Source organism: Brachypodium distachyon, chromosome 3 (assembly GCF_000005505.3).
Source record: "Brachypodium distachyon strain Bd21 chromosome 3, Brachypodium_distachyon_v3.0, whole genome shotgun sequence".
In the NCBI taxonomy this organism is placed as follows: domain Eukaryota; kingdom Viridiplantae; phylum Streptophyta; class Magnoliopsida; order Poales; family Poaceae; genus Brachypodium; species Brachypodium distachyon.
This window is the reverse complement of record NC_016133.3, coordinates 57922739-57978485: the sequence shown is the minus strand read 5'-3', so window position 1 is coordinate 57978485 and position 55747 is coordinate 57922739. Positions and strand designations below refer to the sequence as shown.

The following is a 55747-nucleotide window of genomic DNA, read 5'->3' as shown; positions in this document are numbered from 1 at the left end:
TTTTCGTTGCCAGAGATATTACTATTTTTCATGCATCCTTTCAAGATGCCGGAGTGCATGTTCCCAACATGAATTGTGAACGCAACAACATCCTTTTCTGCTTATTCTGTTGGGAGATAGTCTTCGTGGGCCAAGGATTGGTTTTGTTCATCCATGCTGGAACTGCATGATTGGGTCCAAACTCGAACAATCTTGGCTCGATTCTACTCTTATGTATGTGCTATATTGCGCCTTTGATGCTCTTCCGTACATTATTTTCCGCAAACTGAAGCACACGCGCAATAGCAAAGCTGCTTTTCCAAAGGAAGTGTGCATGCATCAGCAGTAGACAATAATAGTGCGAGAATATATAAAATGCTTGCGTGCGTATGTACAGGTTAGGCATGAACTCCAAAGTGGTGCAGGCGACCATTGGTTTGACCGCCTTAATTATTCATAGGTGCATGCCTGCGACTACGTACGGGGCATGGAGGAAATAATAATACGGCCTTTCTTGGCCAGGTCTTGGTAATACAGTTCCTCTTGAACGAACGAACGAACGAATGAATGAGTGTAGCAAAGAGGCCAAAAATGCTTTCGCGATGCTGTTTGTCTCCTCTCTGTCTGGCGACTGAAATATTTTTCGGCGCAATTCCTCTAAAAGTGTCCGGTTTTGAAAATCGAGAGACGAAAAAAGTACGAAATATTTTTGATGGATGAAAAACGAATTTTCCGACAAGTCGAGAGACGAAAAAAGTACTTTCTCTTTCCTCGAAATAACTTGTGCTTTCATTTTTAGCAAACGGAATTTGCTGTTCTCCGGTCGCCCTGGACAACTGTGTTCCACGCGTAAACAAGCCCCAATTAACTTGGGTTGCTGCAGCTGGCCGCCGCGGCTTGGGAGAACAGCCTGCCCAAGTAACGTTGACTTGGGGACGTGTTGGGTGCGATGGATAATCAGGCCCGGTTTGGTCGCAGCAGCCGGTAGGAGATCTTACAAGTTGCTACTCGATCCGTAGTATAATTGGAAACCAAATTGTCCGGGCACACGAAGAGATCGAACGGAGCGAGCACCGACGAGCGTGTTGGACGTGCGATAAACAGGGACGTCTCGCAAATAGTATGGCTGATCTCCTACAGGCTACAGTTTAGTTAAGTTAAGGCTTAAGCGCACGTGTAGATGAGATGCCCCTGCTGATCTCGTTTGGTTCCGATCGATGGGTTGGCCTGCCGTCGTTTTGTTGGGCCACAATATTCACATGGACCGACGGGCGACGGCGAGCCTTCGATTCTCAAGCCGTGTGGTCAACGTTGTAGACACGACAGTACGACACGGCTTTCCGAGATCAGGGATCAATCAATGATGGGCGTGTTTGCTGATTATGATAATCATTCCTGTGATCACGTCGGGAAAAAATATTATGATGGTCATATTATTCTGTGGGGTGACGCTGGGTCGGACGTACATGACGGCCGTGCATGTGGAGCTTCACCTGGAGTACATTATTTGAGAGGTTCTCATCTTAATTTATACTGCTAAAATGTTATTACTCCATGATCACTAACTAAACACGCTTAAATCCGTCTGAATGTTGCGTTTGTAAAGGCAGAGACATCATGACAAACAGCTCAATTACTACAAGGATCCAAGGGATCGATCTCCCACGTACCAGACAGATTGACAGAATATACTGATCTAATTAAGATGCTCATGTGTTCCATTCCATCGAATCCCTATAGCTTTGGATATAAATGATGGCCCAATGCGTTCAAATCATCGATGGGCCCGATTCGGTATCTGTCTCCGATCTTTCCGTGTCATTCTCCGTGAAACCAAACTCGCGATACTACAACTCGAACACAAATGTTCCTTGTTTTTTTATTTTGGGAACGAAATTTCGGTCGGTGTGCCCATTTGTGTGAGCCATGCCAGCATCAGAGCTTAAAGGGCCCGTCAGTGTCATATCTAAAGCACCTCCAAATCAAAGCCGATGCCCAGTCGCTCTTGATGGCGTCGCGTCGCGAGGTGGTTTGCTAATCAAAGTCGCTATTTTTTCAAACCGCGGGGGCAACAACTAACATAACGTTTTAAATGTGGTGAGCACAGCCGCGCAACGGTTGCCAACGTACTTACTCTGAACTCGCCTATCAAAGGCCCCTCGAGAAATTCTCATTCCATTACTATTCCATTATTGCAAACCAAAGTTATTAACCACCAGTGTTTGATTGATCCCATCTGTTTTTTTTTAGAGGGGTTGATCCGATCTGGTGAGCCAAAATCAGAATCAAACCATTTTGGAAGGCCCGGCGAGGTGGAACCTCCAGGCCTGACTAAAAGATCGAAGCTCGAACAATCTTATTGAACGCTCACTAATTCGGTTCGTTAAGGGCTCGGTTCGTTAACTAAAGAACCAAATAGGATTTTCTTTTCAGATCGTTAAGTTTAACGATCTCGTCGCGCGCTCGTTAAGCTCGTTAGCGAGCTCGTCTCGTACATCACTTGTGAGTGGCTACTCGAACTTATTTTGCTGTTGAAATTGTGTTGTTATTTCTCTTTTGATGTGTTATTTCCGATCTTTATAGCGTTGTTCAGCGATTGATATATTTTGTTTGTTGCCAAAAATTTACCTCAAACAAATAATTAATGCTAAAAAATTTAGATCAACATGCTATTTATTTATCTTAACGAGCTCTTAACGAGCTTAATGAGCGCTCGCGAGCTCTTAACGAACCGAGCCAAACAATGATATCAGATTGTTAACGATAACGATCTTAACGAACCGAACTCTTAACGGACCGAAGGTGCTCGTTAGCCAGCCCTACCGCCCCAGCATTCTCCTTCCCAATCTGGGCCGCCCTCCTGCCAGGGGAAAGAAACTCGTCCTTTTCTTTCCGGGCCGCCCTTTTGCCAGGCCACATCGAACGCGCTACTTTCAACCACTTGCCAGTTGCCACTGCTCTACGAGCGCATGTCGAGCTATTCCAGTCTGGGCCATACGGCAGCTCATTTGTTTCCGGCGTCGAGCAGGCTCAAGCCCAGGAGAAGCCAGGCCCGGCACCCTCTCAGCCTCTCTCCCTCTCTAAAAAATGTTAAAAAAATCAACAACAAAAAGGACGCTTGATTTTTTTAAGGCGATTTAACCCGATCTTTCCCCCCATTTACCATGATTTTAGTGAGCACTTAGCTTAGTGACAACGCGAAGCAGGCACGTATACGCTTCCTTTTCCCAGAGGGCGACTGCCGAACGAGCTAGCACGACTTTCTCTGCCACCACAGCCGCCAAAATTGCACATACTGCCGGTTAATTATCCAGGACTCGAGGTCAAATTTGTTCGAGTAAAATAACACGTGCAAGTCCATGTCTATCCCATGCTCGCGGGTCGATAAAAGAGTTCCACACCACTTATCGAGTGGAGTATATCCTTAATTCCTTCCTTCCTGGTTGCTTGCTCTTGCCCAGTACATGCACCTGCTTACTCTTCTTTTTTTACAGGATTACATGCATCTGCTTTTAGTATGGCGTCAGCGCGTGTGGGCGATATATAAGTAGATCCCGGAACGATTCATGCACGTTTGACGTGTCGATCTAAACGGAGCTCTGGGCTTGATTTGATTAATTGTTAGTTTCTGCATGGAGTTGCCCTCAAGTTTTGGTGACCGTAACCGGACTGTGACTTCTTCGCCTCAGCTTGACTGACCTTCCTCCGTTGTACTCCTACTGAGTAGAGACTAGAGACTGACTAATCGAAGAGTGTTAATTGGAGCGTGCCGCTTCTCCTGATCGCGTGGGGCTGATGATTCGGAAGCACTGAAAATCGTACGATCAAGTACGCACGTTCAAGTCTGGTTGGATCGCACAATTTTCACACAGAACAGTTTAATTTCCTTCTCGTAGAGACAGTAACGATTTCCCATGAATCTTTGAGCAAACCCTCTTGCTCTTCTACCACACAGGTTTTTCTTTTTTGACAGACGTGCTTAGGAAAAGGGAGTCTATTTCTCAGTCGCCTGATAAATACTAGTTATTTCTCAGTCGACAATCATAACCATCAAATGAAGATTTTATTAATTGAATCAAAATTGGATTGTTATCATCGACTAAAAAATAATTATTTCCCTTGGTCTTCTAAGAAATAGAGAAAACGTTAGCAAAAAGTAACTCTGACCAGATAGTACTCTTAATCTACCGCACAAGAAGTGACAACATGTCGTAGGGGCGAGGCGACAGAGTCCGTCCTACTCATCCAAAAGCTAATGTCAGAGGGACGTGTCAAAAATCAAAAGCTATCAGAGGAACCACCACTATAATCAAAATGTCCAACCAATATACACCTATCACACGCAAAAGCGACACACCATTTCGCAACGCCCTTCCGACTATCTGATCTGCCCTGCTGGCTAGCTTGTTCAGCTAGATCGATCGGTCCCTTAAATTTGGTGCAGAATCATCGATAGTGAAAGAGGAATACACGATTACATACATGTGTCAACACACTCTGTCCGTATATAACCTGACAGATAAGGATGGCCATAGAACGCAGCACATCCAGGTTCCAGATAAGCTTAACTAGTGACTGCTAGCCGTGCCATTCCGGTTGATTGCACGAGTCAAAACAACCCCCACCACCACTGCGTGGTAAATTAATTCTCCAGGGTTTTCCAGCTTCACCAGTACTACTGCTCCGCTAGCTAATTAAGCTCGCTAGAGACTAGAGAGTGGGGCAAAGAATTAAGCATCGTTGATTCCTCGGCAAATTTCCGGCCGAGTCCCGTTATATACACACGTCAAACTGATCCCAGAGTCCATTACAGCTCGTGCTTGCCCCCCGAAGCCAACATGTATTCCTTCGACAGAGACCACACGGCGGCATCAGCAGCGGCACGGGCCGGCGCCACCAAGTACTCCTACCAAGCATGCGAAACGGAGAAGACGACGACCCGGACGGCGTCGGCGTCGCAGGCCCAGGTCATGTCCTCCTCCCCGCCGCGGCGACCCAGGAGGCGGCGCTCGGCGTCTTCTTCGTCCACGGCGCGGCGGTCGTCGACGACGGTGGTGGCGACGGACGTGGGCAACTTCCGCGCCATGGTGCAGGAGCTCACGGGCTTCCCGCCGGCCGCCATCTTCCGCCCGATGCCCCGCCGGGCCCACGCCGCCGGCCAGTACCTGCAGCAGCCCGGGCAGTATAATACTAGCTCCGGCGCGGCCCGCGGCGGCGGCGGCAGCAGCAGTACTAGCCCCGACGTCCCGGCAGCGGCAGTGGTGCAGCCGCCGCAGTACTGCGCGACGCCGGGCGTGTTCGACGGGCTCGCGGACCTCGGGTCGCCGGAGTTCGACGCGTGGCCCGACTTGTCCTTTGAGCAGTGAATTGTCGGTCAAGTTCAGTTAATTTGCTGGGCTAGATTACTGGTTGATCCAGGGTAGTAGTAGTGAGTAGTGATCGTTGTTGCTTTTGTAATTTACTCCACTCTGGTTCACGCTTGTGTTTAACTGTTTACCGAGCATCATTGAGAAACGGAAGGATGGTAGTACTACTCTGTACAGCAGCACAAGTTGTATAAGATGGTGAAGTCTTTCAAGTGGTTTAGCCGATTTTTTTAAAGCAGTATTCAGATGTGTTATTTCTAGTGGTATTAGCGCATCGAGCCGACGTGTCAGTAGTGCAGAGCCTTTGTTAGTACGTTGAGGCTAGGGCAACCGGCGTTTTCAGTGTCACCAGTGACGATACGTGCTGGAACAACTGTACGAGAAAGCAACAAATGACACTGACACGAGGAGATTCCTATGACGGTTGACAACCGACAAGTCACCAAATCCGATTTCGATCATGGTAGAAAATGGACGGGCGTACACAGGCCTGTAAAGATTGTGGGCGCAAGAGCTTACACCTATGCTTCTTGTAATCTCTCTAATCTCTTGACGTGAGCTCGCGAGTGACATGCCAGACCTGAAGACCCGTGGGCAGCAAGCTACAGGACCTAGCAAGTCTTGCTCGAACGCTGGGGTTTTTCGTCACCAGATTACGTCGTTAACGCTGATGGGATAAAAAAATGGATACGTACAAAAACTTAATGATTCCATGGCGGCAGACTTGATAGTTTTTTTTTTTTTTTTGAGAACAGGTAGACTTGACAGTCAAGTTGGGTCCTTCAGTTTCAGTTCCACATATTCTATGGTCAGGGTAAAAGTAAATTGATAGGCCAGACCGCCAGAACCTTGCCAGGCCAGGCCAGGCCGCTTCGAGCTCCTTGCAAACCACCTGCCACCGAGGCCGTACGAGTTATTCCCTCCTGGGCCATAGGACGTTAGCAGGCTCAAGCCCAGGACTAGCCGGGCCCGGTGCTGATTGGTTTCCCCCGTTGGCCACTATTTTGGTGAGCACTTTTTCACTCGGCAGTGAGCACTTAGCTTATAGGCAGTGCGGCAGGAACGTGTACGTATACGCTTCCTTTTTGCCAGAGAGCGACAGTCGCATGAGCACGACTTTAACCTCCCTGCCTCCAGAGTCCAGCGCACGCCGTAAATGCGCAGCAGTAAACTAGCTACCTACCACGGTAAAAAACTCAAAATTGCACGTGTACATGTTCAAGTCCAAGTGTACGTAGTATATACCGGTCCATTTCGCAAGTGTTACAACAACGTGCAATTTCTTCTTTAAAAAAATACTCCAATATACAACATGTGCAAGTCCATGTCTAGCAATCCCATGCTTGCGGATCAAGGAGAGTGGGACAGTACCGGCCGTTTAGCGAGCAGTGACATCACGGGTTACATACTTCGCATGACGTGGCGTACATGCTTACTTAGCATGCATATATATCCTGGGTCAGTGCATGCATCTGATATATAGATCCCGACGAGATTAATTCCTGCATGTGTCGACTTGAAATTAACCGAGACTCTGGACTTGGTTTGGCATTGCATATGGAGTTCGATCTCCGCAAGTTTTGGTGACCGTGACGTGCTACGACTCTGAGATTTCACTCTCGAGTCTTGACCACCCGCCAGTGTTTGTACTGCGTGAAAAGACTGGAGAGGGTAATTTAAGGGGCCGCGTTTTGAACGTGGGATTTCTCTCCTGAGTCTTGGGACTCTTGAGTGAACTGAATTGTTAGACACAAAACAGTTATTTCTTGGGTGAAATTTTCAGTCTGAATCAAAGTAGCCGGGACCAAACGTCTCCAAGACAGATACGGATTCGTCCGAAGCTTTCGAGCTAGCCCTGTCACTGTTGGCTTAAAAGTTACCTGTGGCGAACGACATATGCTGTGCATAACAGCAAGCAGAGTCCGTCCTACTCGACCGGAAAGCTACCTGAACATGCCCAACTAACACTCCTACAAACCTATCTCGGACACATGTAATGTACACACCATTTCGCAACGCCCCTCCAACTGTCTGATCTGCCGTGTCTGTTGGCTACTAGCCCCTGTTCACTTGTTCAGCTAGTTCGATCGTTCGATCCCTTTTGCCGCAAAGGAATTGATATTGGTGAAACTGAAGAACGGTCGGATCAAATGCTTCTTCAACACACTCTCTAACTGTGTCTCCAATTCCTTGCATATAAACCCTCGACAGATAAGAATTAATCCCTCTGAAACGCACATCTAGTAGAGATAAGGTTAAGGACAACGCCGTCGTACGTCGGCTGCAAAAGTCAAAACAACCAAGGGCGACTCTGGGGTAACTGTACTCAGGTTAACTTCTCCAGGTAGTCCCAGCTTCACCAGCACTGCTCTGGTACTACGCTAGAGAGAGTGGAGCAAAGAAGCACCGTTGATCCCAGCGAATTCCGGCCCGAATCCACTATAAATACACGTCAAACTGATCACCCGATCCCTTCACAGCCAACATGTACTCCTCCTGCGTCCGAGAGTCCCACACGGCAGGCGCCGCAGCTGCAGCACGCGGCAAGCAGTACTACGAGCCATGCAACAGGGAGACTGCTAGCGGCGGCGGCCAGGGGATCGTCTTCTCCGCGGCCGACGCGCCGCCTCGGCCGGGGCGGCGGCCCAGGAGGCGGCACTCGGCTTCGTCTTCGGCTTCGGCGCGGCGGTCGTCGACGACGGTGGTGGCGACGGACGTGGGCAACTTCCGCGCCATGGTGCAGGAGCTCACGGGCTTCCCGCCGGCAGCCATCTTCCGCCCGCTGCCGCGCCGGGCCCACGCCGCCGGCCAGTTCCTGCAGGCCGCCGTGCTGCAGCAGGGGCAGTATAATAGCTCGGACGCTGCCGGCGGCGGCAGCGGCAGTAGTACTACTACTAGCCCAGACGTCCAGGGAGCGGCAGTAGCGCAGCCGTCGCAGTACTACTGCGCGACGCCGGGCGTGTTCGACGGGCTGGCGGACATCGGGTCGCCGGGATTCGACGCCTGGCCCGAATTGTCTTTCGAATAAATGAATGAATAAAATGAATTAAGCAAGCTCAGTTTCTTGGCTGGCTAGATTAACTGTCTGTTGATCAAGTGTAGTAGCGATCGTCCGTCGTTCTCGTTGCTTTGGTGATTCCCCAACTTCTTTGCCTCGCGTTCTTCTCTTCTCTTCTCTTCTTTTGTTCGTGTTTGTGTTTTAGCACGTCCTTGAAAAACGAACGAAAGGATGGCGGTACGTGCTACTCTGTATATTCTGCACTGTCTAGTGTATAGCAGCACAGGTTGTAAGATGGTGAAGTCGATCTTTCGTGTGGCTTAGCTATTTTTTTTCCTTTTTTAGGGAAAAAAGCAGGTGCTCTGCGCATTAAGGAGTGAGAAATTATTCTTACAAGTCTGACAACTCAAGTCAGGAAAAAAACAAACACAAACAAACTTACCTAATTTTTCTACTACTGGCTTATCGAGCCGACGTGTCAGTAATGCAGAGATCTTGTTAGTCTCAGTGTCGCCAGCGACGACACGTGCAGTGCTGGAACAACCGCACAAGAATTAAACAGCCAGTGACACTGATACGAGAGAAAATTCATACGACTGGGAGTCTGGGACCATCCGATTTTATGGGAGAAAATGGACCGGAGAGCCTGGCCGAGCGAACCATTTGGACACCGAAGAAGAGTACACAAGCCTGAAAAGATTGTGCACGAAACAGCTTACACCTGTGCTTCCTGTAAGGTGTCTTGACGTGAGCCCGCAAGTGACATGCAAGGCCCGTAGGCACAACAAGCTGAGACCTAGTCTTGTCTCTTGTGTCGTGGTCTGTCTTGACGGTCGACAAGCTAGGGCCTAGGCTGTGAATGATCGCCCGAAAGCTCGGACCGAACCTTTCATACTGCTATTTTCTTCCGTAAATGTTAGATGTCCTAATAAGCATACTATGAATGCAGTCATGCAGATGATGTAGAATTTTTTATAACATGATTGCCCATTTTTTAAGGTTCAAAAAGATTGTCCATTTTTCATCCAACCTAATATTTGTCTAAAAAATAAAATTGTGCAAGATAACACTAATTAAAATTTTCAGCAAACTAATTTGGTCTGTGCTTCCAAAACTTTTAGGTCAGATCCAACGGTATCTAGACTAGATCCTGCTAGACCTAGGTAAAAAAAAACTTCTCAATGTACGCTAGGTTTTTTCTCACCAGATTACGTCCTGAACGCTGAGTGTAACAGTGAGATCTTTTTCAAGAACTTGCATGATTCCATGGCAGTAGACTTTCACAATCAAGTTGGGTCATTCAGTTCCACAGATTCTATGATCACGGTCGTAGTAAATTGACAGGTCAGGAAGCTTCAGTGTCTGACTGCTACCCAGGGCATCCTCTACCACATCTCCTGTTCCCCGACGTTGAACATGGTTTGCTTTTACTTGGCAAGAAGAAACTTGCTTACAGTTTGACTTTGCAGAATAGTTGGAAGCACAAGAACCATCTCTTTTGATCGCTTGGGTTGATGATGGGTAGCAGATACAATTATGCAAATCAAGACAACATCAGGGGCCATACACAAACTTCATCAGGAAACAGGCCAATGGATGTTACTTCTTCCTAAGCACAAACCAGGGCTAAGATGGCCGGGTTAGTACAGAGTACCGTTTTACACCGTGATAATTGGCTGCCCGAACAGCCAAACTATTGTCTACTGTACAAATCTGGGTGATCTCATGGCAAAACTTCCAACACGTTCAAGACAACCCTACTACGAGTGGCTTTCACGTGGCCGACGTTTGGTGCTAAGAATAACGCCACACAGGCCTGGGAATATCATAAATACAGCCAAAAGTTAGATAGGAAAAAGAGGCGTTTCAATCAGAATATATCGGCTCCAAAGATGAACAATATCAAAATAGACACAATACCAACAGCATAGTTTCACCTGTTTTCTGGATGAACTGGCCCTGACCGTCCTGGTTATACCCCGCCAATGAATTTCATCACCAAGAAAAGAGGGGCATCCATTATAATTCACAGGCGAGTGATAATCATAGTTAATCAGTCAAACAAAGAATAGTCTGCAACAGGCCATTAAAACATGTCAGATGTGGTTCTCAACAAATAGGGTAAAGTCAAATAGTGCTGCCACTAAAGCCGTACTTCAGAGATACTGTCGGAGGAGCTTAGTTGATGAATTTTTCAGCCTACAGCTCATTCCCAGATGCACGTCACCAAATGTGTACCTAAGTATAAAGTAACCGGAAAATGTACTTATTACAGAAAATGAGAATAGCTTAACTGGAGAACAAGGAAAAACTTAGTCAAAAACCTGTATTCACAGAATTCTGGAAAGGCACACCGAGCTTTTGAATAGTCCCAGTGACAATCTTCGTGTCTTAATGGACCTCGGAAAGCTGTATAACTGTTGTTAGAGATATTAAAATCTGAAAGTCAAGTTCATTATTGCAAGAGCTGAAACTGATGCAAACCTTTCGTCACAAATTTTGATTTTGAATAAGGGTGCATATCATGCCACATTTCAAGCCATAACTCCCGCATTACTACTGGCATCCTAACTATATTCCTGTGATTTGCTGTTCACATAAGAAAAACTTATGTTATCTCACAAAAAAAAAACTCTGTATTAAGAGTTTCATAGAAAATGCAGGATTTTTCGTGCGTGTACGGGAGAAGACTGGATGGATGTTATGGAGAATGTGATGACACCATAGTCACTTGTAGATAGTCATGTCTAAACTGTAAACACATATGGAAGGGCATAAAACTTCTAGTGGAATACTTAGTAGCAAAGTCATATAGCAGGTACAAGGGAAATTACTATAACCAAACTATAAAATAAACCAAGGAAAGAAACTTCAGATTTGCACCTTTGTCAAGCTCCCAGACTGCAGTTCTCCATCCCGGGATACTTTCAGCATCTTCAAAGTACGTTATGTACTTCACATGTGGAGCCCTTGTCATGTTTGGAAATAGATCCTGACCATGATTGTGCTCAACATTCATGCTTGTTTGTAAATCAGATCCATCATGTTCTGCCTGCAAAAGGAACATGGAGGGCTTATTAGGAAGGGCACATTGACATTGTGATATATACAACAAGAAAATAGTACTCCCTCCGATCCATAAAAAGTGTCGCCCATTTTGTACTAAGTACAAATTTTGTACTAAGTGGGCGACACTTTTTATGGATCGGAGTTTTGTACTAAGTTAGTACAAATTTTGTACTAAGTGGGCGACACTTTTTATGGATCGGAGGGAGTAGACAACAGTTTGATAACACAAAATAAGGATATTTACAAACAGCCAGACTGTTAGTTAGTGTGCCAAGAATAATACCAGTAGGAAGAAATTATAATACCTGTGGAGCCCTTGTTATGTTCACTTTTGGCCCAAGCCAATGCTTGCACATCGAGAGAGAGTTGTAGGATACCTGACATGAAACAGCTATTCAATCGCTTACATAGAGCAAATTTATTTGTTCAACCAACAGAGATTTGAGTTTAGGTAGAAATATGTACCGTTCCATCTCCACTGGAATTGTTAGGCTTTCCGGAAACAGAATGACCTGATCTGGTAAGGATAAATAACATTACAAAGAGCCTCCAGATAAATATTTCTGATGGAAAAAACTGAAGCCTGACAGACAAGTCATGAAAAGATATTAACAGTGAACAACTGACACCAAATACTTTTTTTTTGAAAAAGTGTTGACACCAAGTACTAAACCAGGAACTTGGTAGGACTTAGAAACCTGCCTGAAAGCTACCAGTCTCTTTATAAATGAACCATTACATGTCATTTTGTTCACCAGTCTGAAACATGAGAAGTATAATACTGAAGTTTCAGTGTCCAGAATTAAGCGAACTATAATATACTCAATGCCTCACAAATATCTCAAAGTGGCATGATCTCATCAAATGTGCAAGTTCATGACTAAAAATAGTAAATCTATAGAAGAAACCATTAAGGCACTCTACAAAAAACAAATCAAGTTCAGTCAAACAAACACTTCTAGGGAAACCCATCCCCAGAAGTAGCCATGCACAAAGAAAGACAACATGTACTTTGGAAAACTGGAACTTTTGGAATTAAGATCTTTGGTACCTGCCTTGACAGAAGGGACCGTTCAAACTCATAAATCACATCAGTTATTATCCAATTATCTGGATATGGCTTGCCACTTGGTGCAAAATAGTACCCTACCTGGTTGATAAAAAGCCATGAATGACAATGAGGTTTGGAGTAAGGGTAAGTGACATTTTTTATTTACAATTAAAGGATTCACAACTATACCTCAGTCTTAGAATCAATGCCGTATATGCAGAATACATTCTTTATTGGGGGTCTCTCCCAGGGTGTGAGAGGATTGAGAACTGGGTCACCCTGGTAGTACCTGAGATCAACAAGGATCAACATACAAAATCTTGTATATTACTTCTGGTTAAAAGCTAGATTCTATTTAGTTGACTAATTAGTGGGTGCTATAAATCACAATTATATCAAAGCCTGCATATTGTATTTTTATTTTGGAGAAAACAGGCGTGTGAATTACAATGAAGCAGCACTGCAGAAGATAAAATTAGAACTTACTTCTCCAGCTGATGGATAAGGGCCTTGCTCTGTGGGTCATAATCCTGTATAGTTTTGAACAAAGTACCATCTGAAACTTCTCTGGCAGAAAATGACAAGAGTGTTGGCTTTCCACACTCCATGCTGGATGTTATATTATCAGTTAAGTCCATAATTGATGGATATGCATCCATACCTGCAAGGAAGAAACATGAAAGACAAAAAGGAGTGCATCTGCTTAGTCAAAGAAGAACTTAAATATCTGCAAGAACAGAAGTAATTCTACAAGAACCTCGAACTGTAGGAACTTCGATGCTGACGAGGGTTGTGGGCCATCCAGAGTACTCTGAAGTATACTCCCTTTCATCACATTGTTGTCTGTGAGGGTAACCTCCTTTTCCCTCAAAAAAGTGCTTCCAGTATATGTTATCAGCTTTGCAGTATTCTGAGAATGGCAACAGCCATAAAGAAGCAGCAAATGAATTAAACATCAACCGAGCTGTCCCCTGAAAATAATATGAAAATATTAGATGTGCAAAGTAGGAATCATATAAAGATCTATAATATAAGAGAACTTTTTTTGGCAAGCTATGCACTATAGTTACAAGTCTGGAGCCTGAATAAAATCAGACTTCTTAATGGTACTATTTAAAACACAAAATTGCACAATGCTTTGCAAATCAGAACACATCAACAGGTAAGGTAGGCTACCAGCAAACATCTAGGACCAGAACTTGAAGCCTATGAATCAATAGACGGAGCAGAAGAACAAGGAAATAAATACATTCAGTATTTGAAAACAAACTTTCCAACTGGAAAGCCTTAAACTCAACACTAATGATGTTGTGAGGAAAAAAAATACTGCCTCCATTGATTTTTCTAAAAGCATGGTTTGATTTTGTTGCAGTCTCTAAATTTTAATTTTGGCCATTACTTCTCTTACATATTGTAAATGCCTTCAATATCATGGTCACGTGAAAGTGCTTTTAAATAAAATTCTAAGTAGTACCATTGTTTCCCTAAATCTGTATTTTTGGAGTAATTATTAGTAAAAACTTACAAAATTTACTTCTTGAAATGCATGGGGCCTTACAGAATACCAATGGATGGGGTAGAAACCAGGAACATAAAATAAGTTAATAACAGCCACCAGTGATTGAATGAGGGCACACTATGGTAACAGGATAAACTACATAGAGAAAGACTCGCCTCACTAACTGGAAGACCGGATGTAGTCCCAGAGAGAGTAGCTCTAATTGATTCAGTAGATCCAAGAAGAGGAGCACCTGAAAGAATGGAAAAAGAAAATGCCAAAGGCATGAAGAAGAGACTAGAGACAGTGATGGTAATGAATTAAGATCCATTTTGGTTGACATACCAACTGCAAAGTATGCATGTATATGTTTGTCGAGCCATTGGATGTAGTGCTTTGGGGCAATTTCTAGTTTCAACCATTCCAAAAAGTAGCGGAAGACATTGTTTCCCATGGAATGAGCAAAAACCAAAGATGGGCCTCCTCGAAGTTTCAATGCAATTTCAAAAGTTAATCTGCATAAAAAAAGACTTACGAGCATCAAACACCAAGCTTCTAAAGATAACCAACATTGCATCAGGTACTGCCAACAGCTATTCCATCTATTAATTAATTAATGACATTTTGGACATCGGTACGATCTCCAACATGCAACATTGATGTTACTTTTCATATGAACATGTTAGTATGGAAAATGATGTTCTATATTATGGAATAGCTTTCACGACAAATGACAAATCTAGTGCTAGCATTATCATCTGACTAATCTAAATACTCTCTCTGATCCTAAATTCTTGACTCAAATTTGCCCAAATATGGATGTATCTATTCTTAAAAAGCGTCTAGATACATGTAATATTTCGACAACAATTTAGGATCGAAGGGAGTAGCATTTTTCTATATTAGGAGTCAAAGTTAGTGATTGTCAGCAGGCCTTCGAAAATGTCATATTTTTAAACAGAGATAGTTTGTCAGAACTCAGAAGTAGGCTCAACACTTATGAGCATGATAAGGCCGATAAAGTAAGCATCCTATGACACATAATTTAGAACAATGTCATCTGCTGAGCTGGGAAATGCTCATATAGAAGATATGCAAGGACATCAACAATATACATGACTGTCACTTAGCCATGTAATTTTAAGACACCAAGAAAAAACTACAAACTGAATTGAGAGTGAAAAAATTGGTTGCTATGACAAGATGAGTCAGGTATTACAAACTTTAATTTATGAAAGTACAGATCCCTCTCCTCAAGCATCGATGGGGGTAGCCTCCAATCGTACGGAACAGCTATGATAGCATTAGCTTCAATACCAAACTCTACACACCATTTGACCCATTCTTTCCATATCGAAGAAAGAGGACCTGAAACCTTCCAATAAGACCGCGTTAATGCATTTAAAAAATCAACTGTTTTTTTCTCTTTCCATGAAGAAATGAGATGGGTGGTTTGACAATATATACTAACAAAGACGAAAAATCTAAATGTAGGGAGCTTTTTCATCATTTTAAATAACATGGGTAATTGCTGACTTGGGAAAATGTGCAATGCCCCAGCCTAATTAGGCTGAGCCCTGCCCCACTCTGGGCAGACCATTTAGTTGCACCATCCCACTTACACTTTCACCCTTGTTTTATGTAAAAGGATTAACCCAGGGATGGAACATTTGACACTTGGATTTATATCTTGTTCTAGTTCCCTCTAAACTAGCAAGGTGGGACTAAACCCAAACATGCACTCCCTACATAAGCTTTACTAGTTGGCTATCCTGTTCCTAGGGCTTGGGTCTCACGCCACAGAATGTCAATGAAAGTAAATATATGTAGAAAAGAAAGAAAATATTCAAAGTACTGAGAACATAGCATATCCTTGTTCCAGAAACTACCGTTTATCATCAGGAACTTTACTGTAACAGTCGACTGTATTATTTCATCTGCATTAGATTCAACAGGAACAGTTGCACTAATAGATGCTCATATTTTTCGTCTTTGCACTAAGATAGATATTCTCAGCAAGGAGGCAACAAAAAAAACTATTATACAATGTAAAGCTTACTGTAGAACTAGGAACATGATTCGTTCCTGACTACTGACAACTGGTCATCCCAGTGACTACGGCATCATCGAATGACATACTTGTCGTTCATGATTTGGTTGCTTTGGCTCAAAGTTTGTGCGAGAAACAGAAACAAAAAAGATAATAAGCAGCTTACAGATGATGTATAAAACGTACAGTGGACAGAATAAGAAAATTAATACTGGACACTAGTACAGAATAGCTAAGGTATATAGTCTACCTGTTATATAACCAGGGTCCAACTCGGTAATTGCAGAAAGACCACTATCAGGCCTTGACTTGCACTCTGGATGGTCAGTCTGGTTATAAGGGTCAAGTAGCATGCATTTAAGCCAGCAATTTACAGCAGAGAAAAGCTGCACATATTGAACATATCAAATTATAGAGATTAAATTGATTATAAAATATCAATCTGGAGCATCATGTCAAGTACTGTACCAAATCATCTATGCGGAACAAAATAGCCTCTAGTCCTCTACACAGCACACCACTTGTTCTTTTGAACATGGTTAGACATTGTTGTAATAACCTAGCCTAGTCTTGTGATGATGAGATTAGTCAAATATGTATGTTTATGTTGGAATTAGAGCAGTACATATTTATTTGTAAACCGAGCACAACAACTAAGGTTTAGAATTTTCAGTTTCAGGAAGTGAGGTTGAAAACCCAATCAGTAGGTGAATTGGCAGAACCGCAGAACATACTTGAGGTATTACAAAATTAAACACAGATTAATAGGTAAATGTAATTTTCTTCAAAAATTAACCGCAGATAAATCCTAAACACCATTGAGATCACACAGAAATCAATGGAGCGGTTTAATTCGGCCACCCTACTTCACGAACAAACCTGAACACCAAGTTCTGGAAAGGACGTTTAAGTCTAGCAACTTTAGGCCAACAGAAACTATTCCAATTCTAAATCACACGGAATAAGCAAGTACTAAATCATCACATATCTCGTCTACTCTAGTCTATCGATCAACTGGGAGAAAACATGAGTGAGTACAATAACATCAACAGAAATAGCTAGAACTAGCATAGTAATCTGATATTACGAGAGGGGTGATACAAGGCACGGATCTCGACCTTGGTGGAGTCGAGCCAGACGGAGTCCAGGGGGTTGAAGTCGAACGGCGAGTAGGGGCAGTCCAGCACCGACCACGCGCGCAGCTGCGTCGACGCGAATCCGGGGATTATTATCCCCGACAGCTTCCGGTAGTCGAACTCCGCCTCGCCGTCTCCTACCCCGGCTGCCGCTCCTCCCATGGCTGCTGCTGTCGCCACCGCGATAGCCATCGCGCAGGCGAGGTCGCCGGATCGGAACCGCCATCGAGGCATTTCGAGGTGATTTGGCTGTTCCAGTCGGAGATTGGTCCGACTGGAAGGAGTGACAGGAGCTCCGTGCGTCCAGGCTCTATAGCCTCTAGGGCGTTTCTGGAAGCGCAGGGGAGGTCGAGTAGGCGTGAGGCAACAGCAGTGCTATGCGTACGATTCATGTCCGACACAGCAGATCAGACCGTTCATACGTGAGGCAAAATGCAACACACCATCCGATCAGCTGGCTTACAAAGATAGGACGAGAGGACGTCGGACGTGTAGTAGTTTCGGTGAGGCAATCTGAGCCGTTCGGTTAGAAGAGTACGACTTGATCTCTTCCTCCGATCCGGTGGGCACAGAGGGTTTTTTTAAAGTAAAACCACTACCTAGGATTGGTTCATAAATTCGAAGAAAATGAACATTCATTCCATGAACACTACACACAAAAAAAATAGATTGATGAACTCGGATCAATGGCATAGATTAGTCAAAAAAAACATACGGCTAGACTAAAAATAGACACATGGCACAAGCCGGAACCACGGCTAGCTTGTATCTAGATTTTCTCAAGGTAGTTCTTACCAGATGGCCAAATTCTCCATTCCTTCAGGTATCGTGCTCGATGATTGGGCCTACGGGTGTCGACGGCGGTGATGGAGGAGCCCGCGGCGGGACCACAAGGTACCTCCCGCGCACGCACGGAGACGGTAGATGGGCACTTGTCAGTGGACGACACGGCGAAGCCCGCAACAGTGAGCTCCTAGGGGTCCATCGAGAATGCCGCGGTGTCCTCCCAAGTGGTGAAGCCGAGGGACCAGGCGTCCTCGTCCCTGCCATCAAGCGCGGACGGCCTCCACTGCCACGTCGTTGCTCCCTCGCCCACTCCTCCACGACGGTCCTTCGCCAGCCAACCAACCCCGCTTCGCACTCTTGTTGTCAACCCCTCCGCCGCCACTGACGACGACAATCTCACTGTCTGGAGGAATGGGGAATTTGGCGATCTTGCAAGAAGCCTCCTGAGAAAATCTAGGTACAAGCCACGGTCAAGGTTCGTGTCACGCGTTCATTTTTAGTTTTGCCGAATCGTTTTTGGACTAAGTTGTATCACTAACACGAGTTCATGGATTTATGTGTGTGTGTTTTAAATTCGTGGACTAAAGTGTTCATTTCCTTCAAGTTTATTGTCTAGTGGTGTATTTTACTTTTTTTTTGACACTATACAGAGTCTTGACATCTGCTAGCTCTTCATTTTCGTCAAATCACATAAGACCAGGAACAGAGCTAAGACGGAAGAGAGAACAGTACAGGAATCAGGAATTCAGAATTCAGGAAAAACAGAAGCTTTAGAACGGGCTTAACAGTGGTACTTTATTTATTTATTTTTTGACAGTTATAGCCTCTCTTTTTTTTTGCATAGAGACAGTGATAGGCGTGTACTCCATTTAGCAATGTTGTCTTTCGTACAGTGGGGTTTGTCTGTCAGGGCATTGAGTGCTGAAATTCATTTGTCAAATTCCAGACAATTGACGTCATGTTAAAACAAATTCTGCTCCACACTCCCATGTTTTCACTTCGTTCCATAATTCTAGGTGGCAGCCAAACATGAAAATTGATATTGGAATTTAGATTCTACCAAATGAATACACACAATATTCATAATGTCATTTCATTTTGACCAAATGAAATGAATACATAGGTGTCAAACGGCTTGCAAAACGCATACATATGGATCCTGTCATCCGGAGTGTTTTCCATAGGCTAGCTGGGAGCCTGGGATGTTCTATGTGAGCCTTTTCGAACAGGTTTTGCTTGGTATTTAACCTGTTCCTGCAGAAAAGCCACGCAAAGATCTTCACCTTGATCAGCAAATGGAGTTTCAAGATAATACTTGCGTTTGCAACATCCGGACTGGCGCAGAGTATGCTGCCTTCGTGCTGAAGGGTATGTTGCCAAGCAGAACACGCCCATATCTGGTACAGAGGAGAGGAGGATATCCTGCAATAAAGAGACAAAGAGGATAGCTCTGCCATGGCTTCCTCAGTTAGCCGGTTTCACAGCGATAAGTCCAGTCCTCCTGATATAACTGTTGATACAAGCTCAAACAATTTGGTTGTGTGTGAAAAAGGCACAGATATGCAACTGATGAAGGCTCACTTCTAAGCCACCTATCAAACCAAAAATTTGTGGAAGTACCATTGCCAATCTGCAAATATCATGATAAAGGAAGGATCTAAGTTTCGGTGATTCTACCATGTCCAATCCACCTTGCACGCATGCTTGACGACTATGCTAAAAAGGCTCCTCAAAATTAGCAACAATCACATTTCCATAAATCGCAAACTACAAGCCAACGCACCAATATAGGTAGATTATGTCCAAAATTGCCTTCAATTTTGGCGTTTATTTTATCATTTGCAACGTCTGTGTCCTTGCGTACTTGCGTTAGCACAGGCTAGCACACCATGAAGAAAAGCCAAAAAGGAATGATATACTCAATGACGCATAGCCACTGATTCTGTTCCATTATTTTTAGCAGTCTTGTAGTCTGCTTGCAGTTCACCACTAAAGCCCAAAAAAATCCCACTCAAGTATGATTATGAATATGCTTAATTGAAAAACTTATGTCCTTGCCACAACACTTGCCGGCTAAAACGCCAAGAGACAATGACCTACTCAATTACGTGTAGTTGCTGATTGTTTTTGTTGTTTGCAGTCTTGTAGACTGGTTGCCGGTATGTTTCTTATCCTCCAGTATTGATCTTGCATCAACGTCAAATGGCGACACCTGCGGGTTCTAAACTGAAGCCAAGCGGCCGTTAATACTCTATTCGCTCTTCCCCTTTGTCCGTAAGCTAGAGACAGGTACTATCATCAGTTTGCTACAGACGACTATTGTGCTGGTCGCTGTCCAGAACTATTAACCATCTTCTTCCTGTTCACATGCTTTATCGGTAATCTTGATGATGTCAAAACCTTGTATAAATAGACATGCAAGGTTTAACATGATTCTTCAAGCCAACCTAGCTAGCAGCTCGGAATTAGAAGTTAGACATCAGTTGAGCTTTGCATCGATCATCAATGATGAAATGCATGGGCCCCTTGCAAGCCCTGATGAGCTGCTTGGTCCTACTTACCTCACTGGCCGTGTCGGCGCCATCCGGCTACCGCTTGGCGCTCACCCACGTCGACTCCAAAATCGGATTCACCAAGACAGAGCTCATGCGCCGGGCCGCGCACAGAAGCCGCCTCCAAGCGCTATCTGGTTATGACGCAAACTCGCCCAGGCTCCACTCGGTTCAAGTCGAATACCTGATGGAGCTGGCCATCGGGACGCCGCCGGTGCCGTTCGTCGCCCTCGCCGACACCGGCAGCGACCTCACCTGGACGCAATGCCAGCCATGCAAGCTGTGCTTCCCGCAGGACACACCCGTCTACGACCCCTCGGCCTCGTCCACCTTCTCCCCGGTGCCCTGCTCCAGCGCCACGTGCCTGCCCACATGGAGGAGCCGGAACTGCAGTAACCCAAGCTCGCCCTGCCGGTACATCTACTCCTACAGCGATGGCGCCTACTCGGTTGGCATCCTGGGCACAGAGACACTCACGATCGGCTCTAGCGTGCCCGGGCAAACCGTCTCTGTCGGCAGTGTTGCATTCGGCTGCGGCACCGACAACGGCGGCGACTCGCTCAACTCCACTGGGACGGTCGGCCTCGGCCGCGGGACTCTGTCGCTCCTGGCGCAGCTAGGCGTCGGCAAGTTCTCCTACTGCCTCACCGACTTCTTCAACTCTACTATGGATAGCCCATTTTTTCTCGGCACCCTGGCGGAGCTGGCCCCCGGGCCCGGCACCGTGCAGTCGACGCCGCTACTGCAGAGCCCGCTGAATCCGTCGCGGTACTTTGTCAACCTCCAGGGTATATCGCTCGGCGACGTCCGCCTGCCCATCCCGAACGGCACATTCGACCTGCGCGCCGACGGCAACGGCGGGATGATGGTGGACTCCGGGACAACCTTCACCATCCTCGCCAAAAGCGGTTTCAGGGAGGTCGTCGACCGCGTGGCACAGCTGCTTGGCCAGCCGCCGGTGAACGCCTCCAGCCTGGACAGCCCATGCTTCCCATCTCCGGACGGTGAGCCGTTTATGCCGGACTTGGTGCTGCACTTTGCCGGCGGTGCGGACATGAGGCTGCATAGGGACAACTACATGTCCTATAACGAAGATGACTCGTCCTTCTGCTTGAACATTGTCGGGTCGCCGTCCACGTGGTCCAGGCTGGGCAACTTCCAGCAGCAGAATATACAGATGCTGTTCGACATGACCGTAGGGCAGCTGTCGTTCCTGCCCACCGACTGCAGTAAGCTCTGAAGATTGAAGCAAGCATATATGCTGAACAGTGGATATCCTTCATGCTCTGACTTCAGGCCCATGTGATCGGCGAAACAGTGAATATCGATCCTTCAGGTTTGGTCAACGTTTATGCAAAGTCCTGTTGAAGAATACTCTCTTGGCCCAAGGTTTTCAGTCATTTTATCAACGATTGCTCATAAGAGGTAGAATATGCAGTGATTCTGCCGGATTTGAGGTCCATTTGTTAATGTGTAACTTCGTCAACAATTTGGCACACGGAAATTAAAAACAAAAGGAACATATTTCTTTCATTTTCTTCCATCAGTATAAGAAAATTAAAACTGGTAAAAAATAGCTAAGGTATATAGTCTACCTGTTACATAACCAGGGTCCAACTCGGTAATTGCAGAAAGACCGCTATCAGGCCTTGACTTGCATTCTGGATGGTCAGTCTGGTTATAGGGGTCAAGTAGCATGCATTTAAGCCAGCAATTTACAGCAGAGAAGGGCTGCACGATGTTGAACATACCAAATTAGAAATATTAAACTGAGCGATAAAATGTCAATCTGGGAGCAAAGCCGATCAAGTACTGTACCTAATCATCTATGTGGAGCAAAATTGCATCTAGTCCTCTAGCAATTGACGTCAAGTTAAAACAAATTCCGCTCCCACACTCCATGTTTTCCCTTTGTTTCATAATTCTAGGTGGTAGCCAAACATGAAAATTGATAATGGAATTTAGATTCTACCAAATGAATACAAACAAGATTTATAATGTCATTTTCTTTTGATCAAATGAAATGAATACACAGGTGTCAAACGGCTTGTAAAACGCTTACTTATGGCCTTATGGCTCCCATCATCCGGAGTGTTTTCCACGGGCTAGCTGGGATGTTCTATGTGAGCCTTTTTGAACAGGTTTTGCTTTGTATTTAACCTGTTAAGCCACGCAAAGATCTTCACCTTGATCTGTACATGGAGGTTCCAGATAATACTTGCATTTGCAACATTTGGACTGGCACAGAGTGGTGTGTATACTGCCTTTGTGCTGAAGGGTATGTTGCCAAGCAGAACACGCCCATATCTGGTACAGAGGAGAGGAGGATATCCTGCAATACAAGAGACAAAGAGGATAGCTCTGCCATGGCTTCCTCAGTTAGCCGGTTTCACAGGGATAAGTCCAATCCTCCTGATATAACTGTGATACAAGCTCAAACGATTTGGTTGTGTGTGAAAAAAGGCAAGGATATGCAACTGATAAAGGCTCACTTGTAAGCCACCTATCTAAACCAAAAAATTGTGGAAATACCATTGCCAATCTGCAAATATCATGATAAAGGAAGAAAGTTTCGCTGATTCTACCATGTATAATCCACCTTGCACGCATGCTTGACCACTATGCTAAAAAGGCTCCTCAAAATTAGCAACAATCACATTTCCATAAATCGCAAACTACAAGCCAACACACCAATATAGGTAGATTGTGTCTAAAATTTCTTTCAATTTTTGCGTTTGTTTTATCATTTGCGACGTTTGTGTCGTTGCGTTAACACAGTTACACAGCACCATGAAGAAACGCCAAAAACGAATGATATACTCAATGACGCATAGTCACTGATTCTGTTCCATTATTTTTTTCCAGTCTTGTAGTCTGCTGGCAGTTCACCACTAAAGCCCCAAATAAATCTCACTCAAGTATGATTATGAATATGCTTATTTGAAAAACCTATGTCCTTGCCACAACACATAGCGCTAAAATGCCAAGAAACAATGACCTACTCAATTACGTGTAGTTGCTGACTACTTGTTTGCAGTCTTGTAGACTGGTTGCGGTATGTTTCTTATCCTCCAGTATAAATCTAGCATCAACAGCAAATGACGACACCTGCAGGTTCAGAACTGAAGCCAAGCGGCCGTTAATACTCTATTCGCTCTTCCCCTTTGTCCGTAAGCTAGAGACAGATACTATCATCAGTTTGCTACAGACGACTATTGTGCCGGTTGCTATCCAGAACTTTTAACCATCTTCTCCCTATTCAAATGCTTTATCGGTAATCTTGATGTTGTCAAAACCTTGTATAAATAGACATGCAAGGTTTAACCTAGCTAGCAGCTCTGAATTAGAAGTTAGACATCAGTAGAGCTTTGCATCGATCATCAATGGTGAAATGCATGGGCCCCTTGCAAGCCCTGATGAGCTGCTTGGTCCTACTTACCTCACTGGCCGTGTCGGCGTCATCCGGCTACCGCTTGGCGCTCACACACGTCGACTCCAAAATTGGCTTAACCAAGACAGAGCTCATGCGCCGGGCCGCGCACAGAAGCCGCCTCCGAGCACTATCCGGTTATGACGCAAACTCACCCAGGCTCCACTCGGTTCAAGTCGAATACCTGATGGAGCTGGCCATCGGGACGCCGCCGGTGCCGTTCGTCGCCCTCGCCGACACCGGCAGTGACCTCACCTGGACGCAGTGCCAGCCATGCAAGTTATGCTTCCCGCAGGACACGCCCGTCTATGACCCCTCGGCCTCCTCCACCTTCTCCCCGGTGCCCTGCTCCAGCGCCACGTGCCTGCCCGTATTGAGGAGCCGGAACTGCAGCACCCCAAGCTCGCTCTGCCGGTACGGCTACTCCTACAGCGACGGAGCCTACTCGGCTGGCATCCTGGGCACAGAGACGCTCACGCTCGGCTCTAGCGTGCCCGGGCAAGCCGTCTCTGTCAGCGACGTGGCATTCGGCTGCGGCACCGACAACGGAGGCGACTCGCTCAATTCCACTGGGACGGTCGGCCTCGGCCGCGGGACTCTGTCACTCCTGGCGCAGCTAGGCGTCGGCAAGTTCTCCTACTGCCTCACCGACTTCTTCAACTCTACTCTGGATAGCCCATTTTTGCTCGGCACCCTGGCGGAGCTGGCCCCTGGGCCCGGCGCCGTGCAGTCAACACCGCTACTTCAGAGCCCGCTGAACCCGTCGCGGTACGTGGTCTCCCTCCAGGGCATAACGCTCGGCGACGTCCGCCTTCCCATCCCAAACAAGACATTTGACCTGCACGCCAACAGCACCGGCGGGATGGTCGTGGACTCTGGGACGACCTTCAGTATCCTCCCGGAAAGTGGTTTCAGGGTGGTCGTTGACCACGTAGCGCAGGTGCTCGGCCAGCCGCCGGTGAACGCCTCCAGCCTGGACAGCCCATGCTTCCCAGCTCCGGCCGGTGAGCGGCAGCTCCCGTTTATGCCGGACTTGGTGCTGCACTTTGCCGGCGGTGCGGACATGAGGCTGCATAGGGACAACTACATGTCCTACAACCAAGAGGACTCATCCTTCTGCTTGAACATTGTCGGGACGACATCCACGTGGTCCATGCTGGGTAACTTCCAGCAGCAGAATATACAGATGCTGTTCGACATGACCGTAGGGCAGCTGTCGTTCCTGCCCACCGACTGCAGTAAGCTCTGAAGATTGAAGCAAGCATATATGCTGAACAGTGGGTATCCTTCATGCTCTGACTTCAGGCCCATGTGATCAACGAAACAGTGAATATCGATCCTTCAGGTTTGGTCAACGTTTATGCAAAGTCCTGTTGAAGAATACTCTCTTGGCCCAAGGTTTTCAGTCATTTTATCAACGATTGCTCATCAGAGGTAGAATATGCAGTGATTCTGCCGGATTTGAGGTCCATTTGTTAATGTGTAACTTCGTCAACAATTTGGCACATGGAAATTAAAAACAAAAAGAACATATTTCTTTCATTTTCTTCCATTAGTATAAGAAAATTAAAACTGGTAAAAAATAGCTAAGGTATATAGTATACGGTATACCTGTTATATAACCATGGTCCAACTCGGTAATTGCAGAAAGACCGCTATCAGGCCTTGACTTGCATTCTGGATGGTCAGTCTGGTTGTAAGGATCAAGTAGCATGCATTTAAGACAGCAATTTACAGCAGAGAAGAGCTGCACCATGTTGAACATATCAAACTAGAAATATTAAACTGATCGATAAAATGTTAATCTGGGAGCAACCAATCAAGTACTGTACCTAATCACCTATGTGGAGCAACATAGCATCTAGTCCTCTACAGTCTACACAGCACACCGCTTATTCTTTTGAACATGTTAGACATTGTTGAAATAGCCTAGCCTAGTCTTGTGATGATGAGATTAGTCAAATATGTGATGTATTTACTTGTAGACTGAGCAAACCAACTACGGCATAGCCTTTTTCTGTTTCAGGAAGTAAGGGTGAAAACCCAAGCAGTAGTTGAATTGGTACAACGAACTTAAGGTAATACAAAATTCACCGCAGATTAATAGGTGGATGAAATTTTCTGAAGAATTAACAGCAGATAAATCCTAAACACCATTGAGATCACACAGAAATCAATGGGACAGTTTAAAACCGGCCAACTACTTCACTGACAAACCTGACCACAAGTTTGGAAACAATGTTTCAGTCTAACAACTTAAGGCCAACAGAAAAACTGTCCCAAATTCTAAATCACACAAAATAAGTACTACCAAATCAGCACATATCTAGTCTAGTCTATCGACCAACTGGGAGAACACATGGGTACAATAACAGTAATCCCCACGGAAAGAGCTAAAAGCCTAAACTTAAGACGGCACCATGAAGAAACGCAAAAAATGAATGATATACTCAATGACGTATATCACTGATTCTGTACCATTATTTTTTGCAGTCTTGTAGTCTGCTGGCAGGTCACCACTAAATCCCCAAATAAATCCCACTTAAGTATGATTATGGATATGCTTAATTGAAAAACCTATGTCCTTGCGACAACACATACCGGCTAAAACGCCAAGAAACAATGACCTACTCAATGATGTGTAGTTGCTGACTGTATTTTGTTGTTTGCAGTATTGTAGAGCTGGTGAGCGGTATCTTTCTTATCCTCTTGTATTGATCTAGCATCAGCGGCAAATGGCGACACCTGCAGGTTCAGAGGCCGGAGGACTACTTGCTAGTAGGGGTCAAAACTGAAGCCAAGCGGCCGATAATATTCTATCTGCTGTTCCCCTTTGTCCATAAGCTAGAGACAGATACTATCATCAGTTTGCTACAGACGACTATTGTGCCGGTCACTGTCCAGAACTTTTAACCATCTTCTTCCTGTTCACATGCTTTATCGGTGATCTTGACATTGTCAAAACCTTGTATAAATAGACATGCAAGGTTTAACATAATTCTTCAAGCCAACCTAGCTAGCAACTCTGAATTAGAAGTTAGACATCTAGTAGAGCTTTGCATCGATCATCCATTAATGGTGAAATGCATGGGTCCCTTGCAAGCCCTGAGCTTGGTCCTACTAACCTCACTGGCCGTGTCGGCGCCATCTGGCTACCGCTTGGTGCTCACCCACGTCGACTCCAAAGGCGGCTACACCAAGACAGAGCTCATGCGCCGGGCCGTGCACAGAAGCCGCCTCCGAGCGCTATCCGGTTATGACGCAACCTCGCCCAGGCTCCACTCGGTTCAAGTCGAATACCTGATGGAGCTGGCCATCGGGAAGCCGCCGGTGCCATTCGTCGCCCTCGCCGACACCGGCAGCGACCTCACCTGGACACAGTGCCAGCCATGCAAGCTGTGCTTCCCGCAGGACACGCCCGTCTACGACCCCTCGGCCTCGTCCACCTTCTCCCCGTTGCCCTGCTCCAGCGCCACATGCCTGCCCATATGGAGCCGGAACTGCACCCCAAGCTCGCTCTGCCGGTACCGCTACGCCTACGGCGACGGCGCCTACTCAGCTGGCATCCTTGGCACGGAGACACTCACGCTCGGCCCCTCTAGTGCGCCTGTCTCCGTCGGCGGCGTGGCGTTCGGCTGTGGCACCGACAATGGTGGCGACTCCCTCAATTCCACTGGGACGGTCGGCCTCGGCCGCGGGACTCTGTCGCTCCTGGCGCAGCTAGGCGTCGGCAAGTTCTCCTACTGCCTCACCGACTTCTTCAACTCTGCTCTAGATAGCCCATTCTTGCTCGGCACCCTGGCGGAGCTAGCCCCCGGGCCCAGCACTGTGCAGTCGACGCCGCTGCTGCAGAGCCCACAGAACCCGTCACGGTACTTTGTCTCCCTCCAGGGCATATCACTGGGCGACGTCCGCCTTCCCATCCCGAACGGCACATTCGACCTGCGCGGCGATGGCACCGGCGGAATGATCGTGGACTCTGGGACGACCTTCACCATCCTCGCGGAAAGCGGCTTCAGGGAGGTTGTCGGCCGCGTGGCGCGGGTGCTCGGCCAGCCGCCTGTGAACGCCTCCAGCCTGGACGCCCCATGCTTCCCAGCTCCGGCCGGTGAGCCCCCGTATATGCCGGACTTGGTGCTGCACTTTGCTGGCGGTGCGGATATGAGGCTGTATAGGGACAACTACATGTCCTACAACGAAGAGGACTCGTCCTTCTGCTTGAACATTGCCGGGACGACGCCTGAGTCCACGTCCGTGCTGGGCAACTTCCAACAGCAGAATATACAGATGCTGTTCGACACCACCGTAGGGCAGCTCTCGTTCCTGCCCACCGACTGCAGTAAGCTCTGAAGATTGAAGCAAGCATATATGCTGAACAATGGATATCCTTCATGCCCTGACTTCTGGCCCATGTGATCAACGAAACAGTGAATATCGATCCTTCAGGTTTGGACAATGTTTATGCAAAGTCCTGTTGAAGAATACTCTCTTGGCCCAAGGTTTTCAGTCATTCTATCAACGATTGCTCGTAAGAGGTAGAATATGCAGTGATTCTGCCGGATTTGAGGTCCATTTGTTAATGTGTAACTTTGTCAGCAATTTGGCACATGGAAATTACAAAGAAAAAGAACATATTTCCTTCATTTTCTTCCATTAGTATAAGAAAATTAATACTGGAAAAAATAGCTAAGGTATATAGTCTACCTGTTATATATCCAAGGTCCAACTCGGTAATTACAGAAAGACCGCTATCAGGCCTTGACTTGCATTCTGGATGGTCAGTCTGGTTATAAGGGTCAAGTAGCATGCATTTAAGCCAGCAATTTACAGCAGAGAAGAGCTGCACCATGTTGAACATATCAAATTAGAAATATTAAACTGATCGATAAAATGCCAATCTGGGAGAAACCTATCAACTACTGTACCTAATTATCTATGTGGAGCAAAATACTCCATCCGTTCCTTAAAGATTGACATATTAGCTTTCATTAAGACAAGCCTTTGACCACAAATTACTATGTCAAGGTGTGGTTTATATGACATGAAATTAGTATCGCTAGATTCGTTATCGAAAGTACTTCATGATACCTGTGGTTTCATGTCATATAAACCACACTTTAACATCGTAATTTGTGGTCAAAGCCTCGTCTTAATGAAAGCTAATATGCCAATCTTTAAGGAATGGAGGGAGTAGCATCTAGTCCTCTACACAGCACACTTATTCTTTTGGAGTATTGGACATGTTAGACATTGTTGAAATAGCGTAGCCTAGTCTTTTGATGATGAGATTAGTCAAATATAACTGTTTATATTGGAATTAGATTAGAGTAGTACATATTTATTTGTAGACTGAGCAAACCAACTACGGTATAGACTTTTTCAGTTTCAGGAAGTGAGGGTGACAACCCAAGCAGTAGGTGAGTTGGTAGGAGTAGAGCAAACTTAAGGTAATACAAAATTAACCGCAGATTAATAGGTGGATGTAATTTTCTGAAGAATTAACCGCAGATAAATTCTAAACACCATTGAGATCACACAGAAATCAATGGGACAGTATAAAACCGGCCACCTACTTCACTGACAAACCTGAACACAAAGTTTTGGAAAGGATGTTTCAGTCTGAGAACTTTAGGCCAACAGAAACTGTTCCAAATTCTAAATCACACGAAAGAAGTGCAAAATCAACAGATATCTCGTCTCGTCCAGTCTATCGACCAACTGGGAGAACACATGGGTTCAATAACGGTAATTAATCCCCAAACAAAGGAAACAGCTAAAACTAGCATAGTAATCTGATGTTACGAGAGGAGTGATACAGGGCACGGATCTCGACCTTGGTTGAAGTCGAACGGGGAGTAGTGGCAGTCCAGCACCGACCACGCGCGCAGCTGCGTCGACGCGAATCCGGGGATTATTATCCCCGAAAGCTTCCGGTAGTCGAGCTCCGCCTCGCCGTCTCCCACCCCGACGGCCGCTGCTCCCACGGATGCTGTCGCCACCGCGATAGCCATCGCGCGCGCAGGCGAGGTCGCCGGATCGGAACCGCCATCGAGGCATTTCGAGGTGATTTGGTTGTTCCAGTCGGAGATTGGTCTGGGAACTGACTGTAGGCTCTGTAGCGGCTCTGTAGCCTCTTGGGCGTTTCTGGAAGTCAGCCTGGTCACAAAAAATCGATACCCGAAGTCTGAACCCGAATAACCGAATTTTGGGTTTTAACTCCCGGTTCCGAATAGCCGATCTGAGCCGTCCAGTTTGAAGAGTACGGCTCGGATATCTTCCTCCGATCCGTGCAGAGTCTTGGCATCTGCTAACTCTTCATTTTTCGCTGAATCACGTAAGATGTGGAACGGGGCGAGGAGGAAGACCGAACAGTAGAAACTATCCAATCAGAAATTTAGAATTAGGGAAAAGCGGAAGCATCAGAACCGACTTAGCAGTGGTATTTTTTTCTTCATAGAGAGACAGTGACGGCCTTGTAATCCATTTAGCACAGGTGGCTTTCGTACAGAGAGCTTAAAATACAACCATTGCGCTTACTGTTATGGTACAATAATCAGCAACCGAGTCTATATATTGACATACCTTCATCGTTAGGTGTGTGTATCTATCTGGCTCAGGTTCAGCTTAGGTCTACACATGGATTACAAAGTCTTGAACTCAGCTCTTAGGTAATCAATTGTTTGATCGCCTACTTATTTCTCATCATGCTTTCTTTTTTCCAAAAAAAACGTATTTCTCGTCAAAGGTATAAGGTACATTTTTGTTGATGGAGAACCCCTAAGAATCAAATTTGAGCTATCGAACATTTTCTCTCTCTTTTTCTCGAAAAGAAGAACATACCTCTGAGCCATCGAACATAGCATCAATATATATTCTATAGATCTCTTTTATTCTACAACAATAGGTAAAATAAGCACATAAAAGTAAAAAACACATAATTCGTTAACCAGAAAAATATGTTCTTTGCATATGCCTATCAATAACACACTAGCATATATTCTTTTGTTTTTGAAAAGAAAGACAAAGCCCTCGGCCCGTGGATCACGTGAGCACGACATTAAGCTTCATCAAGAATGTGGTAAGCTTGCCACCTATACTTGTTGAAACAATCCCATACAATTGTCTTCAAACGACTGCGCTCAAACTCCGGAAACCCAAACCTCCACTTTTGCATTTCAGTAAGGATCAAGTTCAAAGCCATCGCGACACTGATAAGATGGAGACTCGATAAGATGGCAGCAATGACTCGATAAGACACGTACAACAATCCGCAGCTCAAAATGACAAACCAACACACAAGACCGATTTATTAGACGAGCAGTGCCATGCAGGCTAGTTTACGTACAATCATCCAGAAAAAAGCGACAGAATTCGCAGTTTTATTTCCCCATCAAACAAGAGGGGCAAGACAAAGACCTGCGCCTCAGTACTCTGCTCCCAGGAGGGCAAGGAGCATATCCTCGTAGTCTCTGGTTGTGTCTTTGGAAACAGCCTTCTCCAGCGGGACGCTGTTCCTCTTCTGGTATGCCTCCTTTATCAGCTTCAGGTCCACCTCGGCGCGAGTGGTTATGATCCTCGTCAGCGAGTTCTCGTCTGTGCCCACGCCTCCAAGAGCCAATCGGATGATTTTCTCGAAGTACCTGTCGGGGCAGGTGAAGCACCTTATGATCGCCCTCAATGTTGCCTGGAACTCGTCCTTGGGATCAGCCTTCAGATCCTGTCAGTGGGGACCAAACAACGTTATGAGAAACAATTTCTCATCAAAATGTGAAGTACAAACAATTACTCTTTTACCAAAGTATAATCGTTTTGGTTCTAATGAATATGTACAGGGAGAGTGTTCAACAGCGATCATATAGTTTGATTGGAAAAAGGAACTATAAGTAAGAGGAGGTGAATAGTTATTCTTTACCTTAGTGATGGGATGACTGAACTGATCATTGTAACTATTGAATGTTGCAAGCAGCTGAGCTTTGCTCCTTGTAGTGAGAATCCTGATGATCTCATCATCACCGTAAGCCCCATCATTGATCTTCTCATGGAGTATCTTGGCTTCAGAGTGTGCCAGAGATGTATTCACCTCCGGGCCATCATAGCGGTATGCACTTACCAGAGGCACCAAAAGCTGAGATGAAGAAATAACATTAAGAAAAAATTGGATGAGTGTTCTCTCGCAGCACGAGTATATGCAATTAAGTATTTCAGAATTTTAATCATTTCGACGTGCAGATATACATATGTATCGTCAATCTGAAGTGAAAATCGTGATGCCATGCTTAACTGAAGAGTGACATGTTCACAACCATAGAATTGTGATCGCATTTATCGTATAAAGAGAGATCAAATTTGACGAGTCGCAGTAGCATAGACAACTCAGATCGTATCATCTAACAACCGTGTATCTAGAATTATCTTATCAATGTTCCAACAAAGTGAAAAAAAGGCAATACTGCGTTATACTGTATCAGTTACAATGAAAAGGACGATCATGTGCTTATTAACGAGCCAGCTTCTAGTGCACTATACAATCATGAGAGCAAGAGAGTAAAACTTTACAAAAACACATATTAACCGATTGAGACCTACGAACAAGGATGCACTGTCCTGACATTCAAGAGACATGCAGACTGCGATCGATTAAAAAATTTAAGAGACGACAAAATTTAGACGGATTAAGACCGTTTTTTTTTTCCTCAAGCGCAGACGAGATCTGGTGGTACGAACTAAACACGCACGCAGAATGACGTAACAGGAACCCAATGATCCATAGGTAGGTGGCACGCGGATACCTTGCGGAAGTCGCCGGTGGCATGGGCGGCGACGTCCTCCTCGAGCGAGCGCTTGAAGCGTTCGTGGTATGCCTGCCTGGCGGCGAAGAGCTGCGCGGGCGTGCGCGCGCACGCGATCTCCACCAGCGCGCGGCCGCCCGGGTGCCACTTCCTGGCCTCCTCGCTCGCCAGCACCGCGTCCCGCTCCGCCGGGTCCAGCGTCCACTGGATCACCGCCCGCTGTTTCGAACCACCACGCACAGCAAAAACCGGATCAGACAAAAGAGGTCGAGAGACGCGCCGGATCGGGATGAGCCGATGGATCAACCTCGAATTTGCCGTGGATCTCGTCGCCGAGGGCGCGGAGCAGCTCCTCGCCGTACTGCTCGGCGTAGGCGGCGCGGATGGCGCGGCGCTGCGCGGCGTCGCGGTGCGCCAGGATGGAGATGATCAGCCTCTCGTTCGTGCCCCACCCTGCGGATGACATAGAACAGGAAATCAGATCGATTCGCGTGTCAGCGCCTTGGGTGATGATCCGTCGGACGAGGCCGCCGGTCGATCGAGAAACGGGGAAGGAAGGGAGGAAGGGAGGCGGCGTTACCTTGGAAGGCCTTGCGGAGCTGCTCGCAGTCCTCGGCGACGGGCGGGACGGCGGCGGGGACGGAGAGCGTCGCCATTGCTTCGGTTCGGTTCTTCGGTGGGGGGAAGAAATGGATGATGGGTTCGTTTGTATATAGGCGATTGGGGGGTGGTGCGCGCGGGGAGCAGACGCCGTCCGACCGGACCGGGCAGCGCTTCGGCGCGAGTCACCGACCGACCGACAGCCTCGCTCGCAGCTAGCATGGAGCGACCGGCCCCAAGTTCCGAACCGGAATGGAGTGGTTGGCTGGCGCTTTGGCCTTTGGCGACTTTAGTGGCAAGATGTTATTATTAGTACGTGTCTGGCCGTGGGTCCGTGGGCCGTGTCGTGATAGCCGCTGCGTGGGGACTACGGGGTGGACACTTGGTTAAGCCTGAGCTTTGCTTGGTTGATTATGGGAAAGAATTCAGGGCGTGCTTACCACGCTGTGCCGTGGATCATTTATTTGCATTTATTTACTGGCTTTTATTTGTAGCACCCAGCTAGGTATCGCCAAGTGCCAGCACGGCCAATATTGGATGGATGGCTATCCCGGACGGCACGTTTTTTGTTTCCTTATCTTTTCTCGTTGTTCAGAGACAGAGGGGTGTCCCGACGGCCACGACTTGTCGTCTTCTTTTTGTTGCGAGGAAACCTTGTCATTTCGAAAACTACCAAATAGCATCACGCTACCAATTAAAGTCACTGTACTGTAGACTTAAAAATAAACCAATCTAGCGAGTACCGGACAATCTGAGATGAACATAAACAAGAAAGATCCATACTAGAACTGAAAATTCTTGCTCCATTGCTCACATTTTCCAGTCTCTAGTAATGAAGCCGCGGGCAAACAAATCCGCAGACGTTAGACTAATCTTTTGAATAGTAGCACAAATCGTCTGCTGCAATGGTGAGGAATTCAATATCGCTAAACACATCATTACACGGACCGTCGAGCCCTTCTTTGTTCGAACTTAGTTTTTTTTTAGGGGACTTTGTTCAAACTCGGTGCCTGAGGTCAGGACGGCCCGTCCATGCAAGGCCCAGAGCTAGAGTCCTTGATTGCCTAAAGACATGGGCCATACAACAAAGGGCCACGAACAGAAAAATCAAGCTGGGTCACCCATCAAACGGCCTACCCCACAACGAGCCACGGCGCGGCCCGGAGCTAGGGTCACAACGACGTGGACCGTTCGACCGCTCCACGAGCCCATTCGCCACAGATACCTCTTTTTGCGTACGTCACCGCTGCTAAGTCATTGCCGAATGCCGATCGATATTCTCCTGCTAGTGCTAGTACAGTACTATTTCAGTCCAGTACAAACATAGTGTTACAAAGAACAGCTGGTAACGTGTCAAACAAATTAAATAACAGTTGGTAAAATCAATTCGGAGCGCAAAACTTTGAACGGTTCGATCGCCACACGAATTCGTGCAGAGTATTTTCGTTCCAATTAAAAGGACCTTAGCACGGTTTATAGCCTCGGCGCAACCGATCAATTGTGCGGTCTCCCTCAAGTGATACACGGTAAATAAATATAACAAACCCACGCAAACGTGTCACGTCCCTTCGACGCTCGAGTCACCGCAGCACAAGAGGTCAAGCAGCTATTCGATCGATCAACCCATCGCATGTCACGTCCACGACGCTATTGTCACGCCGATTGATCACACATGCACACACGCCGACTGACGCCCAAGCGTAGCTACTTCCCGTATGCACACCGCGTGCACCGTCTTACCTTCTCGATAAAACCTTGCTACGTCGCTGCCGATCGCCCGATCACTTGTCCTTTAGAGTTGTCAATCAAAAAAGGCACAAGCCGAACACAACCCATCGATCCATCGGAGGCAAAGCTAGCGCGCATATATCACCCGTCGACACGCGTGCTGAGCTCTCACGCATCGTCGAATCGATCGATCATTGGTCTCGCTCCCAACGATGAGAGCGTCAAGCTAAGCAGATGGCCGCGCACCACCGTTGGCCGTTCTCGTGAAAGACGCGGCCGGGACAGCCTTGCTTTGCCTTGCCGGGGCTGTCGATCGGTTAGGTTCTTAGGCAGAAAGTGTAGCTCTAGGGCAAGGAAAAAAAGAAGCTACTCGTAGCTAGCAACAGATCGAGCCGGTTCCACGCACGTCCGTTAGCTGGCTGCCCGTCTGGCTAGGAAGCAAGTACTACTGTACTTAGTTGCTATATACTGTATATATATACCCGTCTCACGGCAGGGCGTCGCGGAAAAGAGGTCCCGACACCATTCAGTTTCCGGCAAGGATTGCGCTGGCTTGGCAACGTGGGAGAAGAGTCGTCCCTGCCCCGAGCCAAGCTAGCTCTAGCTCGATCGATCTAACGACAGCTAGCTACACTAGCCGCGCCACTCGATCGATCAGCTGACGGCACTTTAGCACACGCCTAATCGATCTTATCTTGTTTTACCAAAATTGACGAGATCAGTTTTTTAATTTATGTGTGTACCCATACGTGCAATCATACTACACGTACGTACGTACCCACGGCGCCCCACGTATGGGAGAGTAGTGTTCCGTTCTCTGACACGCCTAACTCTTTTCACGCAAAGGTGGAGCACCGAAAGCTTGCAAGTACGTATTACACGGTACACGGCCAGCGCCCCCCGCACACTACTTCTTCCTAGCAAGAACTGAGCTAATAAGGCAAGCTATATGCCAACTTGCCAAGGCTCGAGTCGACAGGCAAAGCCAGCAGCTCGATATAAGGCCCACCATTCTGGTAGTCCGCAAACAGTATTCCACTCCCTTGCTTTGGATCGCTTCTGCAAACGTCCCCACGTACGGCCACCCGGCGGCCCTTGATTCCATCTTCTCCGGGCTTAGCTCCGTTCGCCTCTCCGATTTCTCCGTTGCTGTGGAACGATCCATATATTGGATCGATAATTCGACATGCATGCGTCGATGGGAAGGAGAAGAAGGGGCTTCGAACCCCGCGACGAGGTATTTTCCTTGCTTCATTTCAGCTTCCTCTAGCTTGAATCCCCTCTCGTCGCATACTATATGCCTGGTGACGTAGCTTAACTGAACCCTGATAAAAGAGACGAAAGTTCCCGTCGTCAACCCCCTGTGTAAGACCGATCGGTTCCATTCTTCTTTCAGACCACCCACTTCGTTATGGAGGACTTTGCTCCAAGCAACGATGGGACCATGCTGGTTCATGGCCGTGGCAAATCGAAGATGTACCCGGCTGGATTTTCGACGAATTCGACACCCATTCAGAGCAGGAGCGTCGAGGAACCCTGCGGAAACGGGAATTTTGTCCACAAGAACGATATAACTGTCCTCCCAATGAGTACGCCATCTACTATGTTTATCATACGGAGTACTCATAATTCTTCGGACATGCGTGATGTGCCATGTTAGTGGATTTATGAATAGGATGGCCAGTTAGTTAGTTTACCTACAGCTATCTGCATCAAACGCGTGCAGGTGCAGAAGCAGGACTGTTCTCTGCCGATGGATACGCTGGAACCAGCGGCGTTTCAGACGTTTGTTCGTCAGAAGAAGGCAGTACTGCGCGGCCACAAGATGAGCACGGGAACAAAGGGGACGATCTGTTTCTCCTTGATTGGCCTGAGCTGGGTAGCCTGGAGGATTTCGAGACAGACCTGAGGTGATCATCTCCTGCTGCTTATTTTCTGAATCCAATTCTTAGCATTAGATAAATCGCCTTTTTTTTTCTGAAGCCAATTCTTTCCCCCCATCTTGTGAAGAAAATTCGATACGACCTTCGAACTCGACAGCGGGAGCAATTATTTTGACGACCCAATGTGGCCTTCGATATGCTCGCCAGATGTTCAGCTTGTACCAAGGAGCCGCTTTGACAGTCCCAATTCTTCAGCTGTCGCAAACGAGACCGCGACTAATCCTATATCAAAACCAACAGTTTCAGTTCCTGACACTACTGACCAGGTACTTTTCAGACTCTCGTATATCTTCCTAACTACTTTCCCTATCAATTTTGAAGGTTCGATGATGCAAGGGTTCTCCTCCGGAGGGTAGCTTGTCGTCGATCTCATCTCCAGAGCCAAGATCTCTGTGCTCCAGGGATCACATTAATTTCCCCGTTCACCTTCTGCAGATTAACATGGCAGATCCTCTCAAGACACAACAGCCATCCATGAACAAACGAAGGGATGGGCTGCCAACGAACCGTTCTGCTTCGGTGGAAACCGGCCGCCATTTTGCTCCTCCACGGCATGCAGAAGATGGCCTCTCGATCTGCGCGCCGGATCTCGTCATCCTTGGTTCGACGAAGAAGAAGAAGCCGGACGCAATGGCCCCTGACATGATCCTGGACGAAATGGCTGGGAACCCGCTGGAGATGTACTTCCCTCCATTGACGACGTACGAACAGCTTCCTGAAGACCCTCCTCGCTCGGCGGCCATGGCTCTGGAGGCTGTTGCGGCCGCGCCCGTGAAGCATCTTGGCTTCCAGAAGCTTCAGGAAGGCATGAATCAGGTCCACCGACGTTCTGGAGACTGTGCTTCTCTCACATTACTTTGTTCACAATCACAACGCGTGTGTTTAATCATTATCGTGTGCATAAACTATTCTGATCTGCTTTTGCAGTTGGACGTGGGAACCAAAACGTGCATAAGAGACGCCCTGTATCGGCTGGCCCACAGCGTCGAGCAAACGCATTGCGTCGGCCAGCAGCAGCTTACGGGTGGAGGAATCGTGGGATCGTCAGGACCAAACAGGTACGCATGACCGACGTCGTCTTTTCTTTCGTTGATGCTCTGTAGTCACTGTAGTCTGTAGTTCGTCATTGGCTCATTGCCAAGTGCTGATGTGTTTGGCAGGTTCGGAAAGGGCATACGGACCGAGACGCAGGCGAGCCCGATGGACCGCTCGGTGGCGCAGCTTCTCCTCCAGAAGCCGCCGCTGAACCGGAAGACCAGTTCCCAGGCAAATCATGTCACATGATTATCTTATCTCCGGCCTTCAAGATTCATATATATGGCACAGTTGATCCATTGTTTCACGTGTGCACTTCATGCTCATTGTAATGCAACGTACTGTATATGTACGTACGTATGTGAATGTTTTTTTTTTAGAATCGTGTATGTATGTAAATGTGGTCCTAAGCAGCACTACACACATGTCTTTGACAGCTCGAGTTCCCCGCCACGTGTCTAATCAGCCAAATTCCGAAAAAAATCGACACCATACCATACATACAAGATGCATTGTGTATTGAAAAGTCATTTCACGGCGTATTATTACAACCGCCCTTATTACGAAGAGGTTGTCGAAGGTTTTAACAGAAGATGCGACGACCAACCGTAACTAAAAACATACGGCTCAATAGCAAAGCCATTTTCTTCGATGATGGCTGCGTAAAAGTTGGTTGACTTAATGTGTGGTGTTGGCCTTCTTGCAATTAAAGGACGAAGTTCTTTTATAGTTCAACAAGAGACATGCTTCAACGTTTGTGTTTAAACATGCTTCCTCATACCATGTACATTGCTTCAGCTTTTGAATATTAAGTAGTCCGTACATTACTTTGCCTTGAAATGACTATCTAAAGTCTGCAAATTAAGGAACAATGCTGGAGCAGTATACAAACAAACAGAAAAGTGATCATCCCAAGATGAGTTCTACAAGAGGCCTGGGTCCAGACTTGATCATCCTCCTGACCACCTTCTCATCACGATGGCTCCACGGGCACTGTTGCTGGCCAATCATCTCCCAATCCCAGAGCCCATCGTACCGAACGCGACCATCCTTGAGCAGAGCAAGGCGTTGCAACGACGTGCACGCGCCGACAGCGTGCCTCAGAAACGACTCCACATGGCGCTGCGTGAATCCGGCCATGACGATCTCCTTGATGCTCCGGTGCCGCCACTCCTGGCTCTTCCTCGACCAGATCACCCCGTAGCGCTCCGGCTCCTCCTCCGCGTGAGCCACGTGGATGTGCAGCACCTCCAGCGACGGCGTGTCCATCAGCAGCACGCGGATCCAAGAGACGTCCCAGTTGGAAGGCAGGTCGGCGATGAGGAGACTCTTCAGGCCGTGCAACGGCTTGTCCAGACGCTTGGGGTACATCCACGTGCTTCTCCGCCCGGTGAAACGGACGACGAGGCTCGCCATGGCCGGGGACATGGTGCCGACGAACTGGCCGAGCCGGTCGTGCCGCGGCGGCGCGATCGGCACGTCATCGTCCACGTGGAACGTGAGGTTTGTGCGCGTGAGGCACGGGACGGAGCCGAGCACGAGCTCCACGGTGTTTGTCAGGCACGCCAGGCGGGCGAGCATCGGGAGCGCGCGCAGCTCGATCGCCATGAACGAGCAATCTTCCACCACGAGCTCTTTCAGCTCCGAGCGCGGCGCGTCCACCACCAGACGGTCCTGTGCGGCGCAGCGGCAGGAGACGAGGCGCAGCGAATGCAGCCGCGCGCACTCGCTGAACGCGCTCTGGTAGACATCGACCGGCGTGGAAGCCGGCATGTCTTTTAAGACCAGCGTGGTGAGCGCGCCGTAGCTGGCCAGCGGCGGCACCGTGCAGTGGCCGCCCAGCGTCAGGCTGCGCAGGCGCGTCCTGTGGGTGTCCTCGAGGCTGTCGTGGGGGAAGCTGTAGGCCGGCGCGTGGCCATTGGCATTGCACGAGGCTGGCAGGACGACGACCTCGAGATCCGTGACTCCCCATGCGCCGACCGCGGCGGCGATCAGGCGGTCCACGACGCCGCCGTCGTGCGTCTGGAAGAACTCGAGACGGAGGGTCTTGGCACGCCGGCCATGGCCGTCCGCGTCCAGGAAGCCGGTGGCGCCTTGGACGAACGACCGCATGGTGCCGAGCTCGCAGTCCGCCATCAGGGCGTCGAGAACCGCGGCGAGAGACATGTCTTGCGGCAAGTTGCGCCGGCGGAGCGTCACGGTCCTGTCGTACTCCGGCGGGAGTATGTCGCTCACGCGCAAGTCGAGAGCCGGCAGCTTGCGGGTGACGCGCGCCCAGCGCCTGGCGAGGACGGCCGTCGACAGCGCCGTGCGCGTGTCCAGCCTGCTCAGGATGAGCCGGATCACCCGCTTCGGGAGCGCGCTCAAACGGTCCTTGCCGCCGCCGGCCGTGCGCACGCGACGCAACCTCCCCATGGCAGCAAGCAGACGAGCAGATTTACTCGGCAGTTTGCGATTTGCGATTTGGTACTCCGTATCCGGTAAAGCGCCAGGGAGATGTTGGGGGCTTAGCCGGTTGGGGCTATATAGGCACGATCGGGGCCGGAGCAGAGTTCGATTCGGACGGGAAATTAAGGTCTGCGCAGCAGTTCGATTCGGAGAGGAACTACAATGTCGGCGCAAGCTCGCGATCGGATCTTACTCCCGAAGCCACCGTGGAATCGGACTACCAATCCCATGACGTGCTAGCCGTGTGCCCATATTTCTCAATTTCTGTCATGTGTTGTGTGTCGTTGGCGCAAACCTTGGTTCTCTGACTATGCAACAAAACTCTGAACATACGTCGTAATTGGTTTTTTTGCCGGGCCTTTGATCAATAATTGGTTATTGTAATATACTCGTTGCCTGGGTTTGCAAGGCTCTCATAAAATTTTGTGCCCAATTTTGACGAAAATAATTACATTAGTAATACGAGGTTATTATGACACAAAAGAATATTGTTGAATTCACATAAAAAAATTCTGGTGACCAAAAATTATATTTGTTTGCAGGTTTACGCTAGACCGGAATTTTCACCAGATACGTCGCCATGTTTATTAGGGTTTTTCTAATTGAGAGTGGGGTGGGAATTTGAAAATATACGTTAAAAATTAAAGAAATGGGACAAACGTCTAGACTTAGTGGAGCCATCTCAAAACAACATGAACATAGTATAAAAATAAAAAGATTGAAATTTTGAGTTGGGTCCGCCCTTGCCCAGGCTTGGTATGAAGCTTCTCATCTAAGTTGCTAGACTTCTTACAAACCTTGCACTAACCAAATAAAAACCTTAAAATTTGGTGGGAAAAATAAGAAATATCAATTGGACTAGTTCCCGATAGAACCTCTCGGTGTCGAACCTGCGGCGATTTCCTATTTTTTCCGTCGGTGGCGTGGGGAGATTTTCCAATCACCTATATAGCATAGATAAAAAATAATCAAAATATCAAATAAATAAATTTGTATGAATCTTTTCACCGTTGAGCCACCATGAAAATTTTAGCTGGGTACGTCACTGTTCTCCATGCTCTCTTCTCCATGCTTTTGGTTATACCAACATCCGAGCGCCAAGTCGCCTCCAAATCGACCGCAGAGGCGTTTCTCGGAGTTTGGGTTATGATATGGATTTTGGGTTGAAGTGAACTTACTTCTTCAGAAGTTTAACTTGGAACAAAGTTAGAACATTTTTTATTTAGAATGGATAGATAGTCATAATCTATAACACAATGTTAGATCGAAAATATCCCCTACATGATTAACCACACGTTTCGTGTCCTGCGATCCTGCAATATGACGTGAAAGTCCGTCGAACGAGTCAGAAATTCAATTCAGAATCATTCGTCGGTTAAACTGTTCCAAGAGTCTCCTCCTCCTCCTTGCCTGCCCGCGCACCGCGGCCACGGTAGCAACCGCCGCGGACAACACGAAGCTTACAAAATTCCAATCCAGACTCGCCACCAAACGGCAGAAGCGAGGGTGGGGGAAAAAGCGCAGGTCCAAATCAAGGCTCGTCTCGTCCCCTCGCAGCTAGCTCCGCCGTCTCCCTCCCCACTCACCGCCCGAGCGAGCGGCGTAGCAGCAAATCCCCGGCCCAAGCAGCCCCGGGAGCACCGGAGGCGCGCGGACGAGCTCGCGCCACCTAAATTCGGACGAGGATAGGGCGCGGCGGCGAGGATGGGGTACCTGCCGTCCCTGGGCAGCAAGGCGGCGCACTTCGTGTCCGACCTCACCACCGTCATCCTCAACCCCGTCTCCGAGCGCGAGCCGCCCCACCTCCCCGTGAGTAGTCCCGAGATCCCTCTCCCTCCTCGTCCTATCCCCCGCCCTCTTGTGCTAGCTAGAGTCAATTTCTGTGTCCTGTTTTGTGCTCCGTTGGCTGGCGCTCCCGTTCGTCCATTCGCGCTGGCTTGGTAGCTCTCGGTAGAGGCTGGTTGCGTGATCTGGACCGGGTTGGCCACTGGGACGTGCTCTGGTAGTAGGGTTTGGTGGTGCAAATTGTTTGGGGGTTTAGGGATATCAGCTGTTGTTTGCTGCTAATTAGGACCGGACATGCTTATGCTTTGGTTGTTGTGTATCACACTATCATTGCAGGTGGCTCAATGGGGTGCCCGTGAGTTTCACTGTTTAATTTCGCGCGCGCGCGTGTGTGTGTGTGTGGGGGGGGGGGGTCGATCTATGTAGTGTTGACTGATAACTACTGATGATGTTGTCAGCTTGCCGTGCTGGAAACTTCTGATGATTTTGTCAGGAATGTGAGTTCTATGCGGTGTCGAGTATTAGTTACAGAAGATGTTGTTTTCTTTAGGATGTGATACTTGTAGCTGCAATAGTGAAGTTAGTTCACTTGAATGTTTTCTACTCTAGTACTGTAATTTTTTTGCCACCTCCAAATCTCATTAAAATCTCAGGAGGCGAATAGCTCCATTCCAGTGTTTGATGGTCATTCCTGATACAATCTTTTGCATCCTGTGAAGTTTTAAGAATGGTTTCAAACTTCTGATCGATAGTTCGTAAGAAGAAAACTGTAACTGCATGTGATGTGTTTGATGCCAAAAAAACAAGAGTAGCAAACAATGTTGATCATTACAGTTAGTAGCCCATGTTCCAGAATGTCTGGATTTCAATCTCTTTTGCTTGCTGTAGGAGGCGGACGAAGAGCAAGAAAATCCAGAGGATGACAAAGATTCGGAGCAAAATTCTGATATTCCTGATGGCCCTGATACATCTTCCTTTAGAGCATTCATGGTCTCATTTTTGTCACCGTCTAGCTCATTTAAGGATTCAATGGAGATAATTCCTGAGCAGGATGGGGAGATGAGTTATCCAACTTTAACACCAGTGGGGAAGGCAACCAAGGGAAGGACAGGTCTGCTAAGTAGAGGGAAGCATTCCATTGGAAAAATCATTAACAAAGCGGTTAGAATTGGCGGCTTCAAACAAAATCCAGAGCCCAAATTTGAGAAAGAGGTGGTAAATCATGCTGAATCAGTTGCACCTGTATTGGAGCTTGATGAACCAAAGGAAGTTAATTCCTTAATCAATTTGCCAGCTATATCAGAGCCATCCATCCTTTTGTCAGACATGATGCGATCCATGCTTTATTCCTCTCTTCCTGTTCTCGCACAAGGAAGGAGCTGGGTTTTGCTATACAGGTTCAGAATATGTCTGCTATTGTTATATTTTATGACTGCATCTATTTACTATCATCTAATGTTCATATTCAAAATTTTGCAGCACATGGAGGCATGGAATATCTTTATCTACTTTATATAGAAGGAGTATGCTTTGTCCTGGTTACTCACTCTTGGTACGTTCCGTAAGTAGCTTGGTGCTGTTCGGTCTGTTATGGTTTCATCAGTACTTGAAAGAGAGTAGCCAATTCTACTAATATTATGTAATTTCCAAAGAGTGCTTCTTTCTTGGTAATAATGGTTCTTATTTTATTCCGATGAAGTGCTAAGTTGTCACAGTATAACTTCTGTAAGAGTCCCTACAATTACATAATATCATCTGATGCAAATGCTTTTTTATTCGCTGCTAAGTTGGTAATTGGTAATTTTCTATTATTTATTTATTTGTTTGTTTATTGGTGTGTTCTCTAATAGGTAGTTGGGGATAAAGAGGGAGCAATTTTTGGTGGTTTAGTTGAGGCTCCGTTGCAGCCAACCAGCACAAAGAAATATCAGGTTCCTCCTGCTCATTCTGATCATATATTTTTTGTCACCCATCCACCCTCCACTGATATTGGTGAAAATTGAGTATTGCAGGGGACCAATAACTGCTTTGTTTTCACTAATTTACACAGCGACCCTGCTATATATCGGCCAACCGGTAATATGTACACCTATCATTCTATCTATTCCATGGGCTTTTTGCATAAGAGCATTAGAAACAGGCAAAATAAAAATAAAAATACATACCCACATGCATCTCTGTGCTTCAGGTTTCAGGGCTAGTCGATGTAATTATGATGCTGCTTGTAATTATTGTTGCTCCTTGAGTTCCTGTTTAGAATGATATTATCCTAATGTCAGCATATTTTAATAAATCATGACAGATCCACTTGATACATATGTTACTATTCAGAAAGATTTATTTGCCTTGTGCGGTTGTGCCAACAAGTAGCAATAACTTTACCCTCAAGAGAGCTCCTACCCTAATACCCTACTTATTATTTGTATGCATTGGCCCGTTCTAGTAAACTAATGAAAATATTGTGTGTTGCAGGTGCTAATAAGTATTTCACGGTGTGCTCTGCTGACTATTTGGCACTAGGAGGTGGAGGTCATTTTGCTCTTTATCTAGACTCAGACCTGTAATCTCTTTCTGGACCTTTATCACTACTATTTAGTTGTTCATTCATAATTGTTAATGCCTCACCTCTTCTCCTGGGCACTCTCTCTGCAGTTTGACTGGTTCAAGTTCAAATTCAGAGACTTTTAACAACCGGTGTTTATCGCATTCCCCAGACTTTGCGGTTAAACATGTTGAGGTACTCACAATATTGAAGCATTGTCTTTCGCTTTTCCCGGTGGTTAACGAATGCAATTACATCCATACTGCTCCAGAATATGAATAGGCAAAATACCACCTTCGTATGGCTGATGATTCCTCTTTGAATCTTTCTTCAAAAAATAAAATCTTGCTTTAGGCACTTGAGCATATGCACACAACAGCAATGGCAATATGAATGAAAAAAACGGTGTGTAATCAATTTATTGCTTTACGATCAAGCTATATGTTGCAAATGTAATTTGGGTTGTAGCTGAAATCATAGGGTCTTCAGAACTTTGAGATTTCTCGATCTTGTGTGATCCATCGACAGATTAAAGCGAATTCCATAAAAACTCGTTAGTGAGACAAATACGTAACTTTGTTTCCCTTGTACAATGCAGCTGTGGGGCTTCGTCTATCCTTCCAAGTACGAAGAGATGCTCACGATCTGCCGTACTGAGAAGCCAGGGATTTGCCGATTTTGAGTCGCAGAACCGATGGGTGTCACATCTGTACAGCTTTTAGTTCTTTGCAAGAATCGTAGTGAGCAGGATCCTGGTAGGAGTACTCAAATGTGGGAACTTTGCCTCATCGAGCGAGTCTGCTCATATTTGTAAATGCTGTATTTAATTGTGTTTGTCAGCGGAGCACAGACAGTTCTGAACTACTCCTATTGTTTTCTCAAGCGTTATCCTTTTAGGGGAGAGTTATTACACTGTCATAGGAGACGGATATATCAACTTAAGAGAGAAAGGTCGAGGTACACACGTAGAATTGGAAGGGAAAAAAACACGACAGTGCGCAGAAGAGGATTACCTCATTACCCTCTTCGCCAAGTACAGGGTAAATAAAATTATTTACATAAGGCTTATTTCCGTAGTACTCCTTCTGTTGTCCTTCTGTTGTCGAAATATTACATGTATCTAGACATTTTTTAAATAAATAAATCCTTTTTTTCAAACTTCAAGAATTATGGAGGAAATCAAGTATCGGCAATAACTTTTGTAACAAGAAAAGATCAGTAAACCATAAATCTTTCATCACACAGTTGCTCAGACGATGCAGATAAAGAGAAGCAAGTATGTTTGAATAAGCTGAACAAAATAGTGCCAGTACATTTATTTGTCCTCACGACTTAAAAGTCGAGATTTCAAAAGATACAAAACAGAGAGTTGTTGAGACTTTTAAGAGCTCAGCAGTGCTATTCATTTTTCCCAGGTAACAAAACAACATGCATGAACCACCAGTGAAAAAAATGCAGGTGGTTTCACAAGCTAAAAACAAAAGTATGAAAGGATGAACTAGAAAATACATCACTCACAGAGAACAATTCTACGGCGTCCAATACTGAACTTCTACCTGTGATCAGGTGGCCTGGGAACAAAAAGGAGAGCCACTTGACTGCGGGATCTTTTGGGTGTCACAGGGAGGTGAATAGGAACTGAGAACAGCAATGAGATACTACTATCTACAGAACTATGTTGACATTTGACTGCTGAACCCTGAAGAACTCTTTGATGCTACTCTTCTGTCATTTTTTATTATTATGATTGTTTAACTGAGAAAAGTTAAATACACCGTCTGTTTTCTGCATGATGGGTTGTTTCTCATCACTTGAAGTATGATGATATGTATAGTCTTACTCCAATGTCCACCTGACAATCCTCACCACCAATTGCATGCAGAACCACGGGAATGTCGCTCAAGTAACGTATCACCAGGGGCAGAACGGCTGGGGCAACTTGAGCCTCCACTGCGTCATCGCTCAGCAAAACTGAATCGGCAGTGGGGTCGCCAGTCCCTGTTGCTCCTGATTCATCTTTGTCTTCAGATAACATTAACTCGGATGGGTTCACCACCACAGCGACTTCCTCAATTGCTCTACTACACTTGAACTGGCTTCCTCTCCTTTGGGCAGGCTTGTTCCTGCATGCATCAACCACTAATGTTCCAGTGGCTTCCAGCCATTCAATAGATAGGCCCTCCACTTCATCATAGTATATCCTTCGTTCCATCTACATCAGAAAATCATGATCATCAGATGAGCAAGAAATGCAAAGGATGACGTGCTTCTATTAGATGAGGTTAGACAGAGTCATACCGAAAGCTTGGGAACATAAACTGACATGAACCTTGGTCCAAGACCCAGAACTCTAGCATTGGAGACCTTGATCTGCAAAAGTAAAACCAGAAGCCTTTCAAAATAAAGCTTTAAAACAAACTCAGTCGGGAGAGGTAAAAGACTATGATGCACCATAATACCTCATTTCTCTTTAGTAAAGCCCACATGTAGAGCTTCTGTCCAGCTTCTTCTGCACGCCGACTAGCCCATTTTCTTTCATTACAATGTTCAGCAGCCTCCCCAAGATCATCAGAGGAAGGGAACTTAAACTTCTTAGCTGCAGCAGAGAGTGCTTCTCTTCCTTCTTTGGATTCAGCGGCATCCTTACTAAACTGGAGGCCTGTAAAGCATCTATCCATCATTTCACAAGATTTAGCTTTGACTCCATTCCGTACAGTGGAAACTTTCTTTTGCTTCAGATACATCTGTTCAGCCTCAATTACTGCATTCAGTGTCCTGTGAACAATTATATCAGGATATCTTCGAAGTGGTGAAGTGAAGTGTGTATATAAAGGGACAGACAGCGCATAATGAGCCCAATCATCGTTCTTGCTTATCAGGTCCCCTGTGCAAAAATATTCTGCTGACTGCATTTGCTTTGAAGCATAAAACATGAGAATATCAAACATGACAGGATCATTCTGTAACTTTTCCTTCATTCTAGAAATTGAAAGATGAAGTTGACCAGACGATGAAGAATCCAATTCAAAACCATTTCTAGCACAAAATGCCTCAAACTCTTTGAGCTTCCGTGGGTTAGGTTCCGGGTGCCTACGAAGTAAAGCACAATCAGGGAATGCATTGGATATAACTTCTGCAGCTGACATATTTGCTAACAACATTAACTCCTCAACAATGAAACATGCATCATTCCTTTTATAGCGATAGCTATCGCATGGAGCCCCATCTTCATCAAATAAGATCATAGGCTTTGCAGTGTCAAGAGAAAGAGCTCCACCCTTGAACCTAATCTCCTTCAGATTTTTCGTGATCTCATATAGGCATCTAAGAGACTTGATAATGTCTCCCTGTTCAAACATGCCATGCACTTGAAGAGACGCAGCTACGGATCCAAACTGACTGACATCACTAGAAATCAAATCTTGCACGAGATCATATGACAGCTTGCAGCATGAAAAGATAATGGTACGACCAATCCAGCGATTAACTATGCTCCCATGAGGATCAATGTCCCAAATCACTGAAAAGGCAAGCTTGTCTGCCCCAGGATTAAGCGAAACCAGTTCTGCTGAAAGTCTTGAAGGCAACATTGATACTTTACGTCGCAAGGTATAAACACTAGTAGATCGAATCTGAGCTTCAGCATCCAATGCAGTCTCTGGATGAACAAAGTAAGAAACATCTGCAATATGGACCCCAACACGGACAATTCCTTCAGGAAGTATCTCAATAGATATTGCATCATCAAGGTCGGATGCAGTAGGAGGATCTATTGTAAAGGTCAAGACATTTCTCAGGTCCTTTCTCGCTTCTAGTTCTTCCTGCGGAATCTTCCAGCAAACATCTGGGAGACATGCCATGGACTCAGGGGAAAATTCAGCATCAGATATTGAATTCTCAAACAATATAGCATCCATGTGTGATTCAACCTGTCCACCCTTTCCCAAGAACTTTACAACACGAGCCCAGGGAAAGGGACTTTCCTCATTCCATTCATCAATACATGCAGCAACTATTTCCTTCTCAATAGCTATATTACCTTCTTTCAGGCTCTGTCTGATACTATCTGGCAAAGTGCTAACACTAACAATCATCAAAGGGAATTTGGGATCAGTAGGCAAGAGATGAACCAAGCCTGTAACAAATGAGGATGCTATATGGTTCATCCTCTTTGAACCTTGCACATTCATCTGATTTCTGTGCGGCTCTCCATCAGGGAACTCCGAGAGAGGAGCAAGGAAACCTACAACGGCACCACGGCGAGAAGACATCTTTATGACTGATACTACTTTCCCAGTAGGGCGTCTGCTTGGGTGACTGTATATCACAGAACAGATCCTTTGTAATGCTATTGCAGCCTCGGTCTTTCCTTCATTCAAGTCCTCATAGCTCTCTGGGACAATAGCATGCCCATTTTCACACTTAACAGCTTGACTAAAACCACTGTTCTTGTGATGGTTATGCATCCTGTCCGAAACAGATAAGCCATTACTGCAATTCTCAAACCTGCAGCTGGTATCTGCTTGTCCTCTCTTCGAACTATGATTCCCATTTGTTTCACTAACTTCCCGAACAACAGAAACTCCTCCTGTGGCAGGGTTGCATGTGCTGTTTGGTCCTTTCATTCTAGTCCATTGAACAACAGGATCCAGTGTGATGGCAACAGTATCACCTTCAATCTGCAAGATAGAGAGATGGTAACATTTGAAGTTTTAAAAATCCATGTGATGTGAATAAACTACAGGAATAATATATACCATATGAAATGCAAGTGAGAAAAACTAATCAACAATTGTTCCATATCAAAGTAATATAGTAGCCCATCAGTACAACAGAATGCTTTCGTAGAAACATATCAACTAAAATATTTCCCCTGCACGATTTTTTTTTGTACAAAACAAAGTACACTCCGAGGATGCTTTCTGAGGATTCTAGTTAATAAGATACTTGCATACAGGATGCAAGTTAAAATTTGCCAGAGGCAAGGACAAAACAAGAGCACCACATCTGTAACAAAACATTTTAAAGCCAAAGTAACTTATCATGCAGCTTTGCTTGAATCATTTTCAAATGCAGGAGTGATTGAGGTAACCCACATACTAAACAATCCAGGCTTCACATGGTGCATGGACCATCCCATTCCATACAACATCATCCCACAAAGCACACTTTAAGTTAACTAAAACATCATGTCAAGAGCAGGCAATGTCTAATGCGCTTGACTAATTTGTGAGCAGCAGGCCATTCAAACTTTCTAGAAGTCTCACGAGCAATCAAGAGTTCGATCCAAATCAGAATGCCTAATCCTGCGGCATGGCAAATAAATTAACAGCAAATGATGCAAAACTGCAAAAAAATGACGAGCATTGTGCGAATTTCGTCCTGAGGCTCAACTTTACAATTCCTGGCACATAACAATTCCCAAATGGCTAATGAGTTAACAGACATGCATGCTGCATGGGCTTAACATGCAACTCAAGGCATGGCATGCTGAAGGTAACATCAAGGCTATGCAGCAGTACCCACTAATATTTCCATATGTGGTTGCTAGTTGCTACTAGTTACACAGTTAGCACTCGAACACTTGTTACTAAACCTACTCAGGTCTGTGCAAGTAGCGCGAACTCACCGCTCGGTTTTGTGCTGGCCCTGTCATGAGAACATCCACCGGGATGCCATCGATCGTGCAGTACGCCTACATATTCACACATTATTACAACCTGTAGCATATAAAGAGTATACAATGAACAATAAAATTAAGAAGAAGCCCATGCTTGCCTCGTTTCGGTTGTGAGCATTCACACGGAACTTCCCTGTGAAGACATGCCCTCTCTGCACAGCGCCCAAAACCAAAAAAACGCATCAGTTCACGCTACGTTGCTACCGCAAAGCTTGTGAATCTCTCGTGGCATCGACCACTGACCTGGATGGCCTCTTCCACGACCTGGTCAGGCCAGTAGGGCGGGAAGTAGAGCCTCCTGGGAGCTCCTCCGACGCCCATTCCCACCACCGGAGCCGCACGCGCCTGAGCCACCGCCCCGGGGAACGGCGCGGGCAGCAGCGGGCAGGACCGGCTCGTCCCGGCCGCCGGCTCCGGCTCCGCCACCGCTAGCGCGTCGAACCGGTTGCCCACGCGCATGGGCGGCGGCATCGATCTGCTCGGCCTCGGCCCCGCCATGTCCACCTGCGGCGCGGCCTGCGGAGCGGCGACGGGGGGAGCGGCCTGCTGCTTGGCGCGCCGAGCGGGTCGTCGCCTGCGCCTCCGCTCCTTCTCGGCGTCCTCCTCCGTCTGGGGCGGCGGCGCGGCGTGGGTGGGTGCGGTGGCGGTGTGCTCTTCGGTGGCCCTCATGCGCTGCAGCAGCCTCCTCGAAGAACCGGGCCGCGCGGGGCGAAGCTTCTCGAAGGCGGGGAGAGGACGGGAGGGGGGCGTAGATCTGGAGGAGGAGGCGACGTCTGCGTCGTCGCCCGATGCCGACAGGGAGGTGGGGGAAACGAGGTGTCGGAGGGAAGGAAGAGGATAGAGAGGCGGTGGCGTCGAGACGGGGACGGGATATAATAGTGGAAAGGAAGAAGCGAAGGGAGGGGAAGGGATGGACGGCGGGGTTTGGTATATCGTGGCTTGTGGGGAGTACGTGTCGTGCTGGCTGGCTCTTTTGCGTTTGCGTTTGCGTTGCGCGGCGAGGACGGCAGGTTTGGGGGTCCGGTTTGGGTTTGGTCGGCGACGGGTTGTGGCTAGCTACGCACACTTCATTTGCTTTTCCCTGTGCGGCCTCGTAGCTTTCCTCGGGGCAGACGGTTGTACTTGTCTCGGTTCAGGCTTTGTTCGCCCGTGCACGGCTCGGTCTGTATTTTTTTACTCCGTGTTCCCGTGGTGCCGCGCTGCTGGATACACACACTACAATGTGCACCACGCGCTGCTGGATATACACATTGTACTTATCATGATTTTAGTCCTAAATACTTATCACGATTCTAGTTCAAATTTACACTAAAATCGTTCCTAAATACTTGTCGTCGTTTTAGTTTAAATTTGTACTAAAACAACAACAAGTATTTAGAAACGGAGGAAGTACGTAGTAACACTTAATACGAGACGGAGGCTCTCGATGCATCATTTAAGCTCCGAAAGCATCCATGGTGTCCCCATATTTAGAGCAGTCTCGGTGCACCTAAACTCATTTTACCGTCCACAAGTTTGTATTAATCCTAAAACAAAAATCAGAAAGTTGATTGTCCCGATGTGTTAATTGTGCAAGCATTGTCATGGACAAAACTAACATGCATAATTGTGTCACAACAAAATCAAACTTAAATTCAACAAGTTAGGTAAAAATAAATTAAAATGCAATCGTGTATATCATCTTGTTCAAACCGACTAGCGAATATAACACAATTTCACTATTTGGAGTTGTCTTTTTTTTTTCTCTCCCTAAAGCTGCTTTATGTTTTTCAATTTGATTCTCTTTGGCATGATTAATTAATGTTGTGTATATACTATTGCACAATCTTTATTATTTAGCTCAAGGTTGGTCTGGTTCTACACATCCCGATGGGGATCAACAGGGAATGCTGAAATTTTAGTTCAATTTTCAAAAGGTCCCTCTCGATTCATACAGGGATTGTTACAAATATAAGGCCACGTTCGGTTGCAGGCTTGTAGCAATCGTATATTCGTATCAGACATTGGAGTGGATTGTATAGAAATTGAACTAAAATTTTGTCGCTTCCCTGTTGATACCTGCCAGGAAGGATAGAACCGAACGGGCGGCAACAGTGCCGTAGGAGTACCCCGTTTTCTGTTCCTGTCCCATTATCTCTCTAGCTATGTGGCATGTATCATAACCATGGGATAGTGCATCAAGATTCGTGCGCCCAAGACCCCCTAACCAGATAAACCCCCATGTCATCCCCTTATCCTCGAGCCCAAACTGCCGGAGCGCAAACGCGAGCTGAGAACGCAAACGCGAAGATGGCGACGATGTCCCTCGCCGCGGCCTCACCCCTCACCTCCGCTCCCCGCGGCGTAGCCGTATCCACGTCCGGCACGGCATTTTGCGGCCTGCGCGCAGGCGGCGCATCCGCGGCGCGGTTCTCGGGACTGGCGGCGGCGCCACCGGCGTCGGGGAGGGGCGAGGCGGCGGTGGTGAGGATGGCGAAGAGGGAGCAGGAGTTGGAGGAGATACGCGCCATGGAGACGGAGAAGCTGGAGGAGGAGGTGGTGGACCTGAAGGGGGAGCTCTTCCTGCTCCGCCTCAAGCGCTCCGCGCGCCAGGAGTTCAAGTCCAGTGAGTTCGGCCGCATGCGCAAGAGGGTATACCACTTAATTACCCCCTATGCTTGAGTATTGGACTGGATAGGCTGTATTGTTTGGGGAACTAGCATCTTTATGGTGGAAATGTAGTGACTTGTGTGCTACTCTTTTGCCAATTGGGCGCTTGGACTTGGGTTGGGGTGTCATATTGTTTGCTAGACACATGTTCAGCTTACAAAAAAATTCATCGAATTCTATTCCGTGGTAAAATGCTAATGATCTGAAATGATTCGTCTGCTGACTAGATCAGTGACCCTGATACTTTAGTGGGTAGTGCAAGTGCAGTCACATGCCAATTTGCCAGTGGAATGTTTCCTGATAGTTTAAACTTCAAAGCTAAATGATTCTCAGTTGCATTGTGTGGCTAAGTTCATGCCAAATCTTGTCATGTACCGATGGTTTGTGCTGGTTCCCGGACAACTCCTGTCTCGAAACCGCATTTCTTCTTGTGGATGCAAGTTTTTTCCCCCCTCTATGTAAGTGGATTTGAAGGAGAGCCAACATGAGTCTTTGATCTTTTTAGGCTTCTATTTCAACTAAATTGTCTATATCATTGTTTGTTATATACAGTCAACAATGTAATATAATGTTCGTCTTTGGGCCTTATGATACACTAATTAACAATTATACCCATCACCTGCTTGAACCTTCATCCCTGCACGGGGAGAACATAGGAAAAACAGTTGGCAGTGAAGTAACTTGTATTTTAGAACCTCAGATATGGCCTGTAATCAATAGGTTTATGATATTTAGAAATGAATTTGTCAAGTTATTATACTATTCTTTCACTTGCATCAGTAGCAGCATGTCTCTAAAATTGATTGGCGACTAATATTATCATCTCTACACTAGATTGCTCGTCTGCTGACTGTAAGAAGAGAAAGGGAAATTGAACAAGGAATCAACAAAAGAATGTCTAGGAAGCTTGACAGGAAATGGAAGCTCGGCATTGTGGTTAGACCACCACCATCTCTAAGGGAGAAAAAGGAGGACTAAAAACTAACAGAGCAGGCAATCTACCCAAGTCAGTTCCATGCAATGTCTTGAAAGAAGGTTTCTTTCTGTTTGTGGTTTCATCCCTTATCGTGATTTGTTCTGTAATTCAGAGTAACATTTTCCAAGTCCTTGCTGCCAGAACCAGAAGTTCTATTACCAATTCCTTTTGTAAATTCAGTTTGTTTGGAAGTTCTGCCTCTCTGTTCTATCCATGTATGCTCTTGTTTTCTTGCTGTATGAACTACGCATAAGGAGCATGTGCTATTCAGTTGTCAAGGCTAGGCAGCTCCCCATACCTGGCCTACATGCTTTGGCAGTATGTTCAGCTGGATCAAATTAGTGATTGCTGCCTGGATAAACTTGATTGCAGTTGAAAACTTTGTTGCACCATTTAAGTTTGGTGCGCTACAACTATAAACACTGTATACCGTTGTTGTGGAACTTAGGTTCCTGGATTACAAGAATAGTATTGGTACTTGCCAACCCCCAAAATACTAGAGCATCAAATGGTGAGACTGACCACTGGTGACACTCTGTTAGCTAAAGCTTATATAGGCTGGTAATTAGAAATGGAAGGAGCAAGGTACCACATTGCCTTCAACATCAAGCTCCAGAAAACACATGAATACTGTTTTGACTTTTGAGTCTTTGCCATGCAACGCACATATTTTTTTTTAACAAATAAGCTGGTCATTTGTTGTTTACTCGGTCTCCTTAAGTGTCCAAAAAGCTTATTTAATTCACCATAACAAAGTTTTGTATGAGTGTGCCCTTAATGGTTAACAAACTGCTTGAATCACCTTTGGAATAATCACATCAGACACCATTCATAGTGCTTACTTAATTTGAATCATGCTTCATTGCCAATGGTAAATAAGTGAACTGTTAAGAAGATAAATGGATGTGAAGAACGATCAGAGAATTCAACTCATATCTATAATAGTTTGGGGAGTTCTGCCTCCTTGTTTTGCTCAATTTACTATTAAAAAATATTTTAAAACTATGTATAGTTCATTTTTCTTGTGTTGGAGTGTCGGACACTTAGCTTCATATTACTGTTGATTTACAGCTTTTACTTTAGTCTCTTAAGTGTGCTGCAGTTTTTTTTCATAAAGCTTGCGAATCGCATTCATTTATATTCTTAACAGTTCACTTATTTTCAATTCTGGTCCTTTAGCGAAAATTGCAATTCTGGTCCCTGTTGTAAAATCCTAAGTTGATATGGAGCACAGGCTTCACCCACGAGACTTTGGTTTAGTCAATCCTTGTTCTTATTTTCTGCTCACTGTCTAGTCAGCACCTCAGTAATGTAGGTGGGTTCAATTGTTGGATTGATATGCTGACACTGAAGATAACATCCGTTCTTCTTTTTTGATAAAAGTTCCACATGAGCATTGTTCAATAGTGATGTGCTGATAAACTAGTTGGGTAGATAAGAAATAGAGGGGATATCAGCCTTTATACAAATCAAATGTTACTTCTTACTGTGAACAACAAAAACAAAAATAAAACCGAAGGGAAATCCATTTCCTCTCGGGAGAGCACTCTGTATGGTGGCAACACAAATGCCCAATACAGCTTCAAGTTACTAGGGCCTGCAAAACTATAATGGTCAGCATTAGTTGTCAACCTTTTTTTTTTGCGAAGAAGCATTA

At 46.3% G+C, this 55747-nt stretch overlaps 11 protein-coding genes and 1 long non-coding RNA gene across 14 annotated transcripts; 8 read left to right on the top strand and 4 right to left on the bottom strand.

Annotated features, from left to right (window-relative positions):
* The first annotated feature begins 4460 nt into the window (after positions 1-4460).
* Positions 4461-5586, top strand: LOC100842048. The gene has a single exon (XM_003573034.3). The coding sequence runs from the start codon at positions 4818-4820 to the stop codon at positions 5343-5345; it is 528 nt and encodes a 175-aa protein (XP_003573082.1). The 5' UTR covers positions 4461-4817; the 3' UTR covers positions 5346-5586.
* A 1998-nt stretch (positions 5587-7584) lies between these two features.
* LOC100841749 lies at positions 7585-8426 on the top strand. The gene has a single exon (XM_003573033.4). It carries the CDS (start codon positions 7831-7833, stop codon positions 8371-8373), a length of 543 nt encoding a protein of 180 aa, XP_003573081.1. The 5' UTR covers positions 7585-7830; the 3' UTR covers positions 8374-8426.
* A 1388-nt stretch (positions 8427-9814) lies between these two features.
* On the bottom strand, positions 9815-17502 carry LOC100841447 (phospholipid--sterol O-acyltransferase). 3 transcript variants are annotated; one of them, XM_003573032.4, is made up of 17 exons: positions 17130-17498; positions 16262-16397; positions 15185-15329; positions 14307-14476; positions 14138-14214; positions 13221-13434; positions 12950-13124; positions 12653-12752; positions 12468-12562; positions 11878-11929; positions 11718-11789; positions 11227-11395; positions 10828-10932; positions 10668-10752; positions 10499-10581; positions 10281-10416; positions 9815-10159 (listed from the first exon to the last, which is right to left on the bottom strand). In XM_003573032.4, the coding sequence occupies exons 1-15, from the start codon at positions 17379-17381 to the stop codon at positions 10500-10502; spliced, it is 1929 nt and encodes a 642-aa protein (XP_003573080.2). In that variant the 5' UTR covers positions 17382-17498; the 3' UTR covers positions 9815-10159; positions 10281-10416; position 10499. The 3 variants fall into 3 exon arrangements, with proteins under 3 accessions (XP_003573080.2, XP_010236101.1, XP_024316461.1); XM_010237799.3 differs by lacking the exons at positions 9815-10159; positions 10281-10416 and having other exon boundaries at positions 10668-10760; positions 17130-17500; XM_024460693.1 differs by lacking the exons at positions 9815-10159; positions 10281-10416; positions 10499-10581; positions 10668-10752; positions 10828-10932 and adding an exon at positions 10952-11095 and having other exon boundaries at positions 17130-17502.
* Positions 17503-20438: 2936 nt separating this feature from the next.
* LOC100841143 (aspartic proteinase nepenthesin-1) lies at positions 20439-21725 on the top strand. Its single transcript, XM_010237800.3, has one exon. The coding sequence runs from the start codon at positions 20439-20441 to the stop codon at positions 21723-21725; it is 1287 nt and encodes a 428-aa protein (XP_010236102.1).
* Positions 21726-22547: 822 nt separating this feature from the next.
* On the top strand, positions 22548-25902 carry LOC100840837 (aspartic proteinase nepenthesin-1). Its single transcript, XM_003573030.4, has one exon. It carries the CDS (start codon positions 23869-23871, stop codon positions 25162-25164), a length of 1296 nt encoding a protein of 431 aa, XP_003573078.1. The 5' UTR covers positions 22548-23868; the 3' UTR covers positions 25165-25902.
* A 1081-nt stretch (positions 25903-26983) lies between these two features.
* LOC100840539 (aspartic proteinase nepenthesin-1) lies at positions 26984-28272 on the top strand. The gene has a single exon (XM_003573029.4). The coding sequence runs from the start codon at positions 26991-26993 to the stop codon at positions 28263-28265; it is 1275 nt and encodes a 424-aa protein (XP_003573077.2). The 5' UTR covers positions 26984-26990; the 3' UTR covers positions 28266-28272.
* Positions 28273-28529: 257 nt separating this feature from the next.
* Positions 28530-30198, bottom strand: LOC112271559. Its single transcript, XR_002964671.1, has 2 exons — positions 29749-30198; positions 28530-28755 (listed from the first exon to the last, which is right to left on the bottom strand). It is a non-coding gene; the product is annotated as an uncharacterized LOC112271559 (long non-coding RNA).
* Positions 30199-31172: 974 nt separating this feature from the next.
* LOC100823884 (annexin D1) lies at positions 31173-33441 on the bottom strand. The gene is made up of 5 exons (XM_003570573.4): positions 33285-33441; positions 33012-33157; positions 32705-32923; positions 31828-32040; positions 31173-31632 (listed from the first exon to the last, which is right to left on the bottom strand). Exons 1-5 carry the CDS (start codon positions 33358-33360, stop codon positions 31339-31341), a joined length of 948 nt encoding a protein of 315 aa, XP_003570621.1. The 5' UTR covers positions 33361-33441; the 3' UTR covers positions 31173-31338.
* A 2575-nt stretch (positions 33442-36016) lies between these two features.
* LOC100839619 (protein LNK2) lies at positions 36017-38452 on the top strand. Its single transcript, XM_010238602.3, has 7 exons — positions 36017-36269; positions 36429-36621; positions 36759-36942; positions 37043-37241; positions 37411-37791; positions 37903-38033; positions 38136-38452. Exons 1-7 carry the CDS (start codon positions 36219-36221, stop codon positions 38257-38259), a joined length of 1263 nt encoding a protein of 420 aa, XP_010236904.2. The 5' UTR covers positions 36017-36218; the 3' UTR covers positions 38260-38452.
* A 3376-nt stretch (positions 38453-41828) lies between these two features.
* Positions 41829-45695, top strand: LOC100823579 (oxidation resistance protein 1). Its single transcript, XM_003570572.4, has 8 exons — positions 41829-42267; positions 43132-43640; positions 43723-43795; positions 44094-44174; positions 44256-44319; positions 44716-44803; positions 44896-44980; positions 45384-45695. Exons 1-8 carry the CDS (start codon positions 42163-42165, stop codon positions 45465-45467), a joined length of 1089 nt encoding a protein of 362 aa, XP_003570620.1. The 5' UTR covers positions 41829-42162; the 3' UTR covers positions 45468-45695.
* Positions 45696-46048: 353 nt separating this feature from the next.
* Positions 46049-51374, bottom strand: LOC100839011 (DIS3-like exonuclease 2). Its single transcript, XM_003573024.4, has 6 exons — positions 50709-51374; positions 50564-50617; positions 50415-50480; positions 47245-49464; positions 47084-47155; positions 46049-46997 (listed from the first exon to the last, which is right to left on the bottom strand). Exons 1-6 carry the CDS (start codon positions 51132-51134, stop codon positions 46593-46595), a joined length of 3243 nt encoding a protein of 1080 aa, XP_003573072.1. The 5' UTR covers positions 51135-51374; the 3' UTR covers positions 46049-46592.
* Positions 51375-52693: 1319 nt separating this feature from the next.
* LOC100822960 (50S ribosomal protein L29, chloroplastic) lies at positions 52694-54385 on the top strand. Its single transcript, XM_003570570.4, has 2 exons — positions 52694-53096; positions 53949-54385. Exons 1-2 carry the CDS (start codon positions 52755-52757, stop codon positions 54090-54092), a joined length of 486 nt encoding a protein of 161 aa, XP_003570618.3. The 5' UTR covers positions 52694-52754; the 3' UTR covers positions 54093-54385.
* Positions 54386-55747: the final 1362 nt, after the last annotated feature.

Coding starts and splice junctions, on each gene's coding strand:
- LOC100842048 (XM_003573034.3), top strand. CDS start 4,818: ATGTATTCCTTCGACAGAGACCACACGGCGGCATCAGCAGCGGCACGG.
- LOC100841749 (XM_003573033.4), top strand. CDS start 7,831: ATGTACTCCTCCTGCGTCCGAGAGTCCCACACGGCAGGCGCCGCAGCT.
- LOC100841447 (XM_003573032.4), bottom strand. CDS start 17,381: ATGCCTCGATGGCGGTTCCGATCCGGCGACCTCGCCTGCGCGATGGCT. Junction 15,330..16,261: donor GGACCCTGGTTATATAACAG/GTAGACTATATA, acceptor GGAAGGTTTCAG/GTCCTCTTTCTTCGATATGG. Junction 11,790..11,877: donor ATTCCAGTGGAGATGGAACG/GTACATATTTCT, acceptor GTTTCATGTCAG/GTATCCTACAACTCTCTCTC.
- LOC100841143 (XM_010237800.3), top strand. CDS start 20,439: ATGATGAAATGCATGGGCCCCTTGCAAGCCCTGATGAGCTGCTTGGTC.
- LOC100840837 (XM_003573030.4), top strand. CDS start 23,869: ATGGTGAAATGCATGGGCCCCTTGCAAGCCCTGATGAGCTGCTTGGTC.
- LOC100840539 (XM_003573029.4), top strand. CDS start 26,991: ATGGTGAAATGCATGGGTCCCTTGCAAGCCCTGAGCTTGGTCCTACTA.
- LOC100823884 (XM_003570573.4), bottom strand. CDS start 33,360: ATGGCGACGCTCTCCGTCCCCGCCGCCGTCCCGCCCGTCGCCGAGGAC. Junction 32,924..33,011: donor AGATCCACGGCAAATTCGAG/GTTGATCCATCG, acceptor GGTTCGAAACAG/CGGGCGGTGATCCAGTGGAC. Junction 31,633..31,827: donor TCAGTCATCCCATCACTAAG/GTAAAGAATAAC, acceptor CCCCACTGACAG/GATCTGAAGGCTGATCCCAA.
- LOC100839619 (XM_010238602.3), top strand. CDS start 36,219: ATGCATGCGTCGATGGGAAGGAGAAGAAGGGGCTTCGAACCCCGCGAC. Junction 37,792..37,902: donor TTCAGGAAGGCATGAATCAG/GTCCACCGACGT, acceptor CTGCTTTTGCAG/TTGGACGTGGGAACCAAAAC. Junction 38,034..38,135: donor GGATCGTCAGGACCAAACAG/GTACGCATGACC, acceptor TGTGTTTGGCAG/GTTCGGAAAGGGCATACGGA.
- LOC100823579 (XM_003570572.4), top strand. CDS start 42,163: ATGGGGTACCTGCCGTCCCTGGGCAGCAAGGCGGCGCACTTCGTGTCC. Junction 43,641..43,722: donor AGCTGGGTTTTGCTATACAG/GTTCAGAATATG, acceptor AAAATTTTGCAG/CACATGGAGGCATGGAATAT. Junction 44,981..45,383: donor TTGCGGTTAAACATGTTGAG/GTACTCACAATA, acceptor TGTACAATGCAG/CTGTGGGGCTTCGTCTATCC.
- LOC100839011 (XM_003573024.4), bottom strand. CDS start 51,134: ATGAGGGCCACCGAAGAGCACACCGCCACCGCACCCACCCACGCCGCG. Junction 50,618..50,708: donor TCGTGGAAGAGGCCATCCAG/GTCAGTGGTCGA, acceptor GGCGCTGTGCAG/AGAGGGCATGTCTTCACAGG. Junction 46,998..47,083: donor TTTATGTTCCCAAGCTTTCG/GTATGACTCTGT, acceptor TTTCTGATGTAG/ATGGAACGAAGGATATACTA.
- LOC100822960 (XM_003570570.4), top strand. CDS start 52,755: ATGGCGACGATGTCCCTCGCCGCGGCCTCACCCCTCACCTCCGCTCCC. Junction 53,097..53,948: donor TCGGCCGCATGCGCAAGAGG/GTATACCACTTA, acceptor TCTCTACACTAG/ATTGCTCGTCTGCTGACTGT.